Raw genomic sequence first — 72,089 nt, 5'->3', positions numbered from 1 at the left:
TTAGAAACAAAGGGAAAGGAAGTGTTAATGAATGCTTATGACAAATTTCTCATTTAATCGTCATCTTACAGCCCTTGAGAGTCTGTCCTCATCGTTAAGAAGAGATCGGCTGGTGAGAATTACAAAGAAGGCAAAACTCTTTTCTCATCCTCAAATGTTTCATGCAGCCTTCATCTTAAAGCCATCATACTACTCTCCTGATTCTTCGGCATAGAAAGCTGCAAAGAAAGAGAACCTGATTACTTATCATTGCTGGAGGAAAAGTTATCTGTGACTCTTCATTTAAAAGGCGTTACGAGAGGGTCCTGAAGAGATGGGCTTTATCGGTCAGTGAAAGTGATAAACCAAGAGAAAGTCAGTAGTGATCAGTGCTTTGTGAAATTTCTCACGGAATCCAAGTCTTCAAGCCATTATGAGTCTATCCAGATCATCTGGAAGGGAGCGCATGGTGACATTGAAAAGAAAGCGAAACTCATTACTGATCGGTGCTTGTGAGCCATTTCTTATGGAATCTTCAACTTAAGACAGTTTGGAGTCTGGCCTCATTTGGAAGGCTCGCTCCGTGCAGATGAATAACAAAGCAAAACGCTTCGCTCACCTTAGCGGGGGATAAATTTGTCGCGGAATCTTCACATTACAGCTTTTAGGATCCTGTCCTAAAGAAAGGTTAAGCTCATTCTTGACCACTAGGGGTTTGGCAAATACTTCCGAAAGCCTCCTTTTTTAAAGCATTTAGGAGTCTGTCCTTACTGTCATTTGCAGTAGAGCGGTTAGGGAAAATGAGAACTAGAGAGAAAGTCATTAATGAACAGCACTTGAGACAAACTTTGTCCCGGACTCGTCATCTAAAAGCCACTAGGTTTCTCTTGGTCATTTGGAAGAGAGGGCATCATGAACGTTACAAACAAAACAAAACTCGTTCGTGATCCCTGCGGGTGACTCGTTTCTCGGAGCCTTTTCATTTTCAAACAGTTTAAAAGAGGTCCTGAGCATTAGGGAAAGATCGGTTCCGTGGAACTTACAAAGAAAGAGAAAATCCTTAGTGACCCGTGCTTGTGACAAATTGTCAGGGACTCTTCATATTCGCGCCATTGGGCTACTATCCTGATTATTTAGGAGTGGTCGGTCCTCGAACTAGATTAAGCAAGCAAAATTCTTTCCTGCTCTGCCAAATGGCAAGCAGTGCATCCGAAAGGCATTTGGAGAATGCTTCCAGGAGAAATTGGTGGCTAGCAGTGATGTGAAGTGAATGTCTCATGTTTAGCAATTTTCAGGAAGGGTCTCTGCCAAATACCAGCAATGCCTCCGATTTGCACTTGGAGGTCGATTCTAGGACAAAGTCGTCCCTAGCAGGGACATGGAATGCTTTTCTAGGTGAATAATATTTTTCAGGAATGGATAGCTGCCCAATGCCCAGCAGCGTATCCGACTGGCTCTTGGAGGACGATGCCAGGGCATATTCGTGTCTAGCTGTGACCTGGACTGAATAGTTCGTTTTTAGGAATTGTCCTGGCTGGATCTCTGGAAATGGTAAGCAGTGCATCGTAACGACATTTGGAGGACGATTCCATGAGACATTCCTGCCAAGCAGTGATCTGGACTGAAGAGCTCATGTTTCGCAACGTTCAAGAAGGGTTCGCTGCCAACTTCCCAGCACTGCATCCGAACGGCATTTGGAGGACGATGCCAGGAGAAATTAGTCCTAGCTGAGATCCAGAATGATTGTCTCATGTTTAGCTATTTTCACGAACGGATCTCTGCCAAATGGCCCGTGGTGCACCCGAAAGCCATTTGGAGGACGATTCCAGCAGAAATATGTGCCAAGTAGGGATCTGGAGTTCATGGCTCACGTTTAGCAATTGTCATGAATGGATCTCTCCCAAATGCGCAGCAAGGCGTCCGAGTTGCCTTGGGCAAAGTCATCCCTAGCAGGGACATGGAATGCTTTTCTACATGATATTTTCACCAACGGATCGCTGCCAAATGACCTGCAGGGCTTCCGAATGACATTCGGGGGACGATTCCTGGAGACAGTGGTGCCAAGCTTTGATCTGGAATGTTTCATCTTGAGCTATTTTCACGAATGGATCTCTGCCAAATGACCAGCAGAGCCTCCGAATGAATGACATTTGGAGGATGATTGCGGGAGAAATTTGCACCTAGCTGTGATCTGGAATGCATTTTTCATTTGTAGCAATTCTCTGAAAGGGCTCTCTGCCAGGTAGCCGGCAGTGCATCCCTCTGACTTCTTGAGGAAGATTCCCGAGAATTTCGTCCCTAGCAGTAACCTGGAAGGAATGTCAAATGAACAGCATTTTTCGTTAACGGTAATGCCAGGCTTTCATCCGAATGCATTTTGAAAGATGATTTGAGGAGCAATGAGTAGCTAGCTGTGATCTGGAGTGAATGTCTCAAGCCTAGGACTTGTCATGAACAGATCTCTGCCAAATCACCAGCGGTGCATCGTGATAGCATTTAGAGAACGATCCCTGGAGACATTCGTGCCTTGCTGTTACCTGGAACTAATGTCTCCTGGAGAGCATTTTTCAAGAAGGGATGTCTCCCAAATGGCCAGCAGTGCATCGGAATTACATTTGGAGGATGATTGCAGGAGAAATTTGCTAATTTTGGGGAGAGTTAGGCTTGCAAAAGGTAGGGCTCCCCGCCAATTGGGTTAAAGTTCCTCTGAGTAGGTCAGTTGGAGTTAGGGATAGGCGTTAGGGCTCCTTAGCCCACTTGGCGTCAGCGTCAGGGTTTCCCGAGCTAGGCCCTTTGGACTAAGGGGTAGGGTTCCCATTGCTAGACCAAGGGGAGTTGGGTTATGGTTCCTATGGGTTAGCCACGCTGAAATAGGCTTGCTGTGGGAAGGGATTCCCGCCCTAGCATTAGGATGCTTACGGGTAGGCCACTTGGCGTTAGGGTTAGGGTTCTAGGCATAGGCCAGTTGAAGTAAGGGTTCCAATGCTTAGGCCAGCTCACTTTAGGCATAGAGGTCCTACAGATGGGGATCCTTGCCTTAGGGTGTCTATGGGTAAGGCCCGAACCCTAGGATTAGGGTTCCCACGGGAAGGCCACTTGCACGGAGGCTTACGTTTCCTGTGGTCGAGGAAACACTAGGATCGGGATTCCTACCCGTATGAACCCTAACCCTAGCGCTGAGAACGCTAACCTAGGGCTGGGAGCTCTGCCCTTCCCTAACTCTACCTGCATGTGGCCTGCACACAGGAACCACACTTGTAAGTGGCCTAGCCATAACCCTGAGGACGTGGCGTCCTACCCACAGCTTAACTCCAACTGTCTTGTGCCATTAGAAGACGTGGGCTCGTAAAAAGTACAAAGAAAGGAAAACTCAGCCCTAATCAGGGCTGGGCACAAAATTCTCATGGAATCTTCATTTTCAAGCTGTCCGGATCCTGTCCTGAGCTTGTGGGCTCGATTGGTTGGAGAAAATTAGAAACAAAGGGAAAGGAAGTGTTAATGAATGCTTATGACAAATTTCTCATTTAATCGTCATCTTACAGCCCTTGAGAGTCTGTCCTCATCGTTAAGAAGAGATCGGCTGGTGAGAATTACAAAGAAGGCAAAACTCTTTTCTCATCCTCAAATGTTTCATGCAGCCTTCATCTTAAAGCCATCATACTACTCTCCTGATTCTTCGGCATAGAAAGCTGCAAAGAAAGAGAACCTGATTACTTATCATTGCGGGAGGAAAAGTTATCTGTGACTCTTCATTTAAAAGGTGTTACGAGAGGGTCCTGAAGAGATGGGCTTTATCGGTCAGTGAAAGTGATAAACCAAGAGAAAGTCAGTAGTGATCAGTGCTTTGTGAAATTTCTCACGGAATCCAAGTCTTCAAGCCATTATGAGTCTATCCAGATCATCTGGAAGGGAGCGCATGGTGACATTGAAAAGAAAGCGAAACTCATTACTGATCGGTGCTTGTGAGCCATTTCTTATGGAATCTTCAACTGAAGACAGTTTGGAGTCTGGCCTCATTTGGAAGGCTCGCTCCGTGCAGATGAATAACAAAGCAAAACGCTTCGCTCACCTTAGCGGGGGATAAATTTGTCGCGGAATCTTCACATTACAGCTTTTAGGATCCTGTCCTAAAGAAAGGTTAAACTCATTCTTGACCACTAGGGGTTTGGCAAATACTTCTGAAAGCCTCCTTTTTTAAAGCATTTAGGAGTCTGTCCTTACTGTCATTTGCAGTAGAGCGGTTAGGGAAAATGAGAACTAGAGAGAAAGTCATTAATGAACAGCACTTGAGACAAACTTTGTCCCGGACTCGTCATCTAAAAGCCACTAGGTTTCTCTTGGTCATTTGGAAGAGAGGGCATCATGAACGTTACAAACAAAACAAAACTCGTTAGTGATCCCTGCGGGTGACTCGTTTCTCGGAGCCTTTTCATTTTCAAACAGTTTAAAAGAGGTCCTGAGCATTAGGGAAAGATCGGTTCCGTGGAACTTACAAAGAAAGAGAAAATCCTTAGTGACCCGTGCTTGTGACAAATTGTCAGGGACTCTTCATATTCGCGCCATTGGGCTACTATCCTGATTATTTAGGAGTGGTCGGTCCTCGAACTAGATTAAGCAAGCAAAATTCTTTCCTGCTCTGCCAAATGGCAAGCAGTGCATCCGAAAGGCATTTGGAGAATGCTTCCAGGAGAAATTGGTGGCTAGCAGTGATGTGAAGTGAATGTCTCATGTTTAGCAATTTTCAGGAAGGGTCTCTGCCAAATACCAGCAATGCCTCCGATTTGCACTTGGAGGTCGATTCTAGGACAAAGTCGTCCCTAGCAGGGACATGGAATGCTTTTCTAGGTGAATAATATTTTTCAGGACTGGATAGCTGCCCAATGCCCAGCAGCGTATCCGACTGGCTCTTGGAGGACGATGCCAGGGCATATTCGTGTCTAGCTGTGACCTGGACTGAATAGTTCGTTTTTAGGAATTGTCCTGGCTGGATCTCTGGAAATGGTAAGCAGTGCATCGTAACGACATTTGGAGGACGATTCCATGAGACATTCCTGCCAAGCAGTGATCTGGACTGAAGAGCTCATGTTTCGCAACGTTCAAGAAGGGTTCGCTGCCAACTTCCCAGCACTGCATCCGAACGGCATTTGGAGGACGATGCCAGGAGAAATTAGTCCTAGCTGAGATCCAGAATGATTGTCTCATGTTTAGCTATTTTCACAAACGGATCTCTGCCAAATGGCCCGTGGTGCACCCGAAAGCCATTTGGAGGACGATTCCAGCAGAAATATGTGCCAAGTAGGGATCTGGAGTTCATGGCTCACGTTTAGCAATTGTCATGAATGGATCTCTCCCAAATGCGCAGCAAGGCGTCCGAGTTGCCTTGGGCAAAGTCATCCCTAGCAGGGACATGGAATGCTTTTCTACATGATATTTTCACCAACGGATCGCTGCCAAATGACCTGCAGGGCTTCCGAATGACATTCGGGGGACGATTCCTGGAGACATTGGTGCCAAGCTTTGATCTGGAATGTTTCATCTTGAGCTATTTTCACGAACGGATCTCTGCCAAATGACCAGCAGAGCCTCCGAATGAATGACATTTGGAGGATGATTGCGGGAGAAATTTGCACCTAGCTGTGATCTGGAATGCATTTTTCATTTGTAGCAATTTTCTGAAAGGGCTCTCTGCCAGGTAGCCGGCAGTGCATCCCTCTGACTTCTTGAGGAAGATTCCCGAGAATTTCGTCCCTAGCAGTAACCTGGAAGGAATGTCAAATGAACAGCATTTTTCGTTAATGGTAATGCCAGGCTTTCATCCGAATGCATTTTGAAAGATGATTTGAGGAGCAATGAGTAGCTAGCTGTGATCTGGAGTGAATGTCTCAAGCCTAGGACTTGTCATGAACGGATCTCTGCCAAATCACCAGCGGTGCATCGTGATAGCATTTAGAGAACGATCCCTGGAGACATTCGTGCCTTGCTGTTACCTGGAACTAATGTCTCCTGGAGAGCATTTTTCAAGAAGGGATCTCTCCCAAATGGCCAGCAGTGCATCGGAATTACATTTGGAGGATGATTGCAGGAGAAATTTGCTAAATTTGGGGAGAGTTAGGCTTGCAAAAGGTAGGGCTCCCCGCCAATTGGGTTAAAGTTCCTCTGAGTAGGTCAGTTGGAGTTAGGGATAGGCGTTAGGGCTCCTTAGCCCACTTGGCGTCAGCGTCAGGGTTTCCCGAGCTAGGCCCTTTGGACTAAGGGGTAGGGTTCCCATTGCTAGACCAAGGGGAGTTGGGTTATGGTTCCTATGGGTTAGCCACGCTGAAATAGGCTTGCTGTGGGAAGGGATTCCCGCCCTAGCATTAGGATGCTTACGGGTAGGCCACTTGGCGTTAGGGTTAGGGTTCTAGGCATAGGCCAGTTGAAGTAAGGGTTCCAATGCTTAGGCCAGCTCACTTTAGGCATAGAGGTCCTACAGATGGGGATCCTTGCCTTAGGGTGTCTATGGGTAAGGCCCGAACCCTAGGATTAGGGTTCCCACGGGAAGGCCACTTGCACGGAGGCTTACGTTTCCTGTGGTCGAGGAAACACTAGGATCGGGATTCCTACCCGTATGAACCCTAACCCTAGCGCTGAGAACGCTAACCTAGGGCTGGGAGCTCTGCCCTTCCCTAACTCTAACTGCATGTGGCCTGCACACAGGAAACACACTTGTAAGTGGCCTAGCCATAACCCTGAGGACGTGGCGTCCTACCCACAGCTTAACTCCAACTGTCTTGTGCCATTAGAAGACGTGGGCTCGTAAAAAGTACAAAGAAAGGAAAACTCAGCCCTAATCAAGGCTGGGCACAAAATTCTCATGGAATCTTCATTTTCAAGCTGTCCGGATCCTGTCCTGAGCTTGTGGGCTCGATTGGTTGGAGAAAATTAGAAACAAAGGGAAAGGAAGTATTAATGAATGCTTATGACAAATTTCTCATTTAATCGTCATCTTACAGCCCTTGAGAGTCTGTCCTCATCGTTAAGAAGAGATCGGCTGGTGAGAATTACAAAGAAGGCAAAACTCTTTTCTCATCCTCAAATGTTTCATGCAGCCTTCATCTTAAAGCCATCATACTACTCTCCTGATTCTTCGGCATAGAAAGCTGCAAAGAAAGAGAACCTGATTACTTATCATTGCTGGAGGAAAAGTTATCTGTGACTCTTCATTTAAAAGGCGTTACGAGAGGGTCCTGAAGAGATGGGCTTTATCGGTCAGTGAAAGTGATAAACCAAGAGAAAGTCAGTAGTGATCAGTGCTTTGTGAAATTTCTCACGGAATCCAAGTCTTCAAGCCATTATGAGTCTATCCAGATCATCTGGAAGGGAGCGCATGGTGACATTGAAAAGAAAGCGAAACTCATTACTGATCGGTGCTTGTGAGCCATTTCTTATGGAATCTTCAACTGAAGACAGTTTGGAGTCTGGCCTCATTTGGAAGGCTCGCTCCGTGCAGATGAATAACAAAGCAAAACGCTTCGCTCACCTTAGCGGGGGATAAATTTGTCGCGGAATCTTCACATTACAGCTTTTAGGATCCTGTCCTAAAGAAAGGTTAAACTCATTCTTGACCACTAGGGGTTTGGCAAATACTTCTGAAAGCCTCCTTTTTTAAAGCATTTAGGAGTCTGTCCTTACTGTCATTTGCAGTAGAGCGGTTAGGGAAAATGAGAACTAGAGAGAAAGTCATTAATGAACAGCACTTGAGACAAACTTTGTCCCGGACTCGTCATCTAAAAGCCACTAGGTTTCTCTTGGTCATTTGGAAGAGAGGGCATCATGAACGTTACAAACAAAACAAAACTTGATCGTGATCCCTGCGGGTGACTCGTTTCTCGGAGCCTTTTCATTTTCAAACAGTTTAAAAGAGGTCCTGAGCATTAGGGAAAGATCGGTTCCGTGGAACTTACAAAGAAAGAGAAAATCCTTAGTGACCCGTGCTTGTGACAAATTGTCAGGGACTCTTCATATTCGCGCCATTGGGCTACTATCCTGATTATTTAGGAGTGGTCGGTCCTCGAACTAGATTAAGCAAGCAAAATTCTTTCCTGCTCTGCCAAATGGCAAGCAGTGCATCCGAAAGGCATTTGGAGAATGCTTCCAGGAGAAATTGGTGGCTAGCAGTGATGTGAAGTGAATGTCTCATGTTTAGCAATTTTCAGGAAGGCTCTCTGCCAAATACCAGCAATGCCTCCGATTTGCACTTGGAGGTCGATTCTAGGACAAAGTCGTCCCTAGCAGGGACATGGAATGCTTTTCTAGGTGAATAATATTTTTCAGGACTGGATAGCTGCCCAATGCCCAGCAGCGTATCCGACTGGCTCTTGGAGGACGATGCCAGGGCATATTCGTGTCTAGCTGTGACCTGGAGTGAATAGTTCGTTTTTAGGAATTGTCCTGGCTGGATCTCTGGAAATGGTAAGCAGTGCATCGTAACGACATTTGGAGGACGATTCCATGAGACATTCCTGCCAAGCAGTGATCTGGACTGAAGAGCTCATGTTTCGCAAAGTTCAAGAAGGGTTCGCTGCCAACTTCCCAGCACTGCATCCGAACGGCATTTGGAGGACGATGCCAGGAGAAATTAGTCCTAGCTGAGATCCAGAATGATTGTCTCATGTTTAGCTATTTTCACGAACGGATCTCTGCCAAATGGCCCGTGGTGCACCCGAAAGCCATTTGGAGGACGATTCCAGCAGAAATATGTGCCAAGTAGGGATCTGGAGTTCATGGCTCACGTTTAGCAATTGTCATGAATGGATCTCTCCCAAATGCGCAGCAAGGCGTCCGAGTTGCCTTGGGCAAAGTCATCCCTAGCAGGGACATGGAATGCTTTTCTACATGATATTTTCACCAACGGATCGCTGCCAAATGACCTGCAGGGCTTCCGAATGACATTCGGGGGACGATTCCTGGAGACATTGGTGCCAAGCTTTGATCTGGAATGTTTCATCTTGAGCTATTTTCACGAACGGATCTCTGCCAAATGACCAGCAGAGCCTCCGAATGAATGACATTTGGAGGATGATTGCGGGAGAAATTTGCACCTAGCTGTGATCTGGAATGCATTTTTCATTTGTAGCAATTTTCTGAAAGGGCTCTCTGCCAGGTAGCCGGCAGTGCATCCCTCTGACTTCTTGAGGAAGATTCCCGAGAATTTCGTCCCTAGCAGTAACCTGGAAGGAATGTCAAATGAACAGCATTTTTCGTTAACGGTAATGCCAGGCTTTCATCCGAATGCATTTTGAAAGATGATTTGAGGAGCAATGAGTAGCTAGCTGTGATCTGGAGTGAATGTCTCAAGCCTAGGACTTGTCATGAACGGATCTCTGCCAAATCACCAGCGGTGCATCGTGATAGCATTTAGAGAACGATCCCTGGAGACATTCGTGCCTTGCTGTTACCTGGAACTAATGTCTCCTGGAGAGCATTTTTCAAGAAGGGATCTCTCCCAAATGGCCAGCAGTGCATCGGAATTACATTTGGAGGATGATTGCAGGAGAAATTTGCTAATTTTGGGGAGAGTTAGGCTTGCAAAAGGTAGGGCTCCCCGCCAATTGGGTTAAAGTTCCTCTGAGTAGGTCAGTTGGAGTTAGGGATAGGCGTTAGGGCTCCTTAGCCCACTTGGCGTCAGCGTCAGGGTTTCCCGAGCTAGGCCCTTTGGACTAAGGGGTAGGGTTCCCATTGCTAGACCAAGGGGAGTTGGGTTATGGTTCCTATGGGTTAGCCACGCTGAAATAGGCTTGCTGTGGGAAGGGATTCCCGCCCTAGCATTAGGATGCTTATGGGTAGGCCACTTGGCGTTAGGGTTAGGGTTCTAGGCATAGGCCAGGTGAAGTAAGGGTTCCAATGGTTAGGCCAGCTCACTTTAGGCATAGAGGTCCTACAGATGGGGATCCTTGCCTTAGGGTGTCTATGGGTAAGGCCCGAACCCTAGGATTAGGGTTCCCACGGGAAGGCCACTTGCACGGAGGCTTACGTTTCCTGTGGTCGAGGAAACACTAGGATCGGGATGCCTACCCGTATGAACCCTAACCCTAGCGCTGAGAACGCTAACCTAGGGCTGGGAGCTCTGCCCTTCCCTAACTCTAACTGCATGTGGCCTGCACACAGGAACCACACTTGTAAGTGGCCTAGCCATAATCCTGAGGACGTGGCGTCCTACCCACAGCTTAACTCCAACTGTCTTGTGCCATTAGAAGACGTGGGCTCGTAAAAAGTACAAAGAAAGGAAAACTCAGCCCTAATCAAGGCTGGGCACAAAATTCTCATGGAATCTTCATTTTCAAGCTGTCCGGATCCTGTCCTGAGCTTGTGGGCTCGATTGGTTGGAGAAAATTAGAAACAAAGGGAAAGGAAGTATTAATGAATGCTTATGACAAATTTCTCATTTAATCGTCATCTTACAGCCCTTGAGAGTCTGTCCTCATCGTTAAGAAGAGATCGGCTGGTGAGAATTACAAAGAAGGCAAAACTCTTTTCTCATCCTCAAATGTTTCATGCAGCCTTCATCTTAAAGCCATCATACTACTCTCCTGATTCTTCGGCATAGAAAGCTGCAAAGAAAGAGAACCTGATTACTTATCATTGCCGGAGGAAAAGTTATCTGTGACTCTTCATTTAAAAGGCGTTACGAGAGGGTCCTGAAGAGATGGGCTTTATCGGTCAGTGAAAGTGATAAACCAAGAGAAAGTCAGTAGTGATCAGTGCTTTGTGAAATTTCTCACGGAATCCAAGTCTTCAAGCCATTATGAGTCTATCCAGATCATCTGGAAGGGAGCGCATGGTGACATTGAAAAGAAAGCGAAACTCATTACTGATCGGTGCTTGTGAGCCATTTCTTATGGAATCTTCAGCTTAAGACAGCTTGGAGTCTGGCCTCATTTGGAAGGCTCGCTCCGTGCAGATGAATAACAAAGCAAAACGCTTCGCTCACCTTAGCGGGGGACAAATTTGTCGCGGAATCTTCACATTACAGCTTTTAGGATCCTGTCCTAAAGAAAGGTTAAACTCATTCTTGACCACTAGGGGTTTGGCAAATACTTCTGAAAGCCTCCTTTTTTAAAGCATTTAGGAGTCTGTCCTTACTGTCATTTGCAGTAGAGCGGTTAGGGAAAATGAGAACTAGAGAGAAAGTCATTAATGAACAGCACTTGAGACAAACTTTGTCCCGGACTCGTCATCTAAAAGCCACTAGGTTTCTCTTGGTCATTTGGAAGAGAGGGCATCATGAACGTTACAAACAAAACAAAACTCGTTTGTGATGCCTGCGGGTGACTCGTTTCTCGGAGCCTTTTCATTTTAAAACACTTTAAAAGAGGTCCTGAGCATTAGGGAAAGATCGGTTCCGTGGAACTTACAAAGAAAGAGAAAATCCTTAGTGACCCGTGCTTGTGACAAATTGTCAGGGACTCTTCATATTCGCGCCATTGGGCTACTATCCTGATTATTTAGGAGTGGTCGGTCCTCGAACTAGATTAAGCAAGCAAAATTCTTTCCTGCTCTGCCAAATGGCAAGCAGTGCATCCGAAAGGCATTTGGAGAATGCTTCCAGGAGAAATTGGTGGCTAGCAGTGATGTGAAGTGAATGTCTCATGTTTAGCAATTTTCAGGAAGGGTCTCTGCCAAATACCAGCAATGCCTCCGATTTGCACTTGGAGGTCGATTCTAGGACAAAGTCGTCCCTAGCAGGGACATGGAATGCTTTTCTAGGTGAATAATATTTTTCAGGACTGGATAGCTGCCCAATGCCCAGCAGCGTATCCGACTGGCTCTTGGAGGACGATGCCAGGGCATATTCGTGTCTAGCTGTGACCTGGACTGAATAGTTCGTTTTTAGGAATTGTCCTGGCTGGATCTCTGGAAATGGTAAGCAGTGCATCGTAACGACATTTGGAGGACGATTCCATGAGACATTCCTGCCAAGCAGTGATCTGGACTGAAGAGCTCATGTTTCGCAACGTTCAAGAAGGGTTCGCTGCCAACTTCCCAGCACTGCATCCGAACGGCATTTGGAGGACGATGCCAGGAGAAATTAGTCCTAGCTGAGATCCAGAATGATTGTCTCATGTTTAGCTATTTTCACAAACGGATCTCTGCCAAATGGCCCGTGGTGCACCCAAAAGCCATTTGGAGGACGATTCCAGCAGAAATATGTGCCAAGTAGGGATCTGGAGTTCATGGCTCACGTTTAGCAATTGTCATGAATGGATCTCTCCCAAATGCGCAGCAAGGCGTCCGAGTTGCCTTGGGCAAAGTCATCCCTAGTAGGGACATGGAATGCTTTTCTACATGATATTTTCACCAACGGATCGCTGCCAAATGACCTGCAGGGCTTCCGAATGACATTCGGGGGACGATTCCTGGAGACATTGGTGCCAAGCTTTGATCTGGAATGTTTCATCTTGAGCTATTTTCACAAACGGATCTCTGCCAAATGGCCCGTGGTGCACCCGAAAGCCATTTGGAGGACGATTCCAGCAGAAATATGTGCCAAGTAGGGATCTGGAGTTCATGGCTCACGTTTAGCAATTGTCATGAATGGATCTCTCCCAAATGCGCAGCAAGGCGTCCGAGTTGCCTTGGGCAAAGTCATCCCTAGCAGGGACATGGAATGCTTTTCTACATGATATTTTCACCAACGGATCGCTGCCAAATGACCTGCAGGGCTTCCGAATGACATTCGGGGGACGATTCCTGGAGACATTGGTGCCAAGCTTTGATCTGGAATGTTTCATCTTGAGCTATTTTCACGAACGGATCTCTGCCAAATGACCAGCAGAGCCTCCGAATGAATGACATTTGGAGGATGATTGCGGGAGAAATTTGCACCTAGCTGTGATCTGGAATGCATTTTTCATTTGTAGCAATTTTCTGAAAGGGCTCTCTGCCAGGTAGCCGGCAGTGCATCCCTCTGACTTCTTGAGGAAGATTCCCGAGAATTTCGTCCCTAGCAGTAACCTGGAAGGAATGTCAAATGAACAGCATTTTTCGTTAACGGTAATGCCAGGCTTTCATCCGAATGCATTTTGAAAGATGATTTGAGGAGCAATGAGTAGCTAGCTGTGATCTGGAGTGAATGTCTCAAGCCTAGGACTTGTCATGAACAGATCTCTGCCAAATCACCAGCGGTGCATCGTGATAGCATTTAGAGAACGATCCCTGGAGACATTCGTGCCTTGCTGTTACCTGGAACTAATGTCTCCTGGAGAGCATTTTTCAAGAAGGGATGTCTCCCAAATGGCCAGCAGTGCATCGGAATTACATTTGGAGGATGATTGCAGGAGAAATTTGCTAATTTTGGGGAGAGTTAGGCTTGCAAAAGGTAGGGCTCCCCGCCAATTGGGTTAAAGTTCCTCTGAGTAGGTCAGTTGGAGTTAGGGATAGGCGTTAGGGCTCCTTAGCCCACTTGGCGTCAGCGTCAGGGTTTCCCGAGCTAGGCCCTTTGGACTAAGGGGTAGGGTTCCCATTGCTAGACCAAGGGGAGTTGGGTTATGGTTCCTATGGGTTAGCCACGCTGAAATAGGCTTGCTGTGGGAAGGGATTCCCGCCCTAGCATTAGGATGCTTACGGGTAGGCCACTTGGCGTTAGGGTTAGGGTTCTAGGCATAGGCCAGTTGAAGTAAGGGTTCCAATGGTTAGGCCAGCTCACTTTAGGCATAGAGGTCCTACAGATGGGGATCCTTGCCTTAGGGTGTCTATGGGTAAGGCCCGAACCCTAGGATTAGGGTTCCCACAGGAAGGCCACTTGCACGGAGGCTTACGTTTCCTGTGGTCGAGGAAACACTAGGATCGGGATTCCTACCCGTATGAACCCTAACCCTAGCGCTGAGAACGCTAACCTAGGGCTGGGAGCTCTGCCCTTCCCTAACTCTAACTGCATGTGGCCTGCACACAGGAACCACACTTGTAAGTGGCCTAGCCATAACCCTGAGGACGTGGCGTCCTACCCACAGCTTAACTCCAACTGTCTTGTGCCATTAGAAGACGTGGGCTCGTAAAAAGTCCAAAGAAAGGAAAACTCAGCCCTAATCAAGGCTGGGCACAAAATTCTCATGGAATCTTCATTTTCAAGCTGTCCGGATCCTGTCCTGAGCTTGTGGGCTCGATTGGTTGGAGAAAATTAGAAACAAAGGGAAAGGAAGTATTAATGAATGCTTATGACAAATTTCTCATTTAATCGTCATCTTACAGCCCTTGAGAGTCTGTCCTCATCGTTAAGAAGAGATCGGCTGGTGAGAATTACAAAGAAGGCAAAACTCTTTTCTCATCCTCAAATGTTTCATGCAAGCTTCATCTTAAAGCCATCATACTACTCTCCTGATTCTTCGGCATAGAAAGCTGCAAAGAAAGAGAACCTGATTACTTATCATTGCTGGAGGAAAAGTTATCTGTGACTCTTCATTTAAAAGGCGTTACGGGAGGGTCCTGAAGAGATGGGCTTTATCGGTCAGTGACACTAATAAACCGAGAGAAAGTCAGTAGTGATCAGTGCTTTGTGAAATTTCTCACGGAATCCAAGTCTTCAAGCCATTATGAGTCTATCCAGATCATCTGGAAGGGAGCGCATGGTGACATTGAAAAGAAAGCGAAACTCATTACTGATCGGTGCTTGTGAGCCATTTCTTATGGAATCTTCAACTTCAGACAGTTTGGAGTCTGGCCTCATTTGGAAGGCTCGCTCCGTGCAGATGAATAACAAAGCAAAACGCTTCGCTCACCTTAGCGGGGGATAAATTATTCGCGGAATCTTCACATTACAGCTTTTAGGATCCTGTCCTAAAGAAAGGTTAAACTCATTCTTGACCACTAGGGGTTTGGCAAATACTTCTGAAAACCTCCTTTTTTAACGCATTTAGGAGTCTGTCCTTACTGTCATTTGCAGTAGAGCGGTTAGGGAAAATGAGAACTAGAGAGAAAGTCATTAATGAACAGCACTTGAGACAAACTTTGTCCCGGACTCGTCATCTAAAAGCCACTAGGTTTCTCTTGGTCATTTGGAAGAGAGGGCATCATGAACGTTACAAACAAAACAAAACTCGTTAGTGATCCCTGCGGGTGACTCGTTTCTCGGAGCCTTTTCATTTTCAAACAGTTTAAAAGAGGTCCTGAGCATTAGGGAAAGATCGGTTCCGTGGAACTTACAAAGAAAGAGAAAATCCTTAGTGACCCGTGCTTGTGACAAATTGTCAGGGACTCTTCATATTCGCGCCATTGGGCTACTATCCTGATTATTTAGGAGTGGTCGGTCCTCGAACTAGATTAAGCAAGCAAAATTCTTTCCTGCTCTGCCAAATGGCAAGCAGTGCATCCGAAAGGCATTTGGAGAATGATTCCAGGAGAAATTGGTGGCTAGCAGTGATGTGAAGTGAATGTCTCATGTTTAGCAATTTTCAGGAAGGCTCTCTGCCAAATACCAGCAATGCCTCCGATTTGCACTTGGAGGTCGATTCTAGGACAAAGTCGTCCCTAGCAGGGACATGGAATGCTTTTCTAGGTGAATAATATTTTTCAGGACTGGATAGCTGCCCAATGCCCAGCAGCGTATCCGACTGGCTCTTGGAGGACGATGCCAGGGCATATTCGTGTCTAGCTGTGACCTGGACTGAATAGTTCGTTTTTAGGAATTGTCCTGGCTGGATCTCTGGAAATGGTAAGCAGTGCATCGTAACGACATTTGGAGGACGATTCCATGAGACATTCCTGCCAAGCAGTGATCTGGACTGAAGAGCTCATGTTTAGCAACGTTCAAGAAGGGTTCGCTGCCAACTTCCCAGCACTGCATCCGAACGGCATTTGGAGGACGATGCCAGGAGAAATTAGTCCTAGCTGAGATCCAGAATGATTGTCTCATGTTTAGCTATTTTCACGAACGGATCTCTGCCAAATGGCCCGTGGTGCACCCGAAAGCCATTTGGAGGACGATTCCAGCAGAAATATGTGCCAAGTAGGGAGCTGGAGTTCATGGCTCACGTTTAGCAATTGTCATGAATGGATCTCTCCCAAATGCGCAGCAAGGCGTCCGAGTTGCCTTGGGCAAAGTCATCCCTAGCAGGGACATGGAATGCTTTTCTACATGATATTTTCACCAACGGATCGCTGCCAAATGACCTGCAGGGCTTCCGAATGACATTCGGGGGACGATTCCTGGAGACATTGGTGCCAAGCTTTGATCTGGAATGTTTCATCTTGAGCTATTTTCACGAACGGATCTCTGCCAAATGACCAGCAGAGCCTCCGAATGAATGACATTTGGAGGATGATTGCGGGAGGAATTTGCACCTAGCTGTGATCTGGAATGCATTTTTCATTTGTAGCAATTTTCTGAAAGGGCTCTCTGCCAGGTAGCTGGCAGTGCATCCCTCTGACTTCTTGAGGAAGATTCCCGAGAATTTCGTCCCTAGCAGTAACCTGGAAGGAATGTCAAATGAACAGCATTTTTCGTTAACGGTAATGCCAGGCTTTCATCCGAATGCATTTTTAAAGATGATTTGAGGAGCAATGAGTAGCTAGCTGTGATCTGGAGTGAATGTCTCAAGCCTAGGACTTGTCATGAACGGATCTCTGCCAAATCACCAGCGGTGCATCGTGATAGCATTTAGAGAACGATCCCTGGAGACATTCGTGCCTTGCTGTTACCTGGAACTAATGTCTCCTGGAGAGCATTTTTCAAGAAGGGATCTCTCCCAAATGGCCAGCAGTGCATCGGAATTACATTTGGAGGATGATTGCAGGAGAAATTTGCTAATTTTGGGGAGAGTTAGGCTTGCAAAAGGTAGGGCTCCCCGCCAATTGGGTTAAAGTTCCTCTGAGTAGGTCAGTTGGAGTTAGGGATAGGCGTTAGGGCTCCTTAGCCCACTTGGCGTCAGCGTCAGGGTTTCCCGAGCTAGGCCCTTTGGACTAAGGGGTAGGGTTCCCATTGCTAGACCAAGGGGAGTTGGGTTATGGTTCCTATGGGTTAGCCACGCTGAAATAGGCTTGCTGTGGGAAGGGATTCCCGCCCTAGCATTAGGATGCTTACGGGTAGGCCACTTGGCGTTAGGGTTAGGGTTCTAGGCATAGGCCTGTTGAAGTAAGGGTTCCAATGGTTAGGCCAGCTCACTTTAGGCATAGAGGTCCTACAGATGGGGATCCTTGCCTTAGGGTGTCTATGGGTAAGGCCCGAACCCTAGGATTAGGGTTCCCACGGGAAGGCCACTTGCACGGAGGCTTACGTTTCCTGTGGTCGAGGAAACACTAGGATCGGGATTCCTACCCGTATGAACCCTAACCCTAGCGCTGAGAACGCTAACCTAGGGCTGGGAGCTCTGCCCTTCCCTAACTCTAACTGCATGTGGCCTGCACACAGGAACCACACTTGTAAGTGGCCTAGCCATAACCCTGAGGACGTGGCGTCCTACCCACAGCTTAACTCCAACTGTCTTGTGCCATTAGAAGACGTGGGCTCGTAAAAAGTCCAAAGAAAGGAAAACTCAGCCCTAATCAAGGCTGGGCACAAAATTCTCATGGAATCTTCATTTTCAAGCTGTCCGGATCCTGTCCTGAGCTTGTGGGCTCGATTGGTTGGAGAAAATTAGAAACAAAGGGAAAGGAAGTATTAATGAATGCTTATGACAAATTTCTCATTTAATCGTCATCTTACAGCCCTTGAGAGTCTGTCCTCATCGTTAAGAAGAGATCGGCTGGTGAGAATTACAAAGAAGGCAAAACTCTTTTCTCATCCTCAAATGTTTCATGCAAGCTTCATCTTAAAGCCATTATACTACTCTCCTGATTCTTCGGCATAGAAAGCTGCAAAGAAAGAGAACCTGATTACTTATCATTGCTGGAGGAAAAGTTATCTGTGACTCTTCATTTAAAAGGCGTTACGGGAGGGTCCTGAAGAGATGGGCTTTATCGGTCAGTGACACTAATAAACCGAGAGAAAGTCAGTAGTGATCAGTGCTTTGTGAAATTTCTCACGGAATCCAAGTCTTCAAGCCATTATGAGTCTATCCAGATCATCTGGAAGGGAGCGCATGGTGACATTGAAAAGAAAGCGAAACTCATTACTGATCGGTGCTTGTGAGCCATTTCTTATGGAATCTTCAACTTCAGACAGTTTGGAGTCTGGCCTCATTTGGAAGGCTCGCTCCGTGCAGATGAATAACAAAGCAAAACGCTTCGCTCACCTTAGCGGGGGATAAATTTGTCGCGGAATCTTCACATTACAGCTTTTAGGATCCTGTCCTAAAGAAAGGTTAAACTCATTCTTGACCACTAGGGGTTTGGCAAATACTTCTGAAAACCTCCTTTTTTAACGCATTTAGGAGTCTGTCCTTACTGTCATTTGCAGTAGAGCGGTTAGGGAAAATGAGAACTAGAGAGAAAGTCATTAATGAACAGCACTTGAGACAAACTTTGTCCCGGACTCGTCATCTAAAAGCCACTAGGTTTCTCTTGGTCATTTGGAAGAGAGGGCATCATGAACGTTACAAACAAAACAAAACTCGTTAGTGATCCCTGCGGGTGACTCGTTTCTCGGAGCCTTTTCATTTTCAAACAGTTTAAAAGAGGTCCTGAGCATTAGGGAAAGATCGGTTCCGTGGAACTTACAAAGAAAGAGAAAATCCTTAGTGACCCGTGCTTGTGACAAATTGTCAGGGACTCTTCATATTCGCGCCATTGGGCTACTATCCTGATTATTTAGGAGTGGTCGGTCCTCGAACTAGATTAAGCAAGCAAAATTCTTTCCTGCTCTGCCAAATGGCAAGCAGTGCATCCGAAAGGCATTTGGAGAATGATTCCAGGAGAAATTGGTGGCTAGCAGTGATGTGAAGTGAATGTCTCATGTTTAGCAATTTTCAGGAAGGCTCTCTGCCAAATACCAGCAATGCCTCCGATTTGCACTTGGAGGTCGATTCTAGGACAAAGTCGTCCCTAGCAGGGACATGGAATGCTTTTCTAGGTGAATAATATTTTTCAGGACTGGATAGCTGCCCAATGCCCAGCAGCGTATCCGACTGGCTCTTGGAGGACGATGCCAGGGCATATTCGTGTCTAGCTGTGACCTGGACTGAATAGTTCGTTTTTAGGAATTGTCCTGGCTGGATCTCTGGAAATGGTAAGCAGTGCATCGTAACGACATTTGGAGGACGATTCCATGAGACATTCCTGCCAAGCAGTGATCTGGACTGAAGAGCTCATGTTTAGCAACGTTCAAGAAGGGTTCGCTGCCAACTTCCCAGCACTGCATCCGAACGGCATTTGGAGGACGATGCCAGGAGAAATTAGTCCTAGCTGAGATCCAGAATGATTGTCTCATGTTTAGCTATTTTCACGAACGGATCTCTGCCAAATGGCCCGTGGTGCACCCGAAAGCCATTTGGAGGACGATTCCAGCAGAAATATGTGCCAAGTAGGGAGCTGGAGTTCATGGCTCACGTTTAGCAATTGTCATGAATGGATCTCTCCCAAATGCGCAGCAAGGCGTCCGAGTTGCCTTGGGCAAAGTCATCCCTAGCAGGGACATGGAATGCTTTTCTACATGATATTTTCACCAACGGATCGCTGCCAAATGACCTGCAGGGCTTCCGAATGACATTCGGGGGACGATTCCTGGAGACATTGGTGCCAAGCTTTGATGTGGAATGTTTCATCTTGAGCTATTTTCACGAACGGATCTCTGCCAAATGACCAGCAGAGCCTCCGAATGAATGACATTTGGAGGATGATTGCGGGAGGAATTTGCACCTAGCTGTGATCTGGAATGCATTTTTCATTTGTAGCAATTTTCTGAAAGGGCTCTCTGCCAGGTAGCTGGCAGTGCATCCCTCTGACTTCTTGAGGAAGATTCCCGAGAATTTCGTCCCTAGCAGTAACCTGGAAGGAATGTCAAATGAACAGCATTTTTCGTTAACGGTAATGCCAGGCTTTCATCCGAATGCATTTTTAAAGATGATTTGAGGAGCAATGAGTAGCTAGCTGTGATCTGGAGTGAATGTCTCAAGCCTAGGACTTGTCATGAACGGATCTCTGCCAAATCACCAGCGGTGCATCGTGATAGCATTTAGAGAACGATCCCTGGAGACATTCGTGCCTTGCTGTTACCTGGAACTAATGTCTCCTGGAGAGCATTTTTCAAGAAGGGATCTCTCCCAAATGGCCAGCAGTGCATCGGAATTACATTTGGAGGATGATTGCAGGAGAAATTTGCTAATTTTGGGGAGAGTTAGGCTTGCAAAAGGTAGGGCTCCCCGCCAATTGGGTTAAAGTTCCTCTGAGTAGGTCAGTTGGAGTTAGGGATAGGCGTTAGGGCTCCTTAGCCCACTTGGCGTCAGCGTCAGGGTTTCCCGAGCTAGGCCCTTTGGACTAAGGGGTAGGGTTCCCATTGCTAGACCAAGGGGAGTTGGGTTATGGTTCCTATGGGTTAGCCACGCTGAAATAGGCTTGCTGTGGGAAGGGATTCCCGCCCTAGCATTAGGATGCTTACGGGTAGGCCACTTGGCGTTAGGGTTAGGGTTCTAGGCATAGGCCTGTTGAAGTAAGGGTTCCAATGGTTAGGCCAGCTCACTTTAGGCATAGAGGTCCTACAGATGGGGATCCTTGCCTTAGGGTGTCTATGGGTAAGGCCCGAACCCTAGGATTAGGGTTCCCACGGGAAGGCCACTTGCACGGAGGCTTACGTTTCCTGTGGTCGAGGAAACACTAGGATCGGGATTCCTACCCGTATGAACCCTAACCCTAGCGCTGAGAACGCTAACCTAGGGCTGGGAGCTCTGCCCTTCCCTAACTCTAACTGCATGTGGCCTGCACACAGGAACCACACTTGTAAGTGGCCTAGCCATAACCCTGAGGACGTGGCGTCCTACCCACAGCTTAACTCCAACTGTCTTGTGCCATTAGAAGACGTGGGCTCGTAAAAAGTCCAAAGAAAGGAAAACTCAGCCCTAATCAAGGCTGGGCACAAAATTCTCATGGAATCTTCATTTTCAAGCTGTCCGGATCCTGTCCTGAGCTTGTGGGCTCGATTGGTTGGAGAAAATTAGAAACAAAGGGAAAGGAAGTATTAATGAATGCTTATGACAAATTTCTCATTTAATCGTCATCTTACAGCCCTTGAGAGTCTGTCCTCATCGTTAAGAAGAGATCGGCTGGTGAGAATTACAAAGAAGGCAAAACTCTTTTCTCATCCTCAAATGTTTCATGCAAGCTTCATCTTAAAGCCATCATACTACTCTCCTGATTCTTCGGCATAGAAAGCTGCAAAGAAAGAGAACCTGATTACTTATCATTGCTGGAGGAAAAGTTATCTGTGACTCTTCATTTAAAAGGCGTTACGGGAGGGTCCTGAAGAGATGGGCTTTATCGGTCAGTGACACTAATAAACCGAGAGAAAGTCAGTAGTGATCAGTGCTTTGTGAAATTTCTCACGGAATCCAAGTCTTCAAGCCATTATGAGTCTATCCAGATCATCTGGAAGGGAGCGCATGGTGACATTGAAAAGAAAGCGAAACTCATTACTGATCGGTGCTTGTGAGCCATTTCTTATGGAATCTTCAACTTCAGACAGTTTGGAGTCTGGCCTCATTTGGAAGGCTCGCTCCGTGCAGATGAATAACAAAGCAAAACGCTTCGCTCACCTTAGCGGGGGATAAATTTGTCGCGGAATCTTCACATTACAGCTTTTAGGATCCTGTCCTAAAGAAAGGTTAAACTCATTCTTGACCACTAGGGGTTTGGCAAATACTTCTGAAAACCTCCTTTTTTAACGCATTTAGGAGTCTGTCCTTACTGTCATTTGCAGTAGAGCGGTTAGGGAAAATGAGAACTAGAGAGAAAGTCATTAATGAACAGCACTTGAGACAAACTTTGTCCCGGACTCGTCATCTAAAAGCCACTAGGTTTCTCTTGGTCATTTGGAAGAGAGGGCATCATGAACGTTACAAACAAAACAAAACTCGTTCGTGATCCCTGCGGGTGACTCGTTTCTCGGAGCCTTTTCATTTTCAAACAGTTTAAAAGAGGTCCTGAGCATTAGGGAAAGATCGGTTCCGTGGAACTTACAAAGAAAGAGAAAATCCTTAGTGACCCGTGCTTGTGACAAATTGTCAGGGACTCTTCATATTCGCGCCATTGGGCTACTATCCTGATTATTTAGGAGTGGTCGGTCCTCGAACTAGATTAAGCAAGCAAAATTCTTTCCTGCTCTGCCAAATGGCAAGCAGTGCATCCGAAAGGCATTTGGAGAATGATTCCAGGAGAAATTGGTGGCTAGCAGTGATGTGAAGTGAATGTCTCATGTTTAGCAATTTTCAGGAAGGCTCTCTGCCAAATACCAGCAATGCCTCCGATTTGCACTTGGAGGTCGATTCTAGGACAAAGTCGTCCCTAGCAGGGACATGGAATGCTTTTCTAGGTGAATAATATTTTTCAGGACTGGATAGCTGCCCAATGCCCAGCAGCGTATCCGACTGGCTCTTGGAGGACGATGGCAGGGCATATTCGTGTCTAGCTGTGACCTGGACTGAATAGTTCGTTTTTAGGAATTGTCCTGGCTGGATCTCTGGAAATGGTAAGCAGTGCATCGTAACGACATTTGGAGGACGATTCCATGAGACATTCCTGCCAAGCAGTGATCTGGACTGAAGAGCTCATGTTTAGCAACGTTCAAGAAGGGTTCGCTGCCAACTTCCCAGCACTGCATCCGAACGGCATTTGGAGGACGATGCCAGGAGAAATTAGTCCTAGCTGAGATCCAGAATGATTGTCTCATGTTTAGCTATTTTCACGAACGGATCTCTGCCAAATGGCCCGTGGTGCACCCGAAAGCCATTTGGAGGACGATTCCAGCAGAAATATGTGCCAAGTAGGGAGCTGGAGTTCATGGCTCACGTTTAGCAATTGTCATGAATGGATCTCTCCCAAATGCGCAGCAAGGCGTCCGAGTTGCCTTGGGCAAAGTCATCCCTAGCAGGGACATGGAATGCTTTTCTACATGATATTTTCACCAACGGATCGCTGCCAAATGACCTGCAGGGCTTCCGAATGACATTCGGGGGACGATTCCTGGAGACATTGGTGCCAAGCTTTGATGTGGAATGTTTCATCTTGAGCTATTTTCACGAACGGATCTCTGCCAAATGACCAGCAGAGCCTCCGAATGAATGACATTTGGAGGATGATTGCGGGAGGAATTTGCACCTAGCTGTGATCTGGAATGCATTTTTCATTTGTAGCAATTTTCTGAAAGGGCTCTCTGCCAGGTAGCTGGCAGTGCATCCCTCTGACTTCTTGAGGAAGATTCCCGAGAATTTCGTCCCTAGCAGTAACCTGGAAGGAATGTCAAATGAACAGCATTTTTCGTTAACGGTAATGCCAGGCTTTCATCCGAATGCATTTTGAAAGATGATTTGAGGAGCAATGAGTAGCTAGCTGTGATCTGGAGTGAATGTCTCAAGCCTAGGACTTGTCATGAACGGATCTCTGCCAAATCACCAGCGGTGCATCGTGATAGCATTTAGAGAACGATCCCTGGAGACATTCGTGCCTTGCTTTTACCTGGAACTAATGTCTCCTGGAGAGCATTTTTCAAGAAGGGATCTCTCCCAAATGGCCAGCAGTGCATCGGAATTACATTTGGAGGATGATTGCAGGAGAAATTTGCTAATTTTGGGGAGAGTTAGGCTTGCAAAAGGTAGGGCTCCCCGCCAATTGGGTTAAAGTTCCTCTGAGTAGGTCAGTTGGAGTTAGGGATAGGCGTTAGGGCTCCTTAGCCCACTTGGCGTCAGCGTCAGGGTTTCCCGAGCTAGGCCCTTTGGACTAAGGGGTAGGGTTCCCATTGCTAGATCAAGGGGAGTTGGGTTATGGTTCCTATGGGTTAGCCACGCTGAAATAGGCTTGCTGTGGGAAGGGATTCCCGCCCTAGCATTAGGATGCTTACGGGTAGGCCACTTGGCGTTAGGGTTAGGGTTCTAGGCATAGGCCTGTTGAAGAAGGGTTCCAATGGTTAGGCCAGCTCACTTTAGGCATAGAGGTCCTACAGATGGGGATCCTTGCCTTAGGGTGTCTATGGGTAAGGCCCGAACCCTAGGATTAGGGTTCCCACGGGAAGGCCACTTGCACGGAGGCTTACGTTTCCTGTGGTCGAGGAAACACTAGGATCGGGATTCCTACCCGTATGAACCCTAACCCTAGCGCTGAGAACGCTAACCTAGGGCTGGGAGCTCTGCCCTTCCCTAACTCTAACTGCATGTGGCCTGCACACAGGAACCACACTTGTAAGTGGCCTAGCCATAACCCTGAGGACGTGGCGTCCTACCCACAGCTTAACTCCAACTGTCTTGTGCCATTAGAAGACGTGGGCTCGTAAAAAGTCCAAAGAAAGGAAAACTCAGCCCTAATCAAGGCTGGGCACAAAATTCTCATGGAATCTTCATTTTCAAGCTGTCCGGATCCTGTCCTGAGCTTGTGGGCTCGATTGGTTGGAGAAAATTAGAAACAAAGGGAAAGGAAGTATTAATGAATGCTTATGACAAATTTCTCATTTAATCGTCATCTTACAGCCCTTGAGAGTCTGTCCTCATCGTTAAGAAGAGATCGGCTGGTGAGAATTACAAAGAAGGCAAAACTCTTTTCTCATCCTCAAATGTTTCATGCAAGCTTCATCTTAAAGCCATCATACTACTCTCCTGATTCTTCGGCATAGAAAGCTGCAAAGAAAGAGAACCTGATTACTTATCATTGCTGGAGGAAAAGTTATCTGTGACTCTTCATTTAAAAGGCGTTACGGGAGGGTCCTGAAGAGATGGGCTTTATCGGTCAGTGACACTAATAAACCGAGAGAAAGTCAGTAGTGATCAGTGCTTTGTGAAATTTCTCACGGAATCCAAGTCTTCAAGCCATTATGAGTCTATCCAGATCATCTGGAAGGGAGCGCATGGTGACATTGAAAAGAAAGCGAAACTCATTACTGATCGGTGCTTGTGAGCCATTTCTTATGGAATCTTCAACTTCAGACAGTTTGGAGTCTGGCCTCATTTGGAAGGCTCGCTCCGTGCAGATGAATAACAAAGCAAAACGCTTCGCTCACCTTAGCGGGGGATAAATTTGTCGCGGAATCTTCACATTACAGCTTTTAGGATCCTGTCCTAAAGAAAGGTTAAACTCATTCTTGACCACTAGGGGTTTGGCAAATACTTCTGAAAACCTCCTTTTTTAACGCATTTAGGAGTCTGTCCTTACTGTCATTTGCAGTAGAGCGGTTAGGGAAAATGAGAACTAGAGAGAAAGTCATTAATGAACAGCACTTGAGACAAACTTTGTCCCGGACTCGTCATCTAAAAGCCACTAGGTTTCTCTTGGTCATTTGGAAGAGAGGGCATCATGAACGTTACAAACAAAACAAAACTCGTTCGTGATCCCTGCGGGTGACTCGTTTCTCGGAGCCTTTTCATTTTCAAACAGTTTAAAAGAGGTCCTGAGCATTAGGGAAAGATCGGTTCCGTGGAACTTACAAAGAAAGAGAAAATCCTTAGTGACCCGTGCTTGTGACAAATTGTCAGGGACTCTTCATATTCGCGCCATTGGGCTACTATCCTGATTATTTAGGAGTGGTCGGTCCTCGAACTAGATTAAGCAAGCAAAATTCTTTCCTGCTCTGCCAAATGGCAAGCAGTGCATCCGAAAGGCATTTGGAGAATGATTCCAGGAGAAATTGGTGGCTAGCAGTGATGTGAAGTGAATGTCTCATGTTTAGCAATTTTCAGGAAGGCTCTCTGCCAAATACCAGCAATGCCTCCGATTTGCACTTGGAGGTCGATTCTAGGACAAAGTCGTCCCTAGCAGGGACATGGAATGCTTTTCTAGGTGAATAATATTTTTCAGGACTGGATAGCTGCCCAATGCCCAGCAGCGTATCTGACTGGCTCTTGGAGGACGATGCCAGGGCATATTCGTGTCTAGCTGTGACCTGGACTGAATAGTTCGTTTTTAGGAATTGTCCTGGCTGGATCTCTGGAAATGGTAAGCAGTGCATCGTAACGACATTTGGAGGACGATTCCATGAGACATTCCTGCCAAGCAGTGATCTGGACTGAAGAGCTCATGTTTAGCAACGTTCAAGAAGGGTTCGCTGCCAACTTCCCAGCACTGCATCCGAACGGCATTTGGAGGACGATGCCAGGAGAAATTAGTCCTAGCTGAGATCCAGAATGATTGTCTCATGTTTAGCTATTTTCACGAACGGATCTCTGCCAAATGGCCCGTGGTGCACCCGAAAGCCATTTGGAGGACGATTCCAGCAGAAATATGTGCCAAGTAGGGAGCTGGAGTTCATGGCTCACGTTTAGCAATTGTCATGAATGGATCTCTCCCAAATGCGCAGCAAGGCGTCCGAGTTGCCTTGGGCAAAGTCATCCCTAGCAGGGACATGGAATGCTTTTCTACATGATATTTTCACCAACGGATCGCTGCCAAATGACCTGCAGGGCTTCCGAATGACATTCGGGGGACGATTCCTGGAGACATTGGTGCCAAGCTTTGATGTGGAATGTTTCATCTTGAGCTATTTTCACGAACGGATCTCTGCCAAATGACCAGCAGAGCCTCCGAATGAATGACATTTGGAGGATGATTGCGGGAGGAATTTGCACCTAGCTGTGATCTGGAATGCATTTTTCATTTGTAGCAATTTTCTGAAAGGGCTCTCTGCCAGGTAGCTGGCAGTGCATCCCTCTGACTTCTTGAGGAAGATTCCCGAGAATTTCGTCCCTAGCAGTAACCTGGAAGGAATGTCAAATGAACAGCATTTTTCGTTAACGGTAATGCCAGGCTTTCATCCGAATGCATTTTTAAAGATGATTTGAGGAGCAATGAGTAGCTAGCTGTGATCTGGAGTGAATGTCTCAAGCCTAGGACTTGTCATGAACGGATCTCTGCCAAATCACCAGCGGTGCATCGTGATAGCATTTAGAGAACGATCCCTGGAGACATTCGTGCCTTGCTGTTACCTGGAACTAATGTCTCCTGGAGAGCATTTTTCAAGAAGGGATCTCTCCCAAATGGCCAGCAGTGCATCGGAATTACATTTGGAGGATGATTGGAGGAGAAATTTGCTAATTTTGGGGAGAGTTAGGCTTGCAAAAGGTAGGGCTCCCCGCCAATTGGGTTAAAGTTCCTCTGAGTAGGTCAGTTGGAGTTAGGGATAGGCGTTAGGGCTCCTTAGCCCACTTGGCGTCAGCGTCAGGGTTTCCCGAGCTAGGCCCTTTGGACTAAGGGGTAGGGTTCCCATTGCTAGACCAAGGGGAGTTGGGTTATGGTTCCTATGGGTTAGCCACGCTGAAATAGGCTTGCTGTGGGAAGGGATTCCCGCCCTAGCATTAGGATGCTTACGGGTAGGCCACTTGGCGTTAGGGTTAGGGTTCTAGGCATAGGCCTGTTGAAGTAAGGGTTCCAATGGTTAGGCCAGCTCACTTTAGGCATAGAGGTCCTACAGATGGGGATCCTTGCCTTAGGGTGTCTATGGGTAAGGCCCGAACCCTAGGATTAGGGTTCCCACGGGAAGGCCACTTGCACGGAGGCTTACGTTTCCTGTGGTCGAGGAAACACTAGGATCGGGATTCCTACCCGTATGAACCCTAACCCTAGCGCTGAGAACGCTAACCTAGGGCTGGGAGCTCTGCCCTTCCCTAACTCTAACTGCATGTGGCCTGCACACAGGAACCACACTTGTAAGTGGCCTAGCCATAACCCTGAGGACGTGGCGTCCTACCCACAGCTTAACTCCAACTGTCTTGTGCCATTAGAAGACGTGGGCTCGTAAAAAGTACAAAGAAAGGAAAACTCAGCCCTAATCAAGGCTGGGCACAAAATTCTCATGGAATCTTCATTTTCAAGCTGTCCGGATCCTGTCCTGAGCTTGTGGGCTCGATTGGTTGGAGAAAATTAGAAACAAAGGGAAAGGAAGTATTAATGAATGCTTATGACAAATTTCTCATTTAATCGTCATCTTACAGCCCTTGAGAGTCTGTCCTCATCGTTAAGAAGAGATCGGCTGGTGAGAATTACAAAGAAGGCAAAACTCTTTTCTCATCCTCAAGTGTTTCATGCAGGCTTCATCTTAAAGCCATCATACTACTCTCCTGATTCTTCGGCATAGAAAGCTGCAAAGAAAGAGAACCTGATTACTTATCATTGCTGGAGGAAAAGTTATCTGTGACTCTTATAGTTCATAGTTATTTAGGTCAGAAGGGACCATTATGATCATCTAGTCTGACCTCCTGCACAACGCAGGCCACAGAATTTCACCCACCACTCCTACAAAAAAAACCTCACACCTATATCTGTGCTATTGAAGTCCTCAAATTGTAGTTTAAAGACCTCAAGGAGCAGAGAATCCTCCAGCAAGTGACCCGTGCCCCATGCTACAGAGGAAGGCGAAAAACCTCCAGGGCCTCTTCCAATCTGCCCTGGAGGAAAATTCCTTCCCGACCCCAAATATGGCGATCAGCTAAACCCTGAGCATATGGGCAAGATTCATCAGCCAGATACTACAGAAAATTCTTTCCCAGAAAATTCTTTCCCAGGTAACTTGGATCTTACCCCATCTAAAACCCGTCACAGGCCATTGGGCCTATTTACCATGAATATTTAATTACCAAAACCATGTTATCCCATCATACCATCTCCTCCATAAACTTATCGAGTTTAATCTTAAAGCAAGATAGATCTTTTGCCCCCACTACTTCCCTCGGAAGGCTATTCCAAAACTTCACTCCTCTGATGGTTAGAAACCTTCGTCTAATTTCTAATCTAAATTTCCTAGTGGCCAGTTTATATCCATTTGTTCTTGTGTCCACATTGGTACTGAGTTTAAATAATTCCTCTCCCTCTCTGGTATTTATCCCTCTGATATATTTATAGAGAGCAATCATACCTCCCCTCAGCCTTCATTTAAAAGGCGTTATGAGAGGGTCCTGAAGAGATGGGCTTTATCGGTCAGTGAAAGTGATAAACCAAGAGAAAGTCAGTAGTGATCAGTGCTTTGTGAAATTTCTCACGGAATCCAAGTCTTCAAGCCATTATGAGTCTATCCAGATCATCTGGAAGGGAGCGCATGGTGACATTGAAAAGAAAGCGAAACTCATTACTGATCGGTGCTTGTGAGCCATTTCTTATGGAATCTTCAACTTAAGACAGTTTGGAGTCTGGCCTCATTTGGAAGGCTCGCTCCGTGCAGATGAATAACAAAGCAAAACGCTTCGCTCACCTTAGCGGGGGATAAATTTGTCGCGGAATCTTCACATTACAGCTTTTAGGATCCTGTCCTAAAGAAAGGTTAAACTCATTCTTGACCACTAGGGGTTTGGCAAATACTTCTGAAAGCCTCCTTTTTTAAAGCATTTAGGAGTCTGTCCTTACTGTCATTTGCAGTAGAGCGGTTAGGGAAAATGAGAACTAGAGAGAAAGTCATTAATGAACAGCACTTGAGACAAACTTTGTCCCGGACTCGTCATCTAAAAGCCACTAGGTTTCTCTTGGTCATTTGGAAGAGAGGGCATCATGAACGTTACAAACAAAACAAAACTCGTTCGTGATCCCTGCGGGTGACTCGTTTCTCGGAGCCTTTTCATTTTCAAACAGTTTAAAAGAGGTCCTGAGCATTAGGGAAAGATCGGTTCCGTGGAACTTACAAAGAAAGAGAAAATCCTTAGTGACCCGTGCTTGTGACAAATTGTCAGGGACTCTTCATATTCGCGCCATTGGGCTACTATCCTGATTATTTAGGAGTGGTCGGTCCTCGAACTAGATTAAGCAAGCAAAATTCTTTCCTGCTCTGCCAAATGGCAAGCAGTGCATCCGAAAGGCATTTGGAGAATGATTCCAGGAGAAATTGGTGGCTAGCAGTGATGTGAAGTGAATGTCTCATGTTTAGCAATTTTCAGGAAGGCTCTCTGCCAAATACCAGCAATGCCTCCGATTTGCACTTGGAGGTCGATTCTAGGACAAAGTCGTCCCTAGCAGGGACATGGAATGCTTTTCTAGGTGAATAATATTTTTCAGGAATGGATAGCTGCCCAATGCCCAGCAGCGTATCTGACTGGCTCTTGGAGGACGATGCCAGGGCATATTCGTGTCTAGCTGTGACCTGGACTGAATAGTTCGTTTTTAGGAATTGTCCTGGCTGGATCTCTGGAAATGGTAAGCAGTGCATCGTAACGACATTTGGAGGACGATTCCATGAGACATTCCTGCCAAGCAGTGATCTGGACTGAAGAGCTCATGTTTAGCAACGTTCAAGAAGGGTTCGCTGCCAACTTCCCAGCACTGCATCCGAACGGCATTTGGAGGACGATGCCAGGAGAAATTAGTCCTAGCTGAGATCCAGAATGATTGTCTCATGTTTAGCTATTTTCACGAACGGATCTCTGCCAAATGGCCCGTGGTGCACCCGAAAGCCATTTGGAGGACGATTCCAGCAGAAATATGTGCCAAGTAGGGATCTGGAGTTCATGGCTCACGTTTAGCAATTGTCATGAATGGATCTCTCCCAAATGCGCAGCAAGGCGTCCGAGTTGCCTTGGGCAAAGTCATCCCTAGCAGGGACATGGAATGCTTTTCTACATGATATTTTCACCAACGGATCGCTGCCAAATGACCTGCAGGGCTTCCGAATGACATTCGGGGGACGATTCCTGGAGACATTGGTGCCAAGCTTTGATCTGGAATGTTTCATCTTGAGCTATTTTCATGAACGGATCTCTGCCAAATGACCAGCAGAGCCTCCGAATGAATGACATTTGGAGGATGATTGCGGGAGAAATTTGCACCTAGCTGTGATCTGGAATGCATTTTTCATTTGTAGCAATTTTCTGAAAGGGCTCTCTGCCAGGTAGCCGGCAGTGCATCCCTCTGACTTCTTCAGGAAGATTCCCGAGAATTTCGTCCCTAGCAGTAACCTGGAAGGAATGTCAAATGAACAGCATTTTTCGTTAACGGTAATGCCAGGCTTTCATCCGAATGCATTTTGAAAGATGATTTGAGGAGCAATGAGTAGCTAGCTGTGATCTGGAGTGAATGTCTCAAGCCTAGGACTTGTCATGAACGGATCTCTGCCAAATCACCAGCGGTGCATCGTGATAGCATTTAGAGAACGATCCCTGGAGACATTCGTGCCTTGCTGTTACCTGGAACTAATGTCTCCTGGAGAGCATTTTTCAAGAAGGGATCTCTCCCAAATGGCCAGCAGTGCATCGGAATTACATTTGGAGGATGATTGCAGGAGAAATTTGCTAATTTTGGGGAGAGTTAGGCTTGCAAAAGGTAGGGCTCCCCGCCAATTGGGTTAAAGTTCCTCTGAGTAGGTCAGTTGGAGTTAGGGATAGGCGTTAGGGCTCCTTAGCCCACTTGGCGTCAGCGTCAGGGTTTCCCAAGCTAGGCCCTTTGGACTAAGGGGAAGGGTTCCCATTGCTAGACCAAGGGGAGTTGGGTTATGGTTCCTATGGGTTAGCCACGCTGAAATAGGCTTGCTGTGGGAAGGGATTCCCGCCCTAGCATTAGGATGCTTACGGGTAGGCCACTTGGCGTTAGGGTTAGGGTTCTAGGCATAGGCCAGTTGAAGTAAGGGTTCCAATGGTTAGGCCAGCTCACTTTAGGCATAGAGGTCCTACAGATGGGGATCCTTGCCTTAGGGTGTCTATGGGTAAGGCCCGAACCCTAGGATTAGGGTTCCCACGGGAAGGCCACTTGCACGGAGGCTTACGTTTCCTGTGGTCGAGGAAACACTAGGATCGGGATTCCTACCCGTATGAACCCTAACCCTAGTGCTGAGAACGCTAACCTAGGGCTGGGAGCTCTGCCCTTCCCTAACTCTAACTGCATGTGGCCTGCACACAGGAACCACACTTGTAAGTGGCCTAGCCATAACCCTGAGGACGTGGCGTCCTACCCACAGCTTAACTCCAACTGTCTTGTGCCATTAGAAGACGTGGGCTCGTAAAAAGTACAAAGAAAGGAAAACTCAGCCCTAATCAAGGCTGGGCACAAAATTCTCATGGAATCTTCATTTTCAAGCTGTCCGGATCCTGTCCTGAGCTTGTGGGCTCGATTGGTTGGAGAAAATTAGAAACAAAGGGAAAGGAAGTATTAATGAATGCTTATGACAAATTTCTCATTTAATCGTCATCTTACAGCCCTTGAGAGTCTGTCCTCATCGTTAAGAAGAGATCGGCTGGTGAGAATTACAAAGAAGGCAAAACTCTTTTCTCATCCTCAAATGTTTCATGCAGCCTTCATCTTAAAGCCATCATACTACTCTCCTGATTCTTCGGCATAGAAAGCTGCAAAGAAAGAGAACCTGATTACTTATCATTGCTGGAGGAAAAGTTATCTGGGACTCTTCATTTAAAAGGCGTTACGAGAGGGTCCTGAAGAGATGGGCTTTATCGGTCAGTGAAAGTGATAAACCAAGAGAAAGTCAGTAGTGATCAGTGCTTTGTGAAATTTCTCACGGAATCCAAGTCTTCAAGCCATTATGAGTCTATCCAGATCATCTGGAAGGGAGCGCATGGTGACATTGAAAAGAAAGCGAAACTCATTACTGATCGGTGCTTGTGAGCCATTTCTTATGGAATCTTCAACTTTAGACAGTTTGGAGTCTGGCCTCATTTGGAAGGCTCGCTCCGTGCAGATGAATAACAAAGCAAAACGCTTCGCTCACCTTAGCGGGGGATAAATTTGTCGCGGAATCTTCACATTACAGCTTTTAGGATCCTGTCCTAAAGAAAGGTTAAACTCATTCTTGACCACTAGGGGTTTGGCAAATACTTCTGAAAGCCTCCTTTTTTAAAGCATTTAGGAGTCTGTCCTTACTGTCATTTGCAGTAGAGCGGTTAGGGAAAATGAGAACTAGAGAGAAAGTCATTAATGAACAGCACTTGAGACAAACTTTGTCCCGGACTCGTCATCTAAAAGCCACTAGGTTTCTCTTGGTCATTTGGAAGAGAGGGCATCATGAACGTTACAAACAAAACAAAACTCGTTAGTGATCCCTGCGGGTGACTCGTTTCTCGGAGCCTTTTCATTTTCAAACAGTTTAAAAGAGGTCCTGAGCATTAGGGAAAGATCGGTTCCGTGGAACTTACAAAGAAAGAGAAAATCCTTAGTGACCCGTGCTTGTGACAAATTGTCAGGGACTCTTCATATTCGCGCCATTGGGCTACTATCCTGATTATTTAGGAGTGGTCGGTCCTCGAACTAGATTAAGCAAGCAAAATTCTTTCCTGCTCTGCCAAATGGCAAGCAGTGCATCCGAAAGGCATTTGGAGAATGATTCCAGGAGAAATTGGTGGCTAGCAGTGATGTGAAGTGAATGTCTCATGTTTAGCAATTTTCAGGAAGGCTCTCTGCCAAATACCAGCAATGCCTCCGATTTGCACTTGGAGGTCGATTCTAGGACAAAGTCGTCCCTAGCAGGGACATGGAATGCTTTTCTAGGTGAATAATATTTTTCAGGACTGGATAGCTGCCCAATGCCCAGCAGCGTATCCGACTGGCTCTTGGAGGACGATGCCAGGGCATATTCGTGTCTAGCTGTGACCTGGAGTGAATAGTTCGTTTTTAGGAATTGTCCTGGCTGGATCTCTGGAAATGGTAAGCAGTGCATCGTAACGACATTTGGAGGACGATTCCATGAGACATTCCTGCCAAGCAGTGATCTGGACTGAAGAGCTCATGTTTAGCAACGTTCAAGAAGGGTTCGCTGCCAACTTCCCAGCACTGCATCCGAACGGCATTTGGAGGACGATGCCAGGAGAAATTAGTCCTAGCTGAGATCCAGAATGATTGTCTCATGTTTAGCTATTTTCACGAACGGATCTCTGCCAAATGGCCCGTGGTGCACCCGAAAGCCATTTGGAGGACGATTCCAGCAGAAATATGTGCCAAGTAGGGATCTGGAGTTCATGGCTCACGTTTAGCAATTGTCATGAATGGATCTCTCCCAAATGCGCAGCAAGGCGTCCGAGTTGCCTTGGGCAAAGTCATCCCTAGCAGGGACATGGAATGCTTTTCTACATGATATTTTCACCAACGGATCGCTGCCAAATGACCTGCAGGGCTTCCGAATGACATTCGGGGGACGATTCCTGGAGACATTGGTGCCAAGCTTTGATCTGGAATGTTTCATCTTGAGCTATTTTCACGAACGGATCTCTGCCAAATGACCAGCAGAGCCTCCGAATGAATGACATTTGGAGGATGATTGCGGGAGAAATTTGCACCTAGCTGTGATCTGGAATGCATTTTTCATTTGTAGCAATTTTCTGAAAGGGCTCTCTGCCAGGTAGCCGGCAGTGCATCCCTCTGACTTCTTGAGGAAGATTCCCGAGAATTTCGTCCCTAGCAGTAACCTGGAAGGAATGTCAAATGAACAGCATTTTTCGTTAACGGTAATGCCAGGCTTTCATCCGAATGCATTTTGAAAGATGATTTGAGGAGCAATGAGTAGCTAGCTGTGATCTGGAGTGAATGTCTCAGGCCTAGGACTTGTCATGAACGGATCTCTGCCAAATCACCAGCGGTGCATCGTGATAGCATTTAGAGAACGATCCCTGGAGACATTCGTGCCTTGCTGTTACCTGGAACTAATGTCTCCTGGAGAGCATTTTTCAAGAAGGGATCTCTCCCAAATGGCCAGCAGTGCATCGGAATTACATTTGGAGGATGATTGCAGGAGAAATTTGCTAATTTTGGGGAGAGTTAGGCTTGCAAAAGGTAGGGCTCCCCGCCAATTGGGTTAAAGTTCCTCTGAGTAGGTCAGTTGGAATTAGGGATAGGCGTTAGGGCTCCTTAGCCCACTTGGCGTCAGCGTCAGGGTTTCCCGAGCTAGGCCCTTTGGACTAAGGGGTAGGGTTCCCATTGCTAGACCAAGGGGAGTTGGGTTATGGTTCCTATGGGTTAGCCACGCTGAAATAGGCTTGCTGTGGGAAGGGATTCCCACCCTAGGATTAGGATGCTTACGGGTAGGCCACTTGGCGTTAGGGTTAGGGTTCTAGGCATAGGCCAGTTGAAGTAAGGGTTCCAATGGTTAGGCCAGCTCACTTTAGGCATAGAGGTCCTACAGATGGGGATCCTTGCCTTAGGGTGTCTATGGGTAAGGCCCGAACCCTAGGATTAGGGTTCCCACGGGAAGGCCACTTGCACGGAGGCTTACGTTTCCTGTGGTCGAGGAAACACTAGGATCGGGATTCCTACCCGTATGAACCCTAACCCTAGCGCTGAGAACGCTAACCTAGGGCTGGGAGCTCTGCCCTTCCCTAACTCTAACTGCATGTGGCCTGCACACAGGAACCACACTTGTAAGTGGCCTAGCCATAACCCTGAGGACGTGGCGTCCTACCCACAGCTTAACTCCAACTGTCTTGTGCCATTAGAAGACGTGGGCTCGTAAAAAGTACAAAGAAAGGAAAACTCAGCCCTAATCAAGGCTGGGCACAAAATTCTCATGGAATCTTCATTTTCAAGCTGTCCGGATCCTGTCCTGAGCTTGTGGGCTCGATTGGTTGGAGAAAATTAGAAACAAAGGGAAAGGAAGTATTAATGAATGCTTATGACAAATTTCTCATTTAATCGTCATCTTACAGCCCTTGAGAGTCTGTCCTCATCGTTAAGAAGAGATCGGCTGGTGAGAATTACAAAGAAGGCAGAACTCTTTTCTCATCCTCAAATGTTTCATGCAGCCTTCATCTTAAAGCCATCATACTACTCTCCTGATTCTTCGGCATAGAAAGCTGCAAAGAAAGAGAACCTGATTACTTATCATTGCTGGAGGAAATGTTATCTGTGACTCTTCATTTAAAAGGCGTTACGAGAGGGTCCTGAAGAGATGGGCTTTATCGGTCAGTGAAAGTGATAAACCAAGAGAAAGTCAGTAGTGATCAGTGCTTTGTGAAATTTCTCACGGAATCCAAGTCTTCAAGCCATTATGAGTCTATCCAGATCATCTGGAAGGGAGCGCATGGTGACATTGAAAAGAAAGCGAAACTCATTACTGATCGGTGCTTGTGAGCCATTTTTATGGAATCTTCAACTTAAGACAGTTTGGAGTCTGGCCTCATTTGGAAGGCTCGCTCCGTGCAGATGAATAACAAAGCAAAACGCTTCGCTCACCTTAGCGGGGGATAAATTTGTCGCGGAATCTTCACATTACAGCTTTTAGGATCCTGTCCTAAAGAAAGGTTAAACTCATTCTTGACCACTAGGGGTTTGGCAAATACTTCTGAAAGCCTCCTTTTTTAAAGCATTTAGGAGTCTGTCCTTACTGTCATTTGCAGTAGAGCGGTTAGGGAAAATGAGAACTAGAGAGAAAGTCATTAATGAACAGCACTTGAGACAAACTTTGTCCCGGACTCGTCATCTAAAAGCCACTAGGTTTCTCTTGGTCATTTGGAAGAGAGGGCATCATGAACGTTACAAACAAAACAAAACTCGTTAGTGATCCCTGCGGGTGACTCGTTTCTCGGAGCCTTTTCATTTTAAAACAGTTTAAAAGAGGTCCTGAGCATTAGGGAAAGATCGGTTCCGTGGAACTTACAAAGAAAGAGAAAATCCTTAGTGACCCGTGCTTGTGACAAATTGTCAGGGACTCTTCATATTCGCGCCATTGGGCTACTATCCTGATTATTTAGGAGTGGTCGGTCCTCGAACTAGATTAAGCAAGCAAAATTCTTTCCTGCTCTGCCAAATGGCAAGCAGTGCATCCGAAAGGCATTTGGAGAATGATTCCAGGAGAAATTGGTGGCTAGCAGTGATGTGAAGTGAATGTCTCATGTTTAGCAATTTTCAGGAAGGCTCTCTGCCAAATACCAGCAATGCCTCCGATTTGCACTTGGAGGTCGATTCTAGGACAAAGTCGTCCCTAGCAGGGACATGGAATGCTTTTCTAGGTGAATAATATTTTTCAGGAATGGATAGCTGCCCAATGCCCAGCAGCGTATCCGACTGGCTCTTGGAGGACGATGCCAGGGCATATTCGTGTCTAGCTGTGACCTGGACTGAATAGTTCGTTTTTAGGAATTGTCCTGGCTGGATCTCTGGAAATGGTAAGCAGTGCATCGTAACGACATTTGGAGGACGATTCCATGAGACATTCCTGCCAAGCAGTGATCTGGACTGAAGAGCTCATGTTTAGCAACGTTCAAGAAGGGTTCGCTGCCAACTTCCCAGCACTGCATCCGAACGGCATTTGGAGGACGATGCCAGGAGAAATTAGTCCTAGCTGAGATCCAGAATGATTGTCTCATGTTTAGCTATTTTCATGAACGGATCTCTGCCAAATGGCCCGTGGTGCACCCGAAAGCCATTTGGAGGATGATTCCAGCAGAAATATGTGCCAAGTAGGGATCTGGAGTTCATGGCTCACGTTTAGCAATTGTCATGAATGGATCTCTCCCAAATGCGCAGCAAGGCGTCCGAGTTGCCTTGGGCAAAGTCATCCCTAGCAGGGACATGGAATGCTTTTCTACATGATATTTTCACCAACGGATCGCTGCCAAATGACCTGCAGGGCTTCCGAATGACATTCGGGGGACGATTCCTGGAGACATTGGTGCCAAGCTTTGATCTGGAATGTTTCATCTTGAGCTATTTTCACAAACGGATCTCTGCCAAATGACCAGCAGAGCCTCCGAATGAATGACATTTGGAGGATGATTGCGGGAGAAATTTGCACCTAGCTGTGATCTGGAATGCATTTTTCATTTGTAGCAATTTTCTGAAAGGGCTCTCTGCCAGGTAGCCGGCAGTGCATCCCTCTGACTTCTTGAGGAAGATTCCCGAGAATTTCGTCCCTAGCAGTAACCTGGAAGGAATGTCAAATGAACAGCATTTTTCGTTAACGGTAATGCCAGGCTTTCATCCGAATGCATTTTGAAAGATGATTTGAGGAGCAATGAGTAGCTAGCTGTGATCTGGAGTGAATGTCTCAAGCCTAGGACTTGTCATGAACGGATCTCTGCCAAATCACCAGCGGTGCATCGTGATAGCATTTAGAGAACGATCCCTGGAGACATTCGTGCCTTGCTGTTACCTGGAACTAATGTCTCCTGGAGAGCATTTTTCAAGAAGGGATCTCTCCCAAATGGCCAGCAGTGCATCGGAATTACATTTGGAGGATGATTGCAGGAGAAATTTGCTAATTTTGGGGAGAGTTAGGCTTGCAAAAGGTAGGGCTCCCCGCCAATTGGGTTAAAGTTCCTCTGAGTAGGTCAGTTGGAGTTAGGGATAGGCGTTAGGGCTCCTTAGCCCACTTGGCGTCAGCGTCAGGGTTTCCCGAGCTAGGCCCTTTGGACTAAGGGGTAGGGTTCCCATTGCTAGACCAAGGGGAGTTGGGTTATGGTTCCTATGGGTTAGCCACGCTGAAATAGGCTTGCTGTGGGAAGGGATTCCCGCCCTAGCATTAGGATGCTTACGGGTAGGCCACTTGGCGTTAGGGTTAGGGTTCTAGGCATAGGCCAGTTGAAGTAAGGGTTCCAATGGTTAGGCCAGCTCACTTTAGGCATAGAGGTCCTACAGATGGGGATCCTTGCCTTAGGGTGTCTATGGGTAAGGCCCGAACCCTAGGATTAGGGTTCCCACGGGAAGGCCACTTGCACGGAGGCTTACGTTTCCTGTGGTCGAGGAAACACTAGGATCGGGATTCCTACCCGTATGAACCCTAACCCTAGCGCTGAGAACGCTAACCTAGGGCTGGGAGCTCTGCCCTTCCCTAACTCTAACTGCATGTGGCCTGCACACAGGAACCACACTTGTAAGTGGCCTAGCCATAACCCTGAGGACGTGGCGTCCTACCCACAGCTTAACTCCAACTGTCTTGTGCCATTAGAAGACGTGGGCTCGTAAAAAGTACAAAGAAAGGAAAACTCAGCCCTAATCAAGGCTGGGCACAAAATTCTCATGGAATCTTCATTTTCAAGCTGTCCGGATCCTGTCCTGAGCTTGTGGGCTCGATTGGTTGGAGAAAATTAGAAACAAAGGGAAAGGAAGTGTTAATGAATGCTTATGACAAATTTCTCATTTAATCGTCATCTTACAGCCCTTGAGAGTCTGTCCTCATCGTTAAGAAGAGATCGGCTGGTGAGAATTACAAAGAAGGCAAAACTCTTTTCTCATCCTCAAATGTTTCATGCAGCCTTCATCTTAAAGCCATCATACTACTCTCCTGATTCTTCGGCATAGAAAGCTGCAAAGAAAGAGAACCTGATTACTTATCATTGCTGGAGGAAAAGTTATCTGTGACTCTTCATTTAAAAGGCGTTACGAGAGGGTCCTGAAGAGATGGGCTTTATCGGTCAGTGAAAGTGATAAACCAAGAGAAAGTCAGTAGTGATCAGTGCTTTGTGAAATTTCTCACGGAATCCAAGTCTTCAAGCCATTATGAGTCTATCCAGATCATCTGGAAGGGAGCGCATGGTGACATTGAAAAGAAAGCGAAACTCATTACTGATCGGTGCTTGTGAGCCATTTCTTATGGAATCTTCAACTTAAGACGGTTTGGAGTCTGGCCTCATTTGGAAGGCTCGCTCCGTGCAGATGAATAACTTAGCAAAACGCTTCGCTCACCTTAGCGGGGGATAAATTTGTCGCGGAATCTTCACATTACAGCTTTTAGGATCCTGTCCTAAAGAAAGGTTAAACTCATTCTTGACCACTAGGGGTTTGGCAAATACTTCTGAAAGCCTCCTTTTTTAAAGCATTTAGGAGTCTGTCCTTACTGTCATTTGCAGTAGAGCGGTTAGGGAAAATGAGAACTAGAGAGAAAGTCATTAATGAACAGCACTTGAGACAAACTTTGTCCCGGACTCGTCATCTAAAAGCCACTAGGTTTCTCTTGGTCATTTGGAAGAGAGGGCATCATGAACGTTACAAACAAAACAAAACTCGTTCGTGATCCCTGCGGGTGACTCGTTTCTCGGAGCCTTTTCATTTTCAAACAGTTTAAAAGAGGTCCTGAGCATTAGGGAAAGATCGGTTCCGTGGAACTTACAAAGAAAGAGAAAATCCTCAGTGACCCGTGCTTGTGACAAATTGTCAGGGACTCTTCATATTCGCGCCATTGGGCTACTATCCTGATTATTTAGGAGTGGTCGGTCCTCGAACTAGATTAAGCAAGCAAAATTCTTTCCTGCTCTGCCAAATGGCAAGCAGTGCATCCGAAAGGCATTTGGAGAATGATTCCAGGAGAAATTGGTGGCTAGCAGTGATGTGAAGTGAATGTCTCATGTTTAGCAATTTTCAGGAAGGCTCTCTGCCAAATACCAGCAATGCCTCCGATTTGCACTTGGAGGTCGATTCTAGGACAAAGTCGTCCCTAGCAGGGACATGGAATGCTTTTCTAGGTGAATAATATTTTTCAGGAATGGATAGCTGCCCAATGCCCAGCAGCGTATCCGACTGGCTCTTGGAGGACGATGCCAGGGCATATTCGTGTCTAGCTGTGACCTGGACTGAATAGTTCGTTTTTAGGAATTGTCCTGGCTGGATCTCTGGAAATGGTAAGCAGTGCATCGTAACGACATTTGGAGGACGATTCCATGAGACATTCCTGCCAAGCAGTGATCTGGACTGAAGAGCTCATGTTTAGCAACGTTCAAGAAGGGTTCGCTGCCAACTTCCCAGCACTGCATCCGAACGGCATTTGGAGGACGATGCCAGGAGAAATTAGTCCTAGCTGAGATCCAGAATGATTGTCTCATGTTTAGCTATTTTCACGAACGGATCTCTGCCAAATGGCCCGTGGTGCACCCGAAAGCCATTTGGAGGACGATTCCAGCAGAAATATGTGCCAAGTAGGGATCTGGAGTTCATGGCTCACGTTTAGCAATTGTCATGAATGGATCTCTCCCAAATGCGCAGCAAGGCGTCCGAGTTGCCTTGGGCAAAGTCATCCCTAGCAGGGACATGGAATGCTTTTCTACATGATATTTTCACCAACGGATCGCTGCCAAATGACCTGCAGGGCTTCCGAATGACATTCGGGGGACGATTCCTGGAGACATTGGTGCCAAGCTTTGATGTGGAATGTTTCATCTTGAGCTATTTTCACGAACGGATCTCTGCCAAATGACCAGCAGAGCCTCCGAATGAATGACATTTGGAGGATGATTGCGGGAGAAATTTGCACCTAGCTGTGATCTGGAATGCATTTTTCATTTGTAGCAATTTTCTGAAAGGGCTCTCTGCCAGGTAGCCGGCAGTGCATCCCTCTGACTTCTTGAGGAAGATTCCCGAGAATTTCGTCCCTAGCAGTAACCTGGAAGGAATGTCAAATGAACAGCATTTTTCGTTAACGGTAATGCCAGGCTTTCATCCGAATGCATTTTGAAAGATGATTTGAGGAGCAATGAGTAGCTAGCTGTGATCTGGAGTGAATGTCTCAAGCCTAGGACTTGTCATGAACGGATCTCTGCCAAATCAGCAGCGGTGCATCGTGATAGCATTTAGAGAACGATCCCTGGGGACATTCGTGCCTTGCTGTTACCTGGAACTAATGTCTCCTGGAGAGCATTTTTCAAGAAGGGATGTCTCCCAAATGGCCAGCAGTGCATCGGAATTACATTTGGAGGATGATTGCAGGAGAAATTTGCTAATTTTGGGGAGAGTTAGGCTTGCAAAAGGTAGGGCTCCCCGCCAATTGGGTTAAAGTTCCTCTGAGTAGGTCAGTTGGAGTTAGGGATAGGCGTTAGGGCTCCTTAGCCCACTTCGCGTCAGCGTCAGGGTTTCCCAAGCTAGGCCCTTTGGACTAAGGGGTAGGGTTCCCATTGCTAGACCAAGGGGAGTTGGGTTATGGTTCCTATGGGTTAGCCACGCTGAAATAGGCTTGCTGTGGGAAGGGATTCCCGCCCTAGCATTAGGATGCTTACGGGTAGGCCACTTGGCGTTAGGGTTAGGGTTCTAGGCATAGGCCAGTTGAAGTAAGGGTTCCAATGGTTAGGCCAGCTCACTTTAGGCATAGAGGTCCTACAGATGGGGATCCTTGCCTTAGGGTGTCTATGGGTAAGGCCCGAACCCTAGGATTAGGGTTCCCACGGGAAGGCCACTTGCACGGAGGCTTACGTTTCCTGTGGTCGAGGAAACACTAGGATCGGGATTCCTACCCGTATGAACCCTAACCCTAGCACTGAGAACGCTAACCTAGGGCTGGGAGCTCTGCCCTTCCCTAACTCTACCTGCATGTGGCCTGCACACAGGAACCACACTTGTAAGTGGCCTAGCCATAACCCTGAGGACGTGGCGTCCTACCCACAGCTTAACTCCAACTGTCTTGTGCCATTAGAAGACGTGGGCTCGTAAAAAGTCCAAAGAAAGGAAAACTCAGCCCTAATCAAGGCTGGGCACAAAATTCTCATGGAATCTTCATTTTCAAGCTGTCCGGATCCTGTCCTGAGCTTGTGGGCTCGATTGGTTGGAGAAAATTAGAAACAAAGGGAAAGGAAGTATTAATGAATGCTTATGACAAATTTCTCATTTAATCGTCATCTTACAGCCCTTGAGAGTCTGTCCTCATCGTTAAGAAGAGATCGGCTGGTGAGAATTACAAAGAAGGCAAAACTCTTTTCTCATCCTCAAATGTTTCATGCAGCCTTCATCTTAAAGCCATCATACTACTCTCCTGATTCTTCGGCATAGAAAGCTGCAAAGAAAGAGAACCTGATTACTTATCATTGCTGGAGGAAAAGTTATCTGTGACTCTTCATTTAAAAGGCGTTACGAGAGGGTCCTGAAGAGATGGGCTTTATCGGTCAGTGAAAGTGATAAACCAAGAGAAAGTCAGTAGTGATCAGTGCTTTGTGAAATTTCTCACGGAATCCAAGTCTTCAAGCCATTATGAGTCTATCCAGATCATCTGGAAGGGAGCGCATGGTGACATTGAAAAGAAAGCGAAACTCATTACTGATCGGTGCTTGTGAGCCATTTCTTATGGAATCTTCAACTTAAGACAGTTTGGAGTCTGGCCTCATTTGGAAGGCTCGCTCCGTGCAGATGAATAACAAAGCAAAACGCTTCGCTCACCTTCGCGGGGGATAAATTTGTTGCGGAATCTTCACATTACAGCTTTTAGGATCCTGTCCTAAAGAAAGGTTAAACTCATTCTTGACCACTAGGGGTTTGGCAAATACTTCTGAAAGCCTCCTTTTTTAAAGCATTTAGGAGTCTGTCCTTACTGTCATTTGCAGTAGAGCGGTTAGGGAAAATGAGAACTAGAGAGAAAGTCATTAATGAACAGCACTTGAGACAAACTTTGTCCCGGACTCGTCATCTAAAAGCCGCTCGGTTTCTCTTGGTCATTTGGAAGAGAGGGCATCATGAACGTTACAAACAAAACAAAACTCGTTAGTGATCCCTGCGGGTGACTCGTTTCTCGGAGCCTTTTCATTTTCAAACAGTTTAAAAGAGGTCCTGAGCATTCGGGAAAGATCGGTTCCGTGGAACTTACAAAGAAAGAGAAAATCCTTAGTGACCCGTGCTTGTGACAAATTGTCAGGGACTCTTCATATTCGCGCCATTGGGCTACTATCCTGATTATTTAGGAGTGGTCGGTCCTCGAACTAGATTAAGCAAGCAAAATTCTTTCCTGCTCTGCCAAATGGCAAGCAGTGCATCCGAAAGGCATTTGGAGAATGATTCCAGGAGAAATTGGTGGCTAGCAGTGATGTGAAGTGAATGTCTCATGTTTAGCAATTTTCAGGAAGGCTCTCTGCCAAATACCAGCAATGCCTCCGATTTGCACTTGGAGGTCGATTCTAGGACAAAGTCGTCCCTAGCAGGGACATGGAATGCTTTTCTAGGTGAATAATATTTTTCAGGAATGGATAGCTGCCCAATGCCCAGCAGCGTATCCGACTGGCTCTTGGAGGACGATGCCAGGGCATATTCGTGTCTAGCTGTGACCTGGAGTGAATAGTTCGTTTTTAGGAATTGTCCTGGCTGGATCTCTGGAAATGGTAAGCAGTGCATCGTAACGACATTTGGAGGACGATTCCATGAGACATTCCTGCCAAGCAGTGATCTGGACTGAAGAGCTCATGTTTAGCAACGTTCAAGAAGGGTTCGCTGCCAACTTCCCAGCACTGCATCCGAATGGCATTTGGAGGACGATGCCAGGAGAAATTAGTCCTAGCTGAGATCCAGAATGATTGTCTCATGTTTAGCTATTTTCACGAACGGATCTCTGCCAAATGGCCCGTGGTGCACCCGAAAGCCATTTGGAGGACGATTCCAGCAGAAATATGTGCCAAGTAGGGATCTGGAGTTCATGGCTCACGTTTAGCAATTGTCATGAATGGATCTCTCCCAAATGCGCAGCAAGGCGTCCGAGTTGCCTTGGGCAAAGTCATCCCTAGCAGGGACATGGAATGCTTTTCTACATGATATTTTCACCAACGGATCGCTGCCAAATGACCTGCAGGGCTTCCGAATGACATTCGGGGGACGATTCCTGGAGACATTGGTGCCAAGCTTTGATCTGGAATGTTTCATCTTGAGCTATTTTCACGAACGGATCTCTGCCAAATGACCAGCAGAGCCTCCGAATGAATGACATTTGGAGGATGATTGCGGGAGAAATTTGCACCTAGCTGTGATCTGGAATGCATTTTTCATTTGTAGCAATTTTCTGAAAGGGCTCTCTGCCAGGTAGCTGGCAGTGCATCCCTCTGACTTCTTGAGGAAGATTCCCGAGAATTTCGTCCCTAGCAGTAACCTGGAAGGAATGTCAAATGAACAGCATTTTTCATTAACTGTAATGCCAGGCTTTCATCCGAATGCATTTTGAAAGATGATTTGAGGAGCAATGAGTAGCTAGCTGTGATCTGGAGTGAATGTCTCAAGCCTAGGACTTGTCATGAACGGATCTCTGCCAAATCACCAGTGGTGCATCGTGATAGCATTTAGAGAACGATCCCTGGAGACATTCGTGCCTTGCTTTTACCTGGAACTAATGTCTCCTGGAGAGCATTTTTCAAGAAGGGATCTCTCCCAAATGGCCAGCAGTGCATCGGAATTACATTTGGAGGATGATTGCAGGAGAAATTTGCTAATTTTGGGGAGAGTTAGGCTTGCAAAAGGTAGGGCTCCCCGCCAATTGGGTTAAAGTTCCTCTGAGTAGGTCAGTTGGAGTTAGGGATAGGCGTTAGGGCTCCTTAGCCCACTTGGCGTCAGCGTCAGGGTTTCCCGAGCTAGGCCCTTTGGACTAAGGGGTAGGGTTCCCATTGCTAGACCAAGGGGAGTTGGGTTATGGTTCCTATGGGTTAGCCACGCTGAAATAGGCTTGCTGTGGGAAGGGATTCCCGCCCTAGCATTAGGATGCTTACGGGTAGGCCACTTGGCGTTAGGGTTAGGGTTCTAGGCATAGGCCAGTTGAAGTAAGGGTTCCAATGGTTAGGCCAGCTCACTTTAGGCATAGAGGTCCTACAGATGGGGATCCTTGCCTTAGGGTGTCTATGGGTAAGGCCCGAACCCTAGGATTAGGGTTCCCACGGGAAGGCCACTTGCACGGAGGCTTACGTTTCCTGTGGTCGAGGAAACACTAGGATCGGGATTCCTACCCGTATGAACCCTAACCCTAGCGCTGAGAACGCTAACCTAGGGCTGGGAGCTCTGCCCTTCCCTAACTCTAACTGCATGTGGCCTGCACACAGGAAACACACTTGTAAGTGGCCTAGCCATAACCCTGAGGACGTGGCGTCCTACCCACAGCTTAACTCCAACTGTCTTGTGCCATTAGAAGACGTGGGCTCGTAAAAAGTACAAAGAAAGGAAAACTCAGCCCTAATCAAGGCTGGGCACAAAATTCTCATGGAATCTTCATTTTCAAGCTGTCCGGATCCTGTCCTGAGCTTGTGGGCTCGATTGGTTGGAGAAAATTAGAAACAAAGGGAAAGGAAGTATTAATGAATGCTTATGACAAATTTCTCATTTAATCGTCATCTTACAGCCCTTGAGAGTCTGTCCTCATCGTTAAGAAGAGATCGGCTGGTGAGAATTACAAAGAAGGCAAAACTCTTTTCTCATCCTCAAATGTTTCATGCAGCCTTCATTTTAAAGCCATCATACTACTCTCCTGATTCTTCGGCATAGAAAGCTGCAAAGAAAGAGAACCTGATTACTTATCATTGCTGGAGGAAAAGTTATCTGTGACTCTTCATTTAAAAGGCGTTACGAGAGGGTCCTGAAGAGATGGGCTTTATCGGTCAGTGAAAGTGATAAACCAAGAGAAAGTCAGTAGTGATCAGTGCTTTGTGAAATTTCTCACGGAATCCAAGTCTTCAAGCCATTATGAGTCTATCCAGATCATCTGGAAGGGAGCGCATGGTGACATTGAAAAGAAAGCGAAACTCATTACTGATCGGTGCTTGTGAGCCATTTCTTATGGAATCTTCAACTGAAGACAGTTTGGAGTCTGGCCTCATTTGGAAGGCTCGCTCCGTGCAGATGAATAACAAAGCAAAACGCTTCGCTCACCTTAGCGGGGGATAAATTTGTCGCGGAATCTTCACATTACAGCTTTTAGGATCCTGTCCTAAAGAAAGGTTAAACTCATTCTTGACCACTAGGGGTTTGGCAAATACTTCTGAAAGCCTCCTTTTTTAAAGCATTTAGGAGTCTGTCCTTACTGTCATTTGCAGTAGAGCGGTTAGGGAAAATGAGAACTAGAGAGAAAGTCATTAATGAACAGCACTTGAGACAAACTTTGTCCCGGACTCGTCATCTAAAAGCCACTAGGTTTCTCTTGGTCATTTGGAAGAGAGGGCATCATGAACGTTACAAACAAAACAAAACTCGTTAGTGATCCCTGCGGGTGACTCGTTTCTCGGAGCCTTTTCATTTTCAAACAGTTTAAAAGAGGTCCTGAGCATTAGGGAAAGATCGGTTCCGTGGAACTTACAAAGAAAGAGAAAATCCTTAGTGACCCGTGCTTGTGACAAATTGTCAGGGACTCTTCATATTCGCGCCATTGGGCTACTATCCTGATTATTTAGGAGTGGTCGGTCCTCGAACTAGATTAAGCAAGCAAAATTCTTTCCTGCTCTGCGAAATGGCAAGCAGTGCATCCGAAAGGCATTTGGAGAATGATTCCAGGAGAAATTGGTGGCTAGCAGTGATGTGAAATGAATGTCTCATGTTTAGCAATTTTCAGGAAGGGTCTCTGCCAAATACCAGCAATGCCTCCGATTTGCACTTGGAGGTCGATTCTAGGACAAAGTCGTCCCTAGCAGGGACATGGAATGCTTTTCTAGGTGAATAATATTTTTCAGGACTGGATAGCTGCCCAATGCCCAGCAGCGTATCCGACTGGCTCTTGGAGGACGATGCCAGGGCATATTCGTGTCTAGCTGTGACCTGGAGTGAATAGTTCGTTTTTAGGAATTGTCCTGGCTGGATCTCTGGAAATGGTAAGCAGTGCATCGTAACGACATTTGGAGGACGATTCCATGAGACATTCCTGCCAAGCAGTGATCTGGACTGAAGAGCTCATGTTTAGCAACGTTCAAGAAGGGTTCGCTGCCAACTTCCCAGCACTGCATCCGAACGGCATTTGGAGGACGATGCCAGGAGAAATTAGTCCTAGCTGAGATCCAGAATGATTGTCTCATGTTTAGCTATTTTCACGAACGGATCTCTGCCAAATGGCCCGTGGTGCACCCGAAAGCCATTTGGAGGACGATTCCAGCAGAAATATGTGCCAAGTAGGGATCTGGAGTTCATGGCTCACGTTTAGCAATTGTCATGAATGGATCTCTCCCAAATGCGCAGCAAGGCGTCCGAGTTGCCTTGGGCAAAGTCATCCCTAGCAGGGACATGGAATGCTTTTCTACATGATATTTTCACCAACGGATCGCTGCCAAATGACCTGCAGGGCTTCCGAATGACATTCGGGGGACGATTCCTGGAGACATTGGTGCCAAGCTTTGATCTGGAATGTTTCATCTTGAGCTATTTTCACAAACGGATCTCTGCCAAATGACCAGCAGAGCCTCCGAATGAATGACATTTGGAGGATGATTGCGGGAGAAATTTGCACCTAGCTGTGATCTGGAATGCATTTTTCATTTGTAGCAATTTTCTGAAAGGGCTCTCTGCCAGGTAGCTGGCAGTGCATCCCTCTGACTTCTTGAGGAAGATTCCCGAGAATTTCGTCCCTAGCAGTAACCTGGAAGGAATGTCAAATGAACAGCATTTTTCGTTAACGGTAATGCCAGGCTTTCATCCGAATGCATTTTGAAAGATGATTTGAGGAGCAATGAGTAGCTAGCTGTGATCTGGAGTGAATGTCTCAAGCCTAGGACTTGTCATGAACGGATCTCTGCCAAATCACCAGCGGTGCATCGTGATAGCATTTAGAGAACGATCCCTGGAGACATTCGTGCCTTGCTGTTACCTGGAACTAATGTCTCCTGGAGAGCATTTTTCAAGAAGGGATCTCTCCCAAATGGCCAGCAGTGCATCGGAATTACATTTGGAGGATGATTGCAGGAGAAATTTGCTAATTTTGGGGAGAGTTAGGCTTGCAAAAGGTAGGGCTCCCCGCCAATTGGGTTAAAGTTCCTCTGAGTAGGTCAGTTGGAGTTAGGGATAGGCGTTAGGGCTCCTTAGCCCACTTGGCGTCAGCGTCAGGGTTTCCCGAGCTAGGCCCTTTGGACTAAGGGGTAGGGTTCCCATTGCTAGACCAAGGGGAGTTGGGTTATGGTTCCTATGGGTTAGCCACGCTGAAATAGGCTTGCTGTGGGAAGGGATTCCCGCCCTAGGATTAGGATGCTTACGGGTAGGCCACTTGGCGTTAGGGTTAGGGTTCTAGGCATAGGCCAGTTGAAGTAAGGGTTCCAATGGTTAGGCCAGCTCACTTTAGGCATAGAGGTCCTACAGATGGGGATCCTTGCCTTAGGGTGTCTATGGGTAAGGCCCGAACCCTAGGATTAGGGTTCCCACGGGAAGGCCACTTGCACGGAGGCTTACGTTTCCTGTGGTCGAGGAAACACTAGGATCGGGATTCCTACCCGTATGAACCCTAACCCTAGCGCTGAGAACGCTAACCTAGGGCTGGGAGCTCTGCCCTTCCCTAACTCTACCTGCATGTGGCCTGCACACAGGAACCACACTTGTAAGTGGCCTAGCCATAACCCTGAGGACGTGGCGTCCTACCCACAGCTTAACTCCAACTGTCTTGTGCCATTAGAAGACGTGGGCTCGTAAAAAGTACAAAGAAAGGAAAACTCAGCCCTAATCAAGGCTGGGCACAAAATTCTCATGGAATCTTCATTTTCAAGCTGTCCGGATCCTGTCCTGAGCTTGTGGGCTCGATTGGTTGGAGAAAATTAGAAACAAAGGGAAAGGAAGTATTAATGAATGCTTATGACAAATTTCTCATTTAATCGTCATCTTACAGCCCTTGAGAGTCTGTCCTCATCGTTAAGAAGAGATCGGCTGGTGAGAATTACAAAGAAGGCAAAACTCTTTTCTCATCCTCAAATGTTTCATGCAGCCTTCATTTTAAAGCCATCATACTACTCTCCTGATTCTTCGGCATAGAAAGCTGCAAAGAAAGAGAACCTGATTACTTATCATTGCTGGAGGAAAAGTTATCTGTGACTCTTCATTTAAAAGGCGTTACGAGAGGGTCCTGAAGAGATGGGCTTTATCGGTCAGTGAAAGTGATAAACCAAGAGAAAGTCAGTAGTGATCAGTGCTTTGTGAAATTTCTCACGGAATCCAAGTCTTCAAGCCATTATGAGTCTATCCAGATCATCTGGAAGGGAGCGCATGGTGACATTGAAAAGAAAGCGAAACTCATTACTGATCGGTGCTTGTGAGCCATTTCTTATGGAATCTTCAACTGAAGACAGTTTGGAGTCTGGCCTCATTTGGAAGGCTCGCTCCGTGCAGATGAATAACAAAGCAAAACGCTTCGCTCACCTTAGCGGGGGATAAATTTGTCGCGGAATCTTCACATTACAGCTTTTAGGATCCTGTCCTAAAGAAAGGTTAAACTCATTCTTGACCACTAGGGGTTTGGCAAATACTTCTGAAAGCCTCCTTTTTTAAAGCATTTAGGAGTCTGTCCTTACTGTCATTTGCAGTAGAGCGGTTAGGGAAAATGAGAACTAGAGAGAAAGTCATTAATGAACAGCACTTGAGACAAACTTTGTCCCGGACTCGTCATCTAAAAGCCACTAGGTTTCTCTTGGTCATTTGGAAGAGAGGGCATCATGAACGTTACAAACAAAACAAAACTCGTTAGTGATCCCTGCGGGTGACTCGTTTCTCGGAGCCTTTTCATTTTCAAACAGTTTAAAAGAGGTCCTGAGCATTAGGGAAAGATCGGTTCCGTGGAACTTACAAAGAAAGAGAAAATCCTTAGTGACCCGTGCTTGTGACAAATTGTCAGGGACTCTTCATATTCGCGCCATTGGGCTACTATCCTGATTATTTAGGAGTGGTCGGTCCTCGAACTAGATTAAGCAAGCAAAATTCTTTCCTGCTCTGCCAAATGGCAAGCAGTGCATCCGAAAGGCATTTGGAGAATGATTCCAGGAGAAATTGGTGGCTAGCAGTGATGTGAAATGAATGTCTCATGTTTAGCAATTTTCAGGAAGGGTCTCTGCCAAATACCAGCAATGCCTCCGATTTGCACTTGGAGGTCGATTCTAGGACAAAGTCGTCCCTAGCAGGGACATGGAATGCTTTTCTAGGTGAATAATATTTTTCAGGACTGGATAGCTGCCCAATGCCCAGCAGCGTATCCGACTGGCTCTTGGAGGACGATGCCAGGGCATATTCGTGTCTAGCTGTGACCTGGAGTGAATAGTTCGTTTTTAGGAATTGTCCTGGCTGGATCTCTGGAAATGGTAAGCAGTGCATCGTAACGACATTTGGAGGACGATTCCATGAGACATTCCTGCCAAGCAGTGATCTGGACTGAAGAGCTCATGTTTAGCAACGTTCAAGAAGGGTTCGCTGCCAACTTCCCAGCACTGCATCCGAACGGCATTTGGAGGACGATGCCAGGAGAAATTAGTCCTAGCTGAGATCCAGAATGATTGTCTCATGTTTAGCTATTTTCACGAACGGATCTCTGCCAAATGGCCCGTGGTGCACCCGAAAGCCATTTGGAGGACGATTCCAGCAGAAATATGTGCCAAGTAGGGATCTGGAGTTCATGGCTCACGTTTAGCAATTGTCATGAATGGATCTCTCCCAAATGCGCAGCAAGGCGTCCGAGTTGCCTTGGGCAAAGTCATCCCTAGCAGGGACATGGAATGCTTTTCTACATGATATTTTCACCAACGGATCGCTGCCAAATGACCTGCAGGGCTTCCGAATGACATTCGGGGGACGATTCCTGGAGACATTGGTGCCAAGCTTTGATCTGGAATGTTTCATCTTGAGCTATTTTCACAAACGGATCTCTGCCAAATGACCAGCAGAGCCTCCGAATGAATGACATTTGGAGGATGATTGCGGGAGAAATTTGCACCTAGCTGTGATCTGGAATGCATTTTTCATTTGTAGCAATTTTCTGAAAGGGCTCTCTGCCAGGTAGCTGGCAGTGCATCCCTCTGACTTCTTGAGGAAGATTCCCGAGAATTTCGTCCCTAGCAGTAACCTGGAAGGAATGTCAAATGAACAGCATTTTTCGTTAACGGTAATGCCAGGCTTTCATCCGAATGCATTTTGAAAGATGATTTGAGGAGCAATGAGTAGCTAGCTGTGATCTGGAGTGAATGTCTCAAGCCTAGGACTTGTCATGAACGGATCTCTGCCAAATCACCAGCGGTGCATCGTGATAGCATTTAGAGAACGATCCCTGGAGACATTCGTGCCTTGCTGTTACCTGGAACTAATGTCTCCTGGAGAGCATTTTTCAAGAAGGGATCTCTCCCAAATGGCCAGCAGTGCATCGGAATTACATTTGGAGGATGATTGCAGGAGAAATTTGCTAATTTTGGGGAGAGTTAGGCTTGCAAAAGGTAGGGCTCCCCGCCAATTGGGTTAAAGTTCCTCTGAGTAGGTCAGTTGGAGTTAGGGATAGGCGTTAGGGCTCCTTAGCCCACTTGGCGTCAGCGTCAGGGTTTCCCGAGCTAGGCCCTTTGGACTAAGGGGTAGGGTTCCCATTGCTAGACCAAGGGGAGTTGGGTTATGGTTCCTATGGGTTAGCCACGCTGAAATAGGCTTGCTGTGGGAAGGGATTCCCGCCCTAGGATTAGGATGCTTACGGGTAGGCCACTTGGCGTTAGGGTTAGGGTTCTAGGCATAGGCCAGTTGAAGTAAGGGTTCCAATGGTTAGGCCAGCTCACTTTAGGCATAGAGGTCCTACAGATGGGGATCCTTGCCTTAGGGTGTCTATGGGTAAGGCCCGAACCCTAGGATTAGGGTTCCCACGGGAAGGCCACTTGCACGGAGGCTTACGTTTCCTGTGGTCGAGGAAACACTAGGATCGGGATTCCTACCCGTATGAACCCTAACCCTAGCGCTGAGAACGCTAACCTAGGGCTGGGAGCTCTGCCCTTCCCTAACTCTACCTGCATGTGGCCTGCACACAGGAACCACACTTGTAAGTGGCCTAGCCATAACCCTGAGGACGTGGCGTCCTACCCACAGCTTAACTCCAACTGTCTTGTGCCATTAGAAGACGTGGGCTCGTAAAAAGTACAAAGAAAGGAAAACTCAGCCCTAATCAAGGCTGGGCACAAAATTCTCATGGAATCTTCATTTTCAAGCTGTCCGGATCCTGTCCTGAGCTTGTGGGCTCGATTGGTTGGAGAAAATTAGAAACAAAGGGAAAGGAAGTATTAATGAATGCTTATGACAAATTTCTCATTTAATCGTCATCTTACAGCCCTTGAGAGTCTGTCCTCATCGTTAAGAAGAGATCGGCTGGTGAGAATTACAAAGAAGGCAAAACTCTTTTCTCATCCTCAAATGTTTCATGCAGGCTTCATCTTAAAGCCATCATACTACTCTCCTGATTCTTCGGCATAGAAAGCTGCAAAGAAAGAGAACCTGATTACTTATCATTGCTGGAGGAAAAGTTATCTGTGACTCTTCATTTAAAAGGCGTTACGAGAGGGTCCTGAAGAGATGGGCTTTATCGGTCAGTGAAAGTGATAAACCAAGAGAAAGTCAGTAGTGATCAGTGCTTTGTGAAATTTCTCACGGAATCCAAGTCTTCAAGCCATTATGAGTCTATCCAGATCATCTGGAAGGGAGCGCATGGTGACATTGAAAAGAAAGCGAAACTCATTACTGATCGGTGCTTGTGAGCCATTGTTATGGAATCTTCAACTTAAGACAGTTTGGAGTCTGGCCTCATTTGGAAGGCTCGCTCCGTGCAGATGAATAACAAAGCAAAACGCTTCGCTCACCTTAGCGGGGGATCAATTTGTCGCGGAATCTTCACATTACAGCTTTTAGGATCCTGTCCTAAAGAAAGGTTAAACTCATTCTTGACCACTAGGGGTTTGGCAAATACTTCTGAAAGCCTCCTTTTTTAAAGCATTTAGGAGTCTGTCCTTACTGTCATTTGCAGTAGAGCGGTTAGGGAAAATGAGAACTAGAGAGAAAGTCATTAATGAACAGCACTTGAGACAAACTTTGTCCCGGACTCGTCATCTAAAAGCCACTAGGTTTCTCTTGGTCATTTGGAAGAGAGGGCATCATGAACGTTACAAACAAAACAAAACTCGTTAGTGATCCCTGCGGGTGACTCGTTTCTCGGAGCCTTTTCATTTTAAAACAGTTTAAAAGAGGTCCTGAGCATTCGGGAAAGATCGGTTCCGTGGAACTTACAAAGAAAGAGAAAATCCTTAGTGACCCGTGCTTGTGACAAATTGTCAGGGACTCTTCATATTCGCGCCATTGGGCTACTATCCTGATTATTTAGGAGTGGTCGGTCCTCGAACTAGATTAAGCAAGCAAAATTCTTTCCTGCTCTGCCAAATGGCAAGCAGTGCATCCGAAAGGCATTTGGAGAATGATTCCAGGAGAAATTGGTGGCTAGCAGTGATGTGAAGTGAATGTCTCATGTTTAGCAATTTTCAGGAAGGCTCTCTGCCAAATACCAGCAATGCCTCCGATTTGCACTTGGAGGTCGATTCTAGGACAAAGTCGTCCCTAGCAGGGACATGGAATGCTTTTCTAGGTGAATAATATTTTTCAGGAATGGATAGCTGCCCAATGCCCAGCAGCGTATCCGACTGGCTCTTGGAGGACGATGCCAGGGCATATTCGTGTCTAGCTGTGACCTGGAGTGAATAGTTCGTTTTTAGGAATTGTCCTGGCTGGATCTCTGGAAATGGTAAGCAGTGCATCGTAACGACATTTGGAGGACGATTCCATGAGACATTCCTGCCAAGCAGTGATCTGGATTGAAGAGCTCATGTTTAGCAACGTTCAAGAAGGGTTCGCTGCCAACTTCCCAGCACTGCATCCGAACGGCATTTGGAGGACGATGCCAGGAGAAATTAGTCCTAGCTGAGATCCAGAATGATTGTCTCATGTTTAGCTATTTTCACGAACGGATCTCTGCCAAATGGCCCGTGGTGCACCCGAAAGCCATTTGGAGGACGATTCCAGCAGAAATATGTGCCAAGTAGGGATCTGGAGTTCATGGCTCACGTTTAGCAATTGTCATGAATGGATCTCTCCCAAATGCGCAGCAAGGCGTCCGAGTTGCCTTGGGCAAAGTCATCCCTAGCAGGGACATGGAATGCTTTTCTACATGATATTTTCACCAACGGATCACTGCCAAATGACCTGCAGGGCTTCCGAATGACATTCGGGGGACGATTCCTGGAGACATTGGTGCCAAGCTTTGATCTGGAATGTTTCATCTTGAGCTATTTTCACGAACGGATCTCTGCCAAATGACCAGCAGAGCCTCCGAATGAATGACATTTGGAGGATGATTGCGGGAGAAATTTGCACCTAGCTGTGATCTGGAATGCATTTTTCATTTGTAGCAATTTTCTGAAAGGGCTCTCTGCCAGGTAGCTGGCAGTGCATCCCTCTGACTTCTTGAGGAACATTCCCGAGAATTTCGTCCCTAGCAGTAACCTGGAAGGAATGTCAAATGAACAGCATTTTTCGTTAACGGTAATGCCAGGCTTTCATCCGAATGCATTTTGAAAGATGATTTGAGGAGCAATGAGTAGCTAGCTGTGATCTGGAGTGAATGTCTCAAGCCTAGGACTTGTCATGAACGGATCTCTGCCAAATCACCAGCGGTGCATCGTGATAGCATTTAGAGAACGATCCCTGGAGACATTCGTGCCTTGCTGTTACCTGGAACTAATGTCTCCTGGAGAGCATTTTTCAAGAAGGGATCTCTCCCAAATGGCCAGCAGTGCATCGGAATTACATTTGGAGGATGATTGCAGGAGAAATTTGCTAATTTTGGGGAGAGTTAGGCTTGCAAAAGGTAGGGCTCCCCGCCAATTGGGTTAAAGTTCCTCTGAGTAGGTCAGTTGGAGTTAGGGATAGGCGTTAGGGCTCCTTAGCCCACTTGGCGTCAGCGTCAGGGTTTCCCGAGCTAGGCCCTTTGGACTAAGGGGTAGGGTTCCCATTGCTAGACCAAGGGGAGTTGGGTTATGGTTCCTATGGGTTAGCCACGCTGAAATAGGCTTGCTGTGGGAAGGGATTCCCGCCCTAGGATTAGGATGCTTACGGGTAGGCCACTTGGCGTTAGGGTTAGGGTTCTAGGCATAGGCCAGTTGAAGTAAGGGTTCCAATGGTTAGGCCAGCTCACTTTAGGCATAGAGGTCCTACAGATGGGGATCCTTGCCTTAGGGTGTCTATGGGTAAGGCCCGAACCCTAGGATTAGGGTTCCCACGGGAAGGCCACTTGCACGGAGGCTTACGTTTCCTGTGGTCGAGGAAACACTAGGATCGGGATTCCTACCCGTATGAACCCTAACCCTAGCGCTGAGAACGCTAACCTAGGGCTGGGAGCTCTGCCCTTCCCTAACTCTACCTGCATGTGGCCTGCACACAGGAACCACACTTGTAAGTGGCCTAGCCATAACCCTGAGGACGTGGCGTCCTACCCACAGCTTAACTCCAACTGTCTTGTGCCATTAGAAGACGTGGGCTCGTAAAAAGTACAAAGAAAGGAAAACTCAGCCCTAATCAAGGCTGGGCACAAAATTCTCATGGAATCTTCATTTTCAAGCTGTCCGGATCCTGTCCTGAGCTTGTGGGCTCGATTGGTTGGAGAAAATTAGAAACAAAGGGAAAGGAAGTATTAATGAATGCTTATGACAAATTTCTCATTTAATCGTCATCTTACAGCCCTTGAGAGTCTGTCCTCATCGTTAAGAAGAGATCGGCTGGTGAGAATTACAAAGAAGGCAAAACTCTTTTCTCATCCTCAAATGTTTCATGCAGGCTTCATCTTAAAGCCATCATACTACTCTCCTGATTCTTCGGCATAGAAAGCTGCAAAGAAAGAGAACCTGATTACTTATCATTGCTGGAGGAAAAGTTATCTGTGACTCTTCATTTAAAAGGCGTTACGAGAGGGTCCTGAAGAGATGGGCTTTATCGGTCAGTGAAAGTGATAAACCAAGAGAAAGTCAGTAGTGATCAGTGCTTTGTGAAATTTCTCACGGAATCCAAGTCTTCAAGCCATTATGAGTCTATCCAGATCATCTGGAAGGGAGCGCATGGTGACATTGAAAAGAAAGCGAAACTCATTACTGATCGGTGCTTGTGAGCCATTGTTATGGAATCTTCAACTTAAGACAGTTTGGAGTCTGGCCTCATTTGGAAGGCTCGCTCCGTGCAGATGAATAACAAAGCAAAACGCTTCGCTCACCTTAGCGGGGGATCAATTTGTCGCGGAATCTTCACATTACAGCTTTTAGGATCCTGTCCTAAAGAAAGGTTAAACTCATTCTTGACCACTAGGGGTTTGGCAAATACTTCTGAAAGCCTCCTTTTTTAAAGCATTTAGGAGTCTGTCCTTACTGTCATTTGCAGTAGAGCGGTTAGGGAAAATGAGAACTAGAGAGAAAGTCATTAATGAACAGCACTTGAGACAAACTTTGTCCCGGACTCGTCATCTAAAAGCCACTAGGTTTCTCTTGGTCATTTGGAAGAGAGGGCATCATGAACGTTACAAACAAAACAAAACTCGTTAGTGATCCCTGCGGGTGACTCGTTTCTCGGAGCCTTTTCATTTTAAAACAGTTTAAAAGAGGTCCTGAGCATTCGGGAAAGATCGGTTCCGTGGAACTTACAAAGAAAGAGAAAATCCTTAGTGACCCGTGCTTGTGACAAATTGTCAGGGACTCTTCATATTCGCGCCATTGGGCTACTATCCTGATTATTTAGGAGTGGTCGGTCCTCGAACTAGATTAAGCAAGCAAAATTCTTTCCTGCTCTGCCAAATGGCAAGCAGTGCATCCGAAAGGCATTTGGAGAATGATTCCAGGAGAAATTGGTGGCTAGCAGTGATGTGAAGTGAATGTCTCATGTTTAGCAATTTTCAGGAAGGCTCTCTGCCAAATACCAGCAATGCCTCCGATTTGCACTTGGAGGTCGATTCTAGGACAAAGTCGTCCCTAGCAGGGACATGGAATGCTTTTCTAGGTGAATAATATTTTTCAGGAATGGATAGCTGCCCAATGCCCAGCAGCGTATCCGACTGGCTCTTGGAGGACGATGCCAGGGCATATTCGTGTCTAGCTGTGACCTGGACTGAATAGTTCGTTTTTAGGAATTGTCCTGGCTGGATCTCTGGAAATGGTAAGCAGTGCATCGTAACGACATTTGGAGGACGATTCCATGAGACATTCCTGCCAAGCAGTGATCTGGACTGAAGAGCTCATGTTTAGCAACGTTCAAGAAGGGTTCGCTGCCAACTTCCCAGCACTGCATCCGAACGGCATTTGGAGGACGATGCCAGGAGAAATTAGTCCTAGCTGAGATCCAGAATGATTGTCTCATGTTTAGCTATTTTCACGAACGGATCTCTGCCAAATGGCCCGTGGTGCACCCGAAAGCCATTTGGAGGACGATTCCAGCAGAAATATGTGCCAAGTAGGGAGCTGGAGTTCATGGCTCACGTTTAGCAATTGTCATGAATGGATCTCTCCCAAATGCGCAGCAAGGCGTCCGAGTTGCCTTGGGCAAAGTCATCCCTAGCAGGGACATGGAATGCTTTTCTACATGATATTTTCACCAACGGATCACTGCCAAATGACCTGCAGGGCTTCCGAATGACATTCGGGGGACGATTCCTGGAGACATTGGTGCCAAGCTTTGATCTGGAATGTTTCATCTTGAGCTATTTTCACGAACGGATCTCTGCCAAATGACCAGCAGAGCCTCCGAATGAATGACATTTGGAGGATGATTGCGGGAGAAATTTGCACCTAGCTGTGATCTGGAATGCATTTTTCATTTGTAGCAATTTTCTGAAAGGGCTCTCTGCCAGGTAGCTGGCAGTGCATCCCTCTGACTTCTTGAGGAACATTCCCGAGAATTTCGTCCCTAGCAGTAACCTGGAAGGAATGTCAAATGAACAGCATTTTTCGTTAACGGTAATGCCAGGCTTTCATCCGAATGCATTTTGAAAGATGATTTGAGGAGCAATGAGTAGCTAGCTGTGATCTGGAGTGAATGTCTCAAGCCTAGGACTTGTCATGAACGGATCTCTGCCAAATCACCAGCGGTGCATCGTGATAGCATTTAGAGAACGATCCCTGGAGACATTCGTGCCTTGCTGTTACCTGGAACTAATGTCTCCTGGAGAGCATTTTTCAAGAAGGGATCTCTCCCAAATGGCCAGCAGTGCATCGGAATTACATTTGGAGGATGATTGCAGGAGAAATTTGCTAATTTTGGGGAGAGTTAGGCTTGCAAAAGGTAGGGCTCCCCGCCAATTGGGTTAAAGTTCCTCTGAGTAGGTCAGTTGGAGTTAGGGATAGGCGTTAGGGCTCCTTAGCCCCCTTGGCGTCAGCGTCAGGGTTTCCCGAGCTAGGCCCTTTGGACTAAGGGGTAGGGTTCCCATTGCTAGACCAAGGGGAGTTGGGTTATGGTTCCTATGGGTTAGCCACGCTGAAATAGGCTTGCTGTGGGAAGGGATTCCCGCCCTAGCATTAGGATGCTTACGGGTAGGCCACTTGGCGTTAGGGTTAGGGTTCTAGGCATAGGCCAGTTGAAGTAAGGGTTCCAATGGTTAGGCCAGCTCACTTTAGGCATAGAGGTCCTACAGATGGGGATCCTTGCCTTAGGGTGTCTATGGGTAAGGCCCGAACCCTAGGATTAGGGTTCCCACGGGAAGGCCACTTGCGCGGAGGCTTACGTTTCCTGTGGTCGAGGAAACACTAGGATCGGGATTCCTACCCGTATGAACCCTAACCCTAGCGCTGAGAACGCTAACCTAGGGCTGGGAGCTCTGCCCTTCCCTAACTCTACCTGCATGTGGCCTGCACACAGGAACCACACTTGTAAGTGGCCTAGCCATAACCCTGAGGACGTGGCATCCTACCCACAGCTTAACTCCAACTGTCTTGTGCCATTAGAAGACGTGGGCTCGTAAAAAGTACAAAGAAAGGAAAACTCAGCCCTAATCAAGGCTGGGCACAAAATTCTCAGGGAATCTTCATTTTCAAGCTGTCCGGATCCTGTCCTGAGCTTGTGGGCTCGATTGGTTGGAGAAAATTAGAAACAAAGGGAAAGGAAGTATTAATGAATGCTTATGACAAATTTCTCATTTAATCGTCATCTTACAGCCCTTGAGAGTCTGTCCTCATCGTTAAGAAGAGATCGGCTGGTGAGAATTACAAAGAAGGCAAAACTCTTTTCTCATCCTCAAATGTTTCATGCAGCCTTCATCTTAAAGCCATCATACTACTCTCCTGATTCTTCGGCATAGAAAGCTGCAAAGAAAGAGAACCTGATTACTTATCATTGCTGGAGGAAAAGTTATCTGTGACTCTTCATTTAAAAGGCGTTATGAGAGGGTCCTGAAGAGATGGGCTTTATCGGTCAGTGAAAGTGATAAACCAAGAGAAAGTCAGTAGTGATCAGTGCTTTGTGAAATTTCTCACGGAATCCAAGTCTTCAAGCCATTATGAGTCTATCCAGATCATCTGGAAGGGAGCGCATGGTGACATTGAAAAGAAAGCGAAACTCATTACTGATCGGTGCTTGTGAGCCATTTCTTATGGAATCTTCAACTTAAGACAGTTTGGAGTCTGGCCTCATTTGGAAGGCTCGCTCCGTGCAGATGAATAACAAAGCAAAACGCTTCGCTCACCTTAGCGGGGGATCAATTTGTCGCGGAATCTTCACATTACAGCTTTTAGGATCCTGTCCTAAAGAAAGGTTAAACTCATTCTTGACCACTAGCGGTTTGGCAAATACTTCTGAAAGCCTCCTTTTTTAAAGCATTTAGGAGTCTGTCCTTACTGTCATTTGCAGTAGAGCGGTTAGGGAAAATGAGAACTAGAGAGAAAGTCATTAATGAACAGCACTTGAGACAAACTTTGTCCCGGACTCGTCATCTAAAAGCCACTAGGTTTCTCTTGGTCATTTGGAAGAGAGGGCATCATGAACGTTACAAACAAAACAAAACTCGTTAGTGATCCCTGCGGGTGACTCGTTTCTCGGAGCCTTTTCATTTTAAAACAGTTTAAAAGAGGTCCTGAGCATTCGGGAAAGATCGGTTCCGTGGAACTTACAAAGAAAGAGAAAATCCTTAGTGACCCGTGCTTGTGACAAATTGTCAGGGACTCTTCATATTCGCGCCATTGGGCTACTATCCTGATTATTTAGGAGTGGTCGGTCCTCGAACTAGATTAAGCAAGCAAAATTCTTTCCTGCTCTGCCAAATGGCAAGCAGTGCATCCGAAAGGCATTTGGAGAATGATTCCAGGAGAAATTGGTGGCTAGCAGTGATGTGAAGTGAATGTCTCATGTTTAGCAATTTTCAGGAAGGCTCTCTGCCAAATACCAGCAATGCCTCCGATTTGCACTTGGAGGTCGATTCTAGGACAAAGTCGTCCCTAGCAGGGACATGGAATGCTTTTCTAGGTGAATAATATTTTTCAGGAATGGATAGCTGCCCAATGCCCAGCAGCGTATCCGACTGGCTCTTGGAGGACGATGCCAGGGCATATTCGTGTCTAGCTGTGACCTGGAGTGAATAGTTCGTTTTTAGGAATTGTCCTGGCTGGATCTCTGGAAATGGTAAGCAGTGCATCGTAACGACATTTGGAGGACGATTCCATGAGACATTCCTGCCAAGCAGTGATCTGGACTGAAGAGCTCATGTTTAGCAACGTTCAAGAAGGGTTCGCTGCCAACTTCCCAGCACTGCATCCGAACGGCATTTGGAGGACGATGCCAGGAGAAATTAGTCCTAGCTGAGATCCAGAATGATTGTCTCATGTTTAGCTATTTTCACGAACGGATCTCTGCCAAATGGCCCGTGGTGCACCCGAAAGCCATTTGGAGGACGATTCCAGCAGAAATATGTGCCAAGTAGGGATCTGGAGTTCATGGCTCACGTTTAGCAATTGTCATGAATGGATCTCTCCCAAATGCGCAGCAAGGCGTCCGAGTTGCCTTGGGCAAAGTCATCCATAGCAGGGACATGGAATGCTTTTCTACATGATATTTTCACCAACGGATCGCTGCCAAATGACCTGCAGGGCTTCCGAATGACATTCGGGGGACGATTCCTGGAGACATTGGTGCCAAGCTTTGATCTGGAATGTTTCATCTTGAGCTATTTTCACGAACGGATCTCTGCCAAATGACCAGCAGAGCCTCCGAATGAATGACATTTGGAGGATGATTGCGGGAGAAATTTGCACCTAGCTGTGATCTGGAATGCATTTTTCATTTGTAGCAATTTTCTGAAAGGGCTCTCTGCCAGGTAGCTGGCAGTGCATCCCTCTGACTTCTTGAGGAACATTCCCGAGAATTTCGTCCCTAGCAGTAACCTGGAAGGAATGTCAAATGAACAGCATTTTTCGTTAACGGTAATGCCAGGCTTTCATCCGAATGCATTTTGAAAGATGATTTGAGGAGCAATGAGTAGCTAGCTGTGATCTGGAGTGAATGTCTCAAGCCTAGGACTTGTCATGAACGGATCTCTGCCAAATCACCAGCGGTGCATCGTGATAGCATTTAGAGAACGATCCCTGGAGACATTCGTGCCTTGCTGTTACCTGGAACTAATGTCTCCTGGAGAGCATTTTTCAAGAAGGGATCTCTCCCAAATGGCCAGCAGTGCATCGGAATTACATTTGGAGGATGATTGCAGGAGAAATTTGCTAATTTTGGGGAGAGTTAGGCTTGCAAAAGGTAGGGCTCCCCGCCAATTGGGTTAAAGTTCCTCTGAGTAGGTCAGTTGGAGTTAGGGATAGGCGTTAGGGCTCCTTAGCCCCCTTGGCGTCAGCGTCAGGGTTTCCCGAGCTAGGCCCTTTGGACTAAGGGGTAGGGTTCCCATTGCTAGACCAAGGGGAGTTGGGTTATGGTTCCTATGGGTTAGCCACGCTGAAATAGGCTTGCTGTGGGAAGGGATTCCCGCCCTAGCATTAGGATGCTTACGGGTAGGCCACTTGGCGTTAGGGTTAGGGTTCTAGGCATAGGCCAGTTGAAGTAAGGGTTCCAATGGTTAGGCCAGCTCACTTTAGGCATAGAGGTCCTACAGATGGGGATCCTTGCCTTAGGGTGTCTATGGGTAAGGCCCGAACCCTAGGATTAGGGTTCCCACGGGAAGGCCACTTGCACGGAGGCTTACGTTTCCTGTGGTCGAGGAAACACTAGGATCGGGATTCCTACCCGTATGAACCCTAACCCTAGCGCTGAGAACGCTAACCTAGGGCTGGGAGCTCTGCCCTTCCCTAACTCTACCTGCATGTGGCCTGCACACAGGAACCACACTTGTAAGTGGCCTAGCCATAACCCTGAGGACGTGGCGTCCTACCCACAGCTTAACTCCAACTGTCTTGTGCCATTAGAAGACGTGGGCTCGTAAAAAGTACAAAGAAAGGAAAACTCAGCCCTAATCAAGGCTGGGCACAAAATTCTCATGGAATCTTCATTTTCAAGCTGTCCGGATCCTGTCCTGAGCTTGTGGGCTCGATTGGTTGGAGAAAATTAGAAACAAAGGGAAAGGAAGTATTAATGAATGCTTATGACAAATTTCTCATTTAATCGTCATCTTACAGCCCTTGAGAGTCTGTCCTCATCGTTAAGAAGAGATCGGCTGGTGAGAATTACAAAGAAGGCAAAACTCTTTTCTCATCCTCAAATGTTTCATGCAGGCTTCATCTTAAAGCCATCATACTACTCTCCTGATTCTTCGGCATAGAAAGCTGCAAAGAAAGAGAACCTGATTACTTATCATTGCTGGAGGAAAAGTTATCTGTGACTCTTCATTTAAAAGGCGTTACGAGAGGGTCCTGAAGAGATGGGCTTTATCGGTCAGTGAAAGTGATAAACCAAGAGAAAGTCAGTAGTGATCAGTGCTTTGTGAAATTTCTCACGGAATCCAAGTCTTCAAGCCATTATGAGTCTATCCAGATCATCTGGAAGGGAGCGCATGGTGACATTGAAAAGAAAGCGAAACTCATTACTGATCGGTGCTTGTGAGCCATTGTTATGGAATCTTCAACTTAAGACAGTTTGGAGTCTGGCCTCATTTGGAAGGCTCGCTCCGTGCAGATGAATAACAAAGCAAAACGCTTCGCTCACCTTAGCGGGGGATCAATTTGTCGCGGAATCTTCACATTACAGCTTTTAGGATCCTGTCCTAAAGAAAGGTTAAACTCATTCTTGACCACTAGGGGTTTGGCAAATACTTCTGAAAGCCTCCTTTTTTAAAGCATTTAGGAGTCTGTCCTTACTGTCATTTGCAGTAGAGCGGTTAGGGAAAATGAGAACTAGAGAGAAAGTCATTAATGAACAGCACTTGAGACAAACTTTGTCCCGGACTCGTCATCTAAAAGCCACTAGGTTTCTCTTGGTCATTTGGAAGAGAGGGCATCATGAACGTTACAAACAAAACAAAACTCGTTAGTGATCCCTGCGGGTGACTCGTTTCTCGGAGCCTTTTCATTTTAAAACAGTTTAAAAGAGGTCCTGAGCATTCGGGAAAGATCGGTTCCGTGGAACTTACAAAGAAAGAGAAAATCCTTAGTGACCCGTGCTTGTGACAAATTGTCAGGGACTCTTCATATTCGCGCCATTGGGCTACTATCCTGATTATTTAGGAGTGGTCGGTCCTCGAACTAGATTAAGCAAGCAAAATTCTTTCCTGCTCTGCCAAATGGCAAGCAGTGCATCCGAAAGGCATTTGGAGAATGATTCCAGGAGAAATTGGTGGCTAGCAGTGATGTGAAGTGAATGTCTCATGTTTAGCAATTTTCAGGAAGGCTCTCTGCCAAATACCAGCAATGCCTCCGATTTGCACTTGGAGGTCGATTCTAGGACAAAGTCGTCCCTAGCAGGGACATGGAATGCTTTTCTAGGTGAATAATATTTTTCAGGACTGGATAGCTGCCCAATGCCCAGCAGCGTATCCGACTGGCTCTTGGAGGACGATGCCAGGGCATATTCGTGTCTAGCTGTGACCTGGACTGAATAGTTCGTTTTTAGGAATTGTCCTGGCTGGATCTCTGGAAATGGTAAGCAGTGCATCGTAACGACATTTGGAGGACGATTCCATGAGACATTCCTGCCAAGCAGTGATCTGGACTGAAGAGCTCATGTTTAGCAACGTTCAAGAAGGGTTCGCTGCCAACTTCCCAGCACTGCATCCGAACGGCATTTGGAGGACGATGCCAGGAGAAATTAGTCCTAGCTGAGATCCAGAATGATTGTCTCATGTTTAGCTATTTTCACGAACGGATCTCTGCCAAATGGCCCGTGGTGCACCCGAAAGCCATTTGGAGGACGATTCCAGCAGAAATATGTGCCAAGTAGGGATCTGGAGTTCATGGCTCACGTTTAGCAATTGTCATGAATGGATCTCTCCCAAATGCGCAGCAAGGCGTCCGAGTTGCCTTGGGCAAAGTCATCCATAGCAGGGACATGGAATGCTTTTCTACATGATATTTTCACCAACGGATCGCTGCCAAATGACCTGCAGGGCTTCCGAATGACATTCGGGGGACGATTCCTGGAGACATTGGTGCCAAGCTTTGATCTGGAATGTTTCATCTTGAGCTATTTTCACGAACGGATCTCTGCCAAATGACCAGCAGAGCCTCCGAATGAATGACATTTGGAGGATGATTGCGGGAGAAATTTGCACCTAGCTGTGATCTGGAATGCATTTTTCATTTGTAGCAATTTTCTGAAAGGGCTCTCTGCCAGGTAGCTGGCAGTGCATCCCTCTGACTTCTTGAGGAACATTCCCGAGAATTTCGTCCCTAGCAGTAACCTGGAAGGAATGTCAAATGAACAGCATTTTTCGTTAACGGTAATGCCAGGCTTTCATCCGAATGCATTTTGAAAGATGATTTGAGGAGCAATGAGTAGCTAGCTGTGATCTGGAGTGAATGTCTCAAGCCTAGGACTTGTCATGAACGGATCTCTGCCAAATCACCAGCGGTGCATCGTGATAGCATTTAGAGAACGATCCCTGGAGACATTCGTGCCTTGCTGTTACCTGGAACTAATGTCTCCTGGAGAGCATTTTTCAAGAAGGGATCTCTCCCAAATGGCCAGCAGTGCATCGGAATTACATTTGGAGGATGATTGCAGGAGAAATTTGCTAATTTTGGGGAGAGTTAGGCTTGCAAAAGGTAGGGCTCCCCGCCAATTGGGTTAAAGTTCCTCTGAGTAGGTCAGTTGGAGTTAGGGATAGGCGTTAGGGCTCCTTAGCCCACTTGGCGTCAGCGTCAGGGTTTCCCGAGCTAGGCCCTTTGGACTAAGGGGTAGGGTTCCCATTGCTAGACCAAGGGGAGTTGGGTTATGGTTCCTATGGGTTAGCCACGCTGAAATAGGCTTGCTGTGGGAAGGGATTCCCGCCCTAGCATTAGGATGCTTACGGGTAGGCCACTTGGCGTTAGGGTTAGGGTTCTAGGCATAGGCCAGTTGAAGTAAGGGTTCCAATGGTTAGGCCAGCTCACTTTAGGCATAGAGGTCCTACAGATGGGGATCCTTGCCTTAGGGTGTCTATGGGTAAGGCCCGAACCCTAGGATTAGGGTTCCCACGGGAAGGCCACTTGCACGGAGGCTTACGTTTCCTGTGGTCGAGGAAACACTAGGATCGGGATTCCTACCCGTATGAACCCTAACCCTAGCGCTGAGAACGCTAACCTAGGGCTGGGAGCTCTGCCCTTCCCTAACTCTACCTGCATGTGGCCTGCACACAGGAACCACACTTGTAAGTGGCCTAGCCATAACCCTGAGGACGTGGCGTCCTACCCACAGCTTAACTCCAACTGTCTTGTGCCATTAGAAGACGTGGGCTCGTAAAAAGTACAAAGAAAGGAAAACTCAGCCCTAATCAAGGCTGGGCACAAAATTCTCATGGAATCTTCATTTTCAAGCTGTCCGGATCCTGTCCTGAGCTTGTGGGCTCGATTGGTTGGAGAAAATTAGAAACAAAGGGAAAGGAAGTATTAATGAATGCTTATGACAAATTTCTCATTTAATCGTCATCTTACAGCCCTTGAGAGTCTGTCCTCATCGTTAAGAAGAGATCGGCTGGTGAGAATTACAAAGAAGGCAAAACTCTTTTCTCATCCTCAAATGTTTCATGCAGCCTTCATCTTAAAGCCATCATACTACTCTCCTGATTCTTCGGCATAGAAAGCTGCAAAGAAAGAGAACCTGATTACTTATCATTGCTGGAGGAAAAGTTATCTGTGACTCTTCATTTAAAAGGCGTTACGAGAGGGTCCTGAAGAGATGGGCTTTATCGGTCAGTGAAAGTGATAAACCAAGAGAAAGTCAGTAGTGATCAGTGCTTTGTGAAATTTCTCACGGAATCCAAGTCTTCAAGCCATTATGAGTCTATCCAGATCATCTGGAAGGGAGCGCATGGTGACATTGAAAAGAAAGCGAAACTCATTACTGATCGGTGCTTGTGAGCCATTTCTTATGGAATCTTCAACTTAAGACAGTTTGGAGTCTGGCCTCATTTGGAAGGCTCGCTCCGTGCAGATGAATAACAAAGCAAAATGCTTCGCTCACCTTAGCGGGGGATAAATTTGTCGCGGAATCTTCACATTACAGCTTTTAGGATCCTGTCCTAAAGAAAGGTTAAACTCATTCTTGACCACTAGGGGTTTGGCAAATACTTCTGAAAGCCTCCTTTTTTAAAGCATTTAGGAGTCTGTCCTTACTGTCATTTGCAGTAGAGCGGTTAGGGAAAATGAGAACTAGAGAGAAAGTCATTAATGAACAGCACTTGAGACAAACTTTGTCCCGGACTCGTCATCTAAAAGCCACTAGGTTTCTCTTGGTCATTTGGAAGAGAGGGCATCATGAACGTTACAAACAAAACAAAACTCGTTAGTGATCCCTGCGGGTGACTCGTTTCTCGGAGCCTTTTCATTTTCAAACAGTTTAAAAGAGGTCCTGAGCATTAGGGAAAGATCGGTTCCGTGGAACTTACAAAGAAAGAGAAAATCCTTAGTGACCCGTGCTTGTGACAAATTGTCAGGGACTCTTCATATTCGCGCCATTGGGCTACTATCCTGATTATTTAGGAGTGGTCGGTCCTCGAACTAGATTAAGCAAGCAAAATTCTTTCCTGCTCTGCCAAATGACAAGCAGTGCATCCGAAAGGCATTTGGAGAATGCTTCCAGGAGAAATTGGTGGCTAGCAGTGATGTGAAGTGAATGTCTCATGTTTAGCAATTTTCAGGAAGGGTCTCTGCCAAATACCAGCAATGCCTCCGATTTGCACTTGGAGGTCGATTCTAGGACAAAGTCGTCCCTAGCAGGGACATGGAATGCTTTTCTAGGTGAATAATATTTTTCAGGACTGGATAGCTGCCCAATGCCCAGCAGCGTATCCGACTGGCTCTTGGAGGACGATGCCAGGGCATATTCGTGTCTAGCTGTGACCTGGAGTGAATAGTTCGTTTTTAGGAATTGTCCTGGCTGGATCTCTGGAAATGGTAAGCAGTGCATCGTAACGACATTTGGAGGACGATTCCATGAGACATTCCTGCCAAGCAGTGATCTGGACTGAAGAGCTCATGTTTAGCAACGTTCAAGAAGGGTTCGCTGCCAACTTCCCAGCACTGCATCCGAACGGCATTTGGAGGACGATGCCAGGAGAAATTAGTCCTAGCTGAGATCCAGAATGATTGTCTCATGTTTAGCTATTTTCACGAACGGATCTCTGCCAAATGGCCCGTGGTGCACCCGAAAGCCATTTGGAGGACGATTCCAGCAGAAATATGTGCCAAGTAGGGATCTGGAGTTCATGGCTCACGTTTAGCAATTGTCATGAATGGATCTCTCCCAAATGCGCAGCAAGGCGTCCGAGTTGCCTTGGGCAAAGTCATCCCTAGCAGGGACATGGAATGCTTTTCTACATGATATTTTCACCAACGGATCGCTGCCAAATGACCTGCAGGGCTTCCGAATGACATTCGGGGGACGATTCCTGGAGACATTGGTGCCAAGCTTTGATCTGGAATGTTTCATCTTGAGCTATTTTCACGAACGGATCTCTGCCAAATGACCAGCAGAGCCTCCGAATGAATGACATTTGGAGGATGATTGCGGGAGAAATTTGCACCTAGCTGTGATCTGGAATGCATTTTTCATTTGTAGCAATTTTCTGAAAGGGCTCTCTGCCAGGTAGCCGGCAGTGCATCCCTCTGACTTCTTGAGGAAGATTCCCGAGAATTTCGTCCCTAGCAGTAACCTGGAAGGAATGTCAAATGAACAGCATTTTTCGTTAACGGTAATGCCAGGCTTTCATCCGAATGCATTTTGAAAGATGATTTGAGGAGCAATGAGTAGCTAGCTGTGATCTGGAGTGAATGTCTCAAGCCTAGGACTTGTCATGAACGGATCTCTGCCAAATCACCAGCGGTGCATCGTGATAGCATTTAGAGAACGATCCCTGGAGACATTCGTGCCTTGCTGTTACCTGGAACTAATGTCTCCTGGAGAGCATTTTTCAAGAAGGGATCTCTCCCAAATGGCCAGCAGTGCATCGGAATTACATTTGGAGGATGATTGCAGGAGAAATTTGCTAATTTTGGGGAGAGTTAGGCTTGCAAAAGGTAGGGCTCCCCGCCAATTGGGTTAAAGTTCCTCTGAGTAGGTCAGTTGGAGTTAGGGATAGGCGTTAGGGCTCCTTAGCCCACTTGGCGTCAGCGTCAGGGTTTCCCGAGCTAGGCCCTTTGGACTAAGGGGTAGGGTTCCCATTGCTAGACCAAGGGGAGTTGGGTTATGGTTCCTATGGGTTAGCCACGCTGAAATAGGCTTGCTGTGGGAAGGGATTCCCGCCCTAGCATTAGGATGCTTACGGGTAGGCCACTTGGCGTTAGGGTTAGGGTTCTAGGCATAGGCCAGTTGAAGTAAGGGTTCCAATGGTTAGGCCAGCTCACTTTAGGCATAGAGGTCCTACAGATGGGGATCCTTGCCTTAGGGTGTCTATGGGTAAGGCCCGAACCCTAGGATTAGGGTTCCCACGGGAAGGCCACTTGCACGGAGGCTTACGTTTCCTGTGGTCGAGGAAACACTAGGATCGGGATTCCTACCCGTATGAACCCTAACCCTAGCGCTGAGAACGCTAACCTAGGGCTGGGAGCTCTGCCCTTCCCTAACTCTAACTGCATGTGGCCTGCACACAGGAACCACACTTGTAAGTGGCCTAGCCATAACCCTGAGGACGTGGCGTCCTACCCACAGCTTAACTCCAACTGTCTTGTGCCATTAGAAGACGTGGGCTCGTAAAAAGTACAAAGAAAGGAAAACTCAGCCCTAATCAAGGCTGGGCACAAAATTCTCATGGAATCTTCATTTTCAAGCTGTCCGGATCCTGTCCTGAGCTTGTGGGCTCGATTGGTTGGAGAAAATTAGAAACAAAGGGAAAGGAAGTGTTAATGAATGCTTATGACAAATTTCTCATTTAATCGTCATCTTGCAGCCCTTGAGAGTCTGTCCTCATCGTTAAGAAGAGATCAGCTGGTGAGAATTACAAAGAAGGCAAAACTCTTTTCTCATCCTCAAATGTTTCATGCAGGCTTCATCTTAAAGCCATCATACTACTCTCCTCATTCTTCAGCATAGAAAGCTGCAAAGAAAGAGAACCTGATTACTTATCATTGCTGGAGGAAAAGTTATCTGTGACTCTTCATTTAAAAGGTGTTACGAGAGGGTCCTGAAGAGATGGGCTTTATCGGTCAGTGAAAGTGATAAACCAAGAGAAAGTCAGTAGTGATCAGTGCTTTGTGAAATTTCTCACGGAATCCAAGTCTTCAAGCCATTATGAGTCTATCCAGATCATCTGGAAGGGAGCGCATGGTGACATTGAAAAGAAAGCGAAACTCATTACTGATCGGTGCTTGTGAGCCATTTCTTATGGAATCTTCAACTTAAGACAGTTTGGAGTCTGGCCTCATTTGGAAGGCTCGCTCCGTGCAGATGAATAACAAAGAAAAACGCTTCGCTCACCTTAGCGGGGGATAAATTTGTCGTGGAATCTTCACATTACAGCTTTTAGGATCCTGTCCTAAAGAAAGGTTAAACTCATTCTTGACCACTAGGGGTTTGGCAAATACTTCTGAAAGCCTCCTTTTTTAAAGCATTTAGGAGTCTGTCCTTACTGTCATTTGCAGTAGAGCGGTTAGGGAAAATGAGAACTAGAGAGAAAGTCATTAATGAACAGCACTTGAGACAAACTTTGTCCCGGACTCGTCATCTAAAAGCCACTAGGTTTCTCTTGGTCATTTGGAAGAGAGGGCATCATGAACGTTACAAACAAAACAAAACTCGTTAGTGATCCCTGCGGGTGACTCGTTTCTCGGAGCCTTTTCATTTTCAAACAGTTTAAAAGAGGTCCTGAGCATTAGGGAAAGATCGGTTCCGTGGAACTTACAAAGAAAGAGAAAATCCTTAGTGACCCGTGCTTGTGACAAATTGTCAGGGACTCTTCATATTCGCGCCATTGGGCTACTATCCTGATTATTTAGGAGTGGTCGGTCCTCGAACTAGATTAAGCAAGCAAAATTCTTTCCTGCTCTGCCAAATGGCAAGCAGTGCATCCGAAAGGCATTTGGAGAATGCTTCCAGGAGAAATTGGTGGCTAGCAGTGATGTGAAGTGAATGTCTCATGTTTAGCAATTTTCAGGAAGGGTCTCTGCCAAATACCAGCAATGCCTCCGATTTGCACTTGGAGGTCGATTCTAGGACAAAGTCGTCCCTAGCAGGGACATGGAATGCTTTTCTAGGTGAATAATATTTTTCAGGACTGGATAGCTGCCCAATGCCCAGCAGCGTATCCGACTGGCTCTTGGAGGACGATGCCAGGGCATATTCGTGTCTAGCTGTGACCTGGAGTGAATAGTTCGTTTTTAGGAATTGTCCTGGCTGGATCTCTGGAAATGGTAAGCAGTGCATCGTAACGACATTTGGAGGACGATTCCATGAGACATTCCTGCCAAGCAGTGATCTGGACTGAAGAGCTCATGTTTAGCAACGTTCAAGAAGGGTTCGCTGCCAACTTCCCAGCACTGCATCCGAACGGCATTTGGAGGACGATGCCAGGAGAAATTAGTCCTAGCTGAGATCCAGAATGATTGTCTCATGTTTAGCTATTTTCACGAACGGATCTCTGCCAAATGGCCCGTGGTGCACCCGAAAGCCATTTGGAGGACGATTCCAGCAGAAATATGTGCCAAGTAGGGATCTGGAGTTCATGGCTCACGTTTAGCAATTGTCATGAATGGATCTCTCCCAAATGCGCAGCAAGGCGTCCGAGTTGCCTTGGGCAAAGTCATCCCTAGCAGGGACATGGAATGCTTTTCTACATGATATTTTCACCAACGGATCGCTGCCAAATGACCTGCAGGGCTTCCGAATGACATTCGGGGGACGATTCCTGGAGACAT

This window comes from Eretmochelys imbricata, chromosome 3, assembly GCF_965152235.1.
Source record: "Eretmochelys imbricata isolate rEreImb1 chromosome 3, rEreImb1.hap1, whole genome shotgun sequence".
NCBI classification, from domain to species: domain Eukaryota; kingdom Metazoa; phylum Chordata; order Testudines; family Cheloniidae; genus Eretmochelys; species Eretmochelys imbricata.
Note: the sequence above shows the minus strand (reverse complement) of the source record.